Genomic DNA, 71,449 nt, shown 5'->3' with positions numbered 1-71,449 from the left:
ATTAGCACCGCTGTTGTAACTGCTTATGGCAGGGGGCTGGGGCTTTTGTCAGGCGCTTTGTGCCTTTAGTCCCCGTCTCCACTCGCTTTTACGAGATAAAGTTCAATCAATCAATGAGTTACTTAACTAGTACGAGTCACCGAGTATTATGCCAATATCGTATATCTGATACTAAAACAAACCACCCTGAAAGCCTAACCTCTAATATCCACTGTCAAGAAATACGCGATCAAATGCTAATCCATGCCAGTTTAACTCCAAAACCGCGCCTCACGTAAAGGAAACTCTGCTTTTTGACAAAAGGAACGAGGCAGAAATGAAGAACGAAATTCCTCCCTTCTATCTTCTGAAACTTCATTTCATAAGTGATCTTTTGAAGATAACTAGATCATTTTAGGAGTAAGATGGAGAAACTTACAAATAAATTGAGGCCAAAGATCCATTTTCGTGAAATTCGCGCCTAACGCTTGAATACAATGTCCACGAAACGAATGCAAATAAACGAAAAATGTTTTCGCGCGGTCAAAGAAAGGTAGAGAAGTTCTGCATGAATATGACATTATGCGATTGGGAGCACTTATCTAACTGCAATTTGAGACAGAATCGACATTTGAGCTAGTCTGTATTGCATCTTGTAAAATATATATAAAGCGCGCTCAGGACAACGGACAAGGAAGGCCGAACAACACAAGCGCTTTTACTCGCAACTGGGCGTTTATTCAATAAAGACGCAAAAAGATAGAAAAAAACGCAAACAAAACAAAAGCCTTCACGCAGGCGCATCAGGATAAGTGTTCATGCAGGCGCGTCAAGATAAGAAAACTCCTTTTCATGCAGAACCACCATGCGGTCGGCAACACACGTGTGCTGATTCTTACGGATGTGATAGGCCTCTGAAACCTCTCTGGTTAGCTGATTAGGGTGTCGAAACAAGATTGTGGTTTGATCAAGCAAAGGCTTGCAACCACTGCATTTCCAACAGTGTTTAGCGAGATTAGATGAAGGCGACTTTTTCAAGGACAAAAAATGCTCTTGCAGGCGCACATTAAGGCAGCGGCCCGTTTGACCGATATAGGTCCGGGTCTTCCTTATCCGTTGACCTGAGTGCGCTTTATATATTTTTACAAGATACAATTTGAGACGCAAGGTCGTTCTTTAACCTAGCAACTCAGAATGATTTTGCAAGCGTAATGCATCTCCAGAAGTCCCAGTATTTATTTTTTATTAATTTATTTATTCAAATACTTCAGGGGCTCCTACTGGAGTATTATGTGAGGAGGGTTGCATAACTGGGGTGCGAACAGAAGCAAATAGAAGATGGTTATTTTAACATCGTCATGCAATAGAAAGCAGTCAATCAGAAAATAGAACTAATTGAAAAAACACTTCAGAACAGAATGTTCCTTATTTTTTCTTTTAAAATAACATAATCTGTGATGTGAACAATGTTGTCAGGAAGACCATCCCAATAAATGATTGCACGGGGCAGGGCTGATGAGTTGAATGCGGTGGTCCTCACCGAAAGGCGTTTAAAACTGAGGTGATTATGCAATAGGGGAGACGTGCGGGCCGGTTGTGTAAGAGGTAGGGTGAAGGAATGATGGCTGTAAACAATTTTATGGAAGAAGCGGATAGGTGCTATTGTTCTTCGAGATTCTAAGGATAGAAGGGACAGTGACGTCTTAATGTTAGTTATGCTGGAATGTCGGCAATAGTGGCGAGGAATAAAGCGAGCGCCACGATTTTTTACGCGCTCTATAGGGAATGAATTACGTAGTGTTGCAAATGGGTCGCCCCAAGGGTAGCGTTGGCCTGGCGGCCTGGGGCACAGCTGGAAACATCCGAAGGTCCTGGCAAAGGATGAGTCGACTGCCAACAGAACAACTTGTTTATTCTAGCATCGCAAAAGAGCAGCCGGTCAGGGCGACCACGTTACTCGACGCAAGAAATCGAAGTCTCTTCTTGGCGTCCGGGGCAGCTGCCTTTATACCCTCGGAGTCGAGGGCAAGAAGGAACGGCCCGGGATGAGGCGCACGAGACGGCGACGCACGGACATGTTGAGACGTGACGCGTCCGCCGGGCCGGCGCCGGTCAGACCTCCTCGCCTCCCAGTTGGGGAGCTCCTCTCCCCGGCTGCCGCGCTTTGACAAGCGTGGGCACCAACATGCACACACACACACGCACACACGAAGACACGTGGCATTGAAACCTGCCTGGACGCGCTTGGCGGGAGGCGTTGCGGCAGCACTGAACGGGCCCAAAATGACCGCCACTTTGAACGAAGCCCCGGCGTCCGTTGCATCCGCGCCGGCTATACCGCGCGTCGTAGGCGAAACGTAACAGTAGTCTTGTTGAGGTGACCAAATGGAAAGGGCGGACAAATGTTTGATACGCGAGCTGCCGTGTGGAAGAAGGCGCCCTGCTGAGGTTACGTTTTAAATAGCCTAATGTACGGTTGGCTTTGTCTGTAAATTTTTCTATGAGTTTTCCATGAGAGGTAAGGTAAAAAGTGGTCGCCAAGGTACTTGTATGATGGCGCAAGAGTGACTGGTCTGTGGTTAAGTGGTCTGTGGTTAATTAGACCGTTTACGGATAAATGTCATAATTGGCATTTATCACTGTTCAGGGACATTTACCATGAACAGCACCAGTTACTATTGCGGTGTAGATCTTCCTGAAGACCGATGTGGTCCTTAAAAGAACGAATTTTGCGATAAATAACGCAATCGTCAGCAAACGGTAGATCATTGATTTAGATTAAAAACAATAACGTGCCTATTACACTACCTTGCGGTACGCCTGATGTTACATCAATTAAAGGGATAAATAGATATTAATAGAAGTGATGTGTTTCCGAAAGGATAAAAAGTTCCTTTGCACTCATAAGTTGCACTCATAAAAATTTCGTGAAATAATGGCAGGTGTTGGCAGTACTAAAACGTTTTACCACGCCTTTTCGTCCTTCTTTATTAGAGAAACCTAGCACGCTGGGCTACTTTTACAGTAAAAAGAGCTACAACTGGGACTAGTTGGAAATGCACCCTTGAAGGTATTGGTGAGCGCTATCAAAATACGGAAAGGGATGAACACTTCGTCCCTGTGTGCTCGTCCCTTTCCGTATTTTGATAGCGCTCACCAATACCTTCAAGAATACGTTTACAGCGCTGGCTGCTAAGGCGAAGGTTCCCTGGCTACATGTAGGGGTTGTCGTGGCCATCAAGTGTCCGTGCAGCCGAGTACGACTGGAGGGCAGGTTGGCACCCTGCACCCGATACCACCCTGCCACCCCGCGGGAGCGCGATCACGTGATCAAGTTGTGCACATAGCCCGTGCCTGGCGTTAACCCTCGCAAAAGAGGAACGCAATCGTCACACGCTCATGCGTGGCGAATGCAACAACTGCAAAATGACAATGACGAACAGCTACCGCGGATCACCGGAATTACCACGCGAGGAATTGCCACTAAATTTTTTTTTATAATCACATAAGACGGCCAGCGAAAACTTTTTCCGCTGAGGACATTGTTTCTATATTTTAAAATATTAGGCTCTCCTCATCAGCCGGCCCCTACGAAACTCTAAACTGCTGAAGGACATAAAGGACATTTCCGCAATCGTTTTCATCCTCACTGGCGACTTCAGTGCCAAAGGAACCTTATGAGGAAGCACCAGGATGAATTCATTGTGTACACGTGATTTCCTTCACGAATGGAAGATGGGAAAGGCCATTCCAATCTACAGATCAGCTAATAAATATTCTCAATTGAGGTAGGTAGGTAGGAAAGACTTTTAATGCTCTAGAAAGGTGCTAGTAGCAGACGAGAAAGAAGAGGTCCATCTTCCTTCTTCTCACAGGGTCGGTGCCCCTATTCCAGGGCTCCGCTGAGCTTCGATGCTCGTTGGGCGTGCTGGATCAGACCTTGTTGGCAACCCAGATCGCCGCTGGAGAGCCGGCTCTCCCATTGTTCCGCACTCGGGTATTTGCGAAAGCTGTCGTTTTTACTGCATTCCCACGTGATGTGGTACAACGATGGTTTGCTGCCACACCACGGGCAAGTGTCCCGATATTGCGTCGGGTAAATCTTGCTAAGGATATGCAGGTTTGGGAATGTTCCTGTCTGCAATCTTCGCCAATACACTGCCTCTAGTTGATTTAGATCAGGATGAGGCGGCGGATAGTTGAGAATGTCTGAGTACGTAGGACTGACTCGGTCGGGTAGATCGTCCGATTGGGAGGAAGCTCGGCTCGTATACCCTCGAGCTACCTCGTCGGCGCGTTCGTTCCCCGCTATGTCGGTGTGTCCTGGCACCCAGTAAATGCTATGTATGACTTTTGGTGGGGTCGCGCTCTGGAGGAGCCGGAGCGCGGCGCGACCTATGCGGCCGTTCATGTAGTTACGGCACGCTTCTCTCGAATCTGTAAGGATGGTAAGGGACATGTTGCTTCGATAACCGGCTACCGCCGCTAGAGCTACGGCCAGCTCCTCCCCTTCGGTTACCGTGCAATCCCTCACTGAGGCGCTAGCTAATTCCTTTAAGTTCGAATCAATAACTACCGCCACTGTGCTGTTATGTGAGCTTCTTGTATACGGAGCCGCGTCCGTGTATACCGTTGTGGATTTTGTTGTACATACCTCGCCCGGGCTGCCCTACGGGCCGCATGCAAGTTGGGGTCCATGTTCCGGGGAAGGGAGCGAACCTTTAGCGTCTGGCGGATTGCGTCCGGTATGCTCGCAGTACGATTCTCGAATTCCGCAGTTCCGCCTAGCCCCAGTCGGCTAAGGAGCGAGCGCCCCGTAAGAGTCTGCTGGAGCCTAGCTAACTGCGTGACCAGTTGGGCTTCTTTGATCTCTTCGAAGGTGCTGTGAATTCCAAGAGCCAATAGTTTTTCGTTGGAGGTGTTCATTGGTAGATGCAGGGCTGTTTTGTAAGCTTTGCGGAGTATGGTGTCTGCACTATCCACTTCTCCTTTGTTGAGGTTGAAGTACGGGAGGGCGTGACCTACGCGACTAACCACCAGGCTCTGAACCAGGCGCAGGGTATCCCCCTCTCGCATGCCGCTCCGCTTCTGCGACACGCGCGTGATCATTCTGGCGACCTGAGTGGTCGATTGCTTGAGAAGGCCGAGCGTATGGCCGCATCGCTGGTTGCTCTGCAGCCACATTCCCACGACGCGTATCTTGTCTCGTTCGGGAATTAGCTGTCCTTCGAGGGAGACATTGAGGGACCCTTCCTTGTGTTTCCCTTTGTGGACTCGCAGGAGTTCTGATTTTTCGGTGGAGCAGGCGAGGCCTCGTGCACTGGCATATTCCTCCACGCAGGTAGCCGCTGCTTGCAGTCGTTCTTCTTTCTGGCCGAGCGACCCAGTGGTAACCCAGACCGTGACGTCGTCAGCGTATATTGCGTGCTGTATGCCTTCGATCTTCTCGAGTTGTCTTGCGAGGCCGATCATGGCCACGTTGAAAAGTAGTGGCGAGATGACGGACCCTTGAGGTGTGCCTTTGTTTGGGGTCGAAAATTTAGTGCTACGAAGGTCTCCGAGCCCAACCGTTGCAGTGCAGTTGGAGAGAAAGGCCTTCACGTAGCTGTGAATTTTCTCGCCGCAGTGGAGGTTGTCGAGTCCTTCCATTACAGCCGTGTGGCTAACGTTGTCAAAGGCTCCTTTGATGTCGAGGGTCATAACCACGTTCTCGCCTACGCTCGGGACGTTGGTGAGGACTTCCTCTTTGAGTTGTAAGAGGATGTCCTGGGTGGAGAGGTGGGCTCGGAAGCCGAACATACTGTGGGGGTACAGGTCTTCGTCTTCCATGTAGCTTTGGAGCCTCCGAGTAACGACTCGCTCGTAGAGCTTGCCTAGGCAGGAGGTGAGTGAGATAGGTCGGAGATTTTCGATCTGGAGTTTCTTACCCGGTTTGGGGATCATTACGACCTCTGCATGCTTCCACTCTTCAGGAACCGTGCCTGCGGCCCAGTGCCCGTTGAGGAAGGTGGTCAGTTGGTCGACCGCCTCGTCGCAGAGGTTGCGTATGAGTGCGCTCTGGATCTTGTCTGCTCCCGCCGCAGTGTTGCGCGTGCATGCCTTTATGGTAGCGAACACTTCTTCCCTGGTGATCGGCCTGTCTAAGTGGGTGTTCGGTTTCCCCAGGTATGGTTTCGCGTATGCCGCAGGCAAGGTCGTGCCGTAGCATTTCTCTTTGGCCTTATCTAGCAGTTCCTCTTCCGTACCCTCGAAGGTGTGGACGAGTCTGCGGATAGCTTTCCCGCTTTCGGCCCTGGTTTGGGTAGGGTCGAGGAGGGTCTTGAGTATACGCCACGTTTTGGCCGTGCTGAGGGTACCGTCCAGCGAGCTACTGAACTGCTGCCAGCTCTGCCTGGCCAGTTGGGTCGCGTACTCCTCCGCTATCTTGGTGACTTCTGCGATCTTGAGCTTGAGTCCTGTTAAAGCGCTGCTTCTTCCAGCGCTTGGTGAGTCCTCGACGTGCCTCCCACAGCCTGATGAGCCGAGGGTCCACCTCAGGTGTTTGCTCGGTGCGATCCACTTCCTGAGTGTACCGCTTCTGGATGTCTTTAAGTTGTTGACACCAATCATCTATGGAAGTAATCCCCCCTTCCAGGTCCGCGCAAGCCTTGCGGAAAGCCGGCCAGTTGGTGATCTTGGCCGTGCCGAGCTTGCGCTTGATGTTGGTGGCTGCTATCGTAGCCTTCAGGATATAGTGGTCACTGCCTAGATTCTCCCACGTTGCGTGCTTCACTCCCCTGACAAACGTTAAGTCCGGACACGTATCCGGGCAGATCGAAGTGCCAAGGCGCGTGGGATGAAGTTGGTCTGTTAAGAGGGTACATTGGATCGCTTCCGCCGCGTCCTCGACCTGTATACCTTTGTGATTACTAGTGGGGTATCCCCATTGCTGTCCGCGAGCGTTGAAGTCGCCTACAATGAGCAACGAGTTGCTTTTCGCAAGTTTGCTGGCCCCTAGAAAGAGTATATCAAAATTCGCGTCCCGCTGGCGAGGCGGGCTATAGAGGTTTACTAGAAAGACACTCTTTTCCTTACGCTTCTTTTTGGGAATAATTTCCGTCACTAAGTGTTCAATTTTGGTGTTGGGAATTGGGTCATGGGCTATGGCTACCAACTTTTTGCTGACCAAGGTTGCCATGCGTCCGCTATCGTAGCACGTATATCCCCTGAGTGACGGTGTCGTGTTAGTTTCCTGTAAAGCTATTATATCGGGTGTTGAACCTTGCGTATGTAAAAACTGCATTAGGAGTCCCTGCTTTTGGCGGTACCCCCTGCAGTTCCATTGCCAGATTTCTAGTGGAGTTTGTTTAGCCATTGTTTTGGGCATTGTTCTGATTGGAGCCTTCAGTTCCGAAACGGCGCTCGTGTATGAGCCTGTCCCGGGCCTCGTTTGTTATTCGTTGCGTATTTTGACTTTTGACGTGGCTGCGGAAACTTTGGTCCTGCAACGCAACTTTTTGCTGTAGTAATGTGATGTTCTGTTCTGACAGGTTGAGTTGGACCTGCATGGCATCTAATCTTGCATGAGTTTGTCGGAACTGTCCTTCGGTGCGAATCATGAAATCCTCCATGCGCTGCATGAAAGTTCTGAATTCTTCGGGGCTCACTTCTAAGGGGGTTGGAGATCGTTGCACTTCGGCCGCCGGAGTCGGGGGCCGCGGTACGTGCCCTGTTCTCTGAGCCTGCATCTCTTTAATGAGGTCATCGATTTTTTTTTCGGAGATGTGCATTCTCCTCTCTTAGAGCTTTAATTTCCTTCGAGTTACGCGTAATATTATCTTGATCCGAGTGCGGAATCAGTGGGTTTGGAGAGCCCACTCCCCAGCTCACCTTGACGCCGCCCTTCTTCTGTTGTTTCTGCGGCGGCTGCTGCTGCTGCTGCTTCGGCTTGGCCGTTGACCGGTTTAGCGGCGGGAGTCATCCCTGGATCGGCTCTGGCTGTGATCTCGCACGGTGCTACGGCCTCGGCTCGAGGAGCGGCCATGGTCCCGCTCCGAGCTAAGCCACCTGGGTCGGCGCTCTCGACTCAGGTGTGGGTTCTGCTGCTGCTGCTGCGGTTGTTGCTGCTGCGGCAGTTGGTGCTGCTGCTGCTGCTGCTGCTGCTGCTGCCATTGTTGTTTCCGGGACTGCCGGCCGCCGGTCGTGCTGCCCCGGAGCTCCTCAGTAGTCTTGAGGCGTCGACGGCACTCCGTGGTGACGTGGTCGCCTTCGCACACCATGCATTTGGCCTTGCACGGGTGGCCTTCTGGTGGGTCGTGTGTGCCGCACGTCCTGCAGAGCTTGGTGTTCGGCGTTGGACAGACATCCGAACGATGGCCTTGCTCTCCGCACACGTAGCAGATCTGTCTCGTAGGACGATATGGGTAGGTCTTGAATTCTCCGGATCGGTAGATGACCCACTGCGGGATATACGGGCCGTCGAACGTGATGAGCGCCGTTTCCGACTTGCCCAGCATTCTCGCTTCCAGGATCTTCACTCCTTGTGATCGAAGCTGCAGCCTCGATTTCAGTAGGGCCGGTGATTGCCCCGGCATGACGCCGTGAATTACCGCACGCTTCAGGTCGTCCGGTAGGGCTGGATAGGTGTTGGTTGCATAGGTCTGGTCATTGATCGTGAGCTTTTCGATCTTCCTGAGCACGTCGCCGATGTCCAGGTCGGGCGTGCTCGCAATCATGATGTTCGATCCGGGCCGGAGTCTCATGATGAAGTCTTCTTCCTTGATCATTCCTCCGCTGGCCGCGACGAGGGCTTGCGTTGCCTGGTCGACACGGATTTCGCTGATTTTTAGGCCTCCCTTGGGGCGATAAATGATTTTGATATCATCCTTCGGTAGCGGCGGCGGACGTGGCCTGATCTGCCACTGCGCTCCCGCCAGATGTGGTTTTAATGTAAAGCGCGGCACGCCACTCGCTCGCGTCTCTGCTCCGCCAGCTGCGGCTGTCGGCGCTATCTTGTTGCTTGCTTCTTCCCGGGGATCGCCTGGCCCCTTCGAGCCTTTCTTCGAGCCTTTCCTTTTTAGGCGCCGTTTGTAAGAAACAAGCTGCCAACGATCCATGTCTTCGTCTTGCAGTGGGTCGATGTCCGCCCCGTCGTCCCGCTGCGGTGGCGAGGTCTCCATGGCCTCGGTCACTGCGTCCCCAAGTCCGGGGCTCGCATTGACCGGCGGCGCGGCAGGAGATTCGTCCGTACTTTCAATATTCGGCGAACCTTGGGCCGAGATCCGGGTAGGTTCATTCATGATAGGGTCGTCAGCGTCCCGGGGTTCCATGCTGGCCGATGTCTAGACACGCAAGCACCGCACGGGGCCGCCCCGGGAGCGCGCTAGGCCTACGCTAGGCTCAGCGCTCCCGGCCGCAGGTGGCCACTCGAAAGTCCGATAAAAGTCCAAAAAAGTCCTACCGGCTCAGGAGTGGTGTCGCCGTGGTCCAGGTGACGTTATCCGTCGATGTAGCCGAAAAATTTCGGTGGCCCACGTGAAAATTGGGTCGGAATCTTCGAAAAGACACGGAGCCGATGTGGAGTGCGTCCGTCCACATGCGAACGCTCAACGCGTCCTATTCTCAATTGAACTACTGCCCAATTTCATTCACCAGCGCGCCTTGCGAAATTATGGAATCTATCACATGATGGTATAGATGGTGTAATTCTTGGATTCAAACATCTTTCTTCAATATGGGTTTCGTTAAGAACATCCTTGCAAAACTGAGATGGCAATTTTCCTTCACGTCATGCGAACCGTGACTGAAACCCGAACCCACTTGGGATCTTCACCCAGAAAACCCCATGAGCACATCGACAACCTCTACGCCCGAGTAACGGTGAAGAGCCGCACCCTCACGTTCTCTCTTGTGGGCGCGCGCACACATCTCCATCAACTTGCCAGCGGGAACACCCAGCCTTTCATCCTCACTGGCGACTTCAGTGCCAAAGGAACCTTATGAGGAAGCACCAGGATGAATTCAATGACCGTGCCATTCGGTATAGGTTAATAAAATTACAGCCGTTGTCTAGGGTTTTTCACCGTTTCCCAGTGCCCGACTTGCAGTGTTCATGGTTTTCAGGTATATAGAAACGCATGGCAACTACTAATTTCCCACATGTCTTAAACTTGCCATTTCGGACAGATTGATCGGTAAATGTTCAAAACGCATAGAAAATACGCATGCAAGGAAGGTCTCTCTATCCGCGTTTATGTGCATGCGACAGCATCTTTTGAGTAGGAAAGGAAAGAATCGTCCTCTACTCTCTTTCTCGACGTTTATGCGCTTTCCCTAAAAAAGTAGACTGGAGTCGACTACTGTCGCAGTAATGTAACCGCGACTTCTGGAGACCTGGAGCATAAAGAGACGACGAAAGACGCCACGGGTTCATTCAAGCCAGTGCCAAAGTATACAGAGTTCGACGTGAAATTACATAGCGTCTTCGTTCGCTTCGATTGTGGACACAACTGTCACATAGGCGCGGCGCAGCGTAGGCCCCGGGTACCTGACGCCAACCGACACCGTGCATCGCCTTGCGAGAGGGGGAGACGAGACCGAACGTCTGCTCGCGGCGGCGAAGAAAAAAGACTCTTCTTTATTTGGCGTCGCCAGGGATATATGACATGCACAGACAAGATATGATCACGCGGCCCGTGCGGCCGTCGATCGGCTTCTGCCTATCGCACATCCAGCCGTTTCCATGGCACCCATGGCGACAACACTTCCAACTTCTAGCGGCAATTGCTTTTGCGAGAAAACAGCACAAACATTTCGCGACACTGTCGACCAAGAAAGCAGGGAAAGTTTTGTTTTCAACAGGCCACCTGCTTTTAGATATTTTTCGAGGCGCCTTACAAACTCCGTCACGTGCTTAACACTCCCTCACTCTTGCAAGCAGGTCGTCCGCAGTCTTCAAGCTCATTAGACGAGCTTTAGAATAAGACGTGACTTCGGACACAGTCAAGCAGCTGCCGTCATGTTTCGAGAACACGGGAGCTCGTGAAGGTGTGTCGGCAGGGATTGGCGCTTTTTCTGGCACCACTGTATACTGGTAGCGCATCAAACGAAGTAGAAAACGCTACACTCTCGGCGGCATGATACCGATGGCTGCCTCACCGAGTAACGAAACCAAAGACTCGCGATCGGTTTCAAAAGTCACAACAGTTCCGCGTGCGCACTTATTCGTTCCAATACCACCTCTTACACCACGTCGTAGTCGCGGCGCCGCTCAGGCGCCGTTCACCTGACACCGGCAGACACCGTGCGTCACCGTGCGCGGCGTAGAGAGGAGACCAAACGCCTGCTCTCGGCAACGAGGAAAGAAGACTCCCTTTTATATGGCACCGCCAGGGAAACATGGCACGCGCCGACAATACGTTACCACGTGATTCGTGCGGCCGCCGATCGGATTCTGCCTACCGCGGCACGTCACGTGTATGAAGGGCTCCTGGCGCTACAACGGAGATATAGGCGCACAAAGTGGGCTCTTCTCGACCTCAGAGATACGAGGCGCTTCTTTTTCGCTGTTCAGGTTGGTGCACTCATTCTTTCTTCGTGTTTAGATTTGTACTTTTTTACCTTGACACTGCCTCTGCTGCGGCTGCCATATATGATGTCATTGGCTTCGCTTGCAATTGTCCTTCTGTTCCAGTAGCTGCCTATGTGTCAGATACACCTATTTGTTTGTCATGCAAGTAGGAGTCCTCTGACGGACGTTAGTTTGCCACCTGCACTGAATGTAGATTTAACTTTCACTTGGTGCCTACTCAGGAGGCTACGAGAAGCTTGAAAAGGGTAGTAAAGCTCCTACATTTCCGTGGACCTGCTCGTTTGGGGTACTATAGCATACTGGCGAGCAGAAATGTGATCATGTAGCTGAGTTGACTGAGGTCCCAAAGCAAAGTTAACTCTACTCTTAGAAATGAGAGGAAGAAGGGAGAGCTTGGCTAGCTTAAAGGAGCCCTAATAACCTTGAAGAATGAGTCCAAACGAGGTCTTCTAAATACGTCCCATCGTTGCCAACCACAGCACACAAGACACAGAATTTCAGAACATGAAGCGCCAGCCATGACCGCTTGGAATCTTGCTATCAGAACTCGGAGATCGCTGCACTGATAAAACAGCTGAATGACCTTGAACTATAATGCAGGCGGCAAAATCTGGATATAGTGGATATACAGAAAGATGCTGAAAATCTGATGACTTTGGTGAACGCGCTGCTGCACCTTTTGGTTCAAGCCCATTTTGTGCTTCTGACTTTGGAGTCATTCATCGGCTTTCTGCTAAATGTGAAAAGCACCGCCCACTCTTATTTGTTTAGGAAACCGAAAAACCAAAAAGGAATGACAAGCAAAAGCAAAAGGGACGGATAAGAGAACTTATATTCGCTGCTACGACAACTGCCTGCTGCCAATAAGCCACTCTTTTGGCTCACACTCACAAAGGCAACGAAACTTGGCTGCGAATTTACCTGGCAGACAAATGAAAAGATCACCTCACGAAAGATACGCGGTGACTGTGCTATCGTCGTCACGTCTGAAAGGGACCAGGAGGAAATTCAGTAATCTATTTGTAGAGTAGTGCTTTTTAAATTAGCTTTTAACTGATGTCTGTTAACACGCACGCGAAGTATTCTCTGCAGCCCAGTGCTAGCGTTTCGTCACTTTTTCGCTTAAATAACCGAAGTCTTCGCAACAAATGGGAGGAAGTATCTCTTTATCGACTGAATTTTCTGCGCAATAGTTTAGTTAGAGTCTGGGTTAGTTCTAAAAGATCGGAGGGTTGCAGTTGTTAATCCGGTCTTGAAATCGGGGGAAAAGAAACTCGCAGAAAATTACAGTCCAGTACCCTTAATGCAAATCTCTTGTTAGCTTTTGGAGCATATATAGCGTGGTCAAATGTTTATGCACGTTTTTACCGCCTCACAGCATGGCTTTCGCAACGGTTACGCACGCAACGCACAATTAGTAGAATTACAACACTTCATTGCTAACTCGATATGTTGGCACGAACAAACATTGCAACGCTCGACTTCAAGAAAACGTTTCACGTAGCACCTCACCTGTATACGTAGTAAAATTTATAAATGGATACGATATTCCCTAAATGGTCGCCAGCACATGTCCTTTTTCGTGTCCACTCGGGAGGGACCAACGTCTTCGCGTTACACCTCTCGCGGTGTCCTATACGTTGGTGCAGTGCTGAGCTCAAAGCTCTTCAACCTTGGTCTGGTCGATTTGTCGACTTGCTCTCCAATCTCGTCGGCGTATACTGAGGCCCAGCTCTCCATATACGTCATCTACATCTGTTCGAGACCACGAAAGGCGATCGTTTCAAGCTTTCTTGTACGGCAAGGCTTGGAGATTTGCAGTGAGAAATGTTCTCTTGTTGCGTGTACATTTGAGGCAATGATACCTTACGCAATGCGTGTAAACGATAAATCAATTTGTTATGTGAGAAGTAATCGCTTTCTCTGCGTTATGATAAATCGAAATTTTTCCTAGAGCTTTCACATCTCATACACGGGGGGAGGGGGCGTCTGGCCACGATTGTCCACGTTTTCTCGATCCCCCCCCCCACCCTTTCTTTAGGGGAGATCATCGGGTGCATAATTCGGGCACGCATAACTATTTGGCTTCCTGCAGTTAATCTTCCTTGTAATTGCGATCATTAGAAGGACAAACGTCCTACCCCTCCAGTAGGCAGCTATAAAACAAGCCAAGTTAGAATTTTTCTCTGCTACCTACAGAGGCCGAATGCACGTTTGCACAGACGACTCAGCTATTTTCACAAGTCCTTCGAGGTCTGTCCTCCCGGCAAGATCAATCTTGATCGAATGAGTGAATGAATAAAACTTTATTGATGAGAAAAAATAGTGAGTGGAGTTCTTAGTCCAGGACCCCACTGGAGATGGTAAAAAAAAAAAATCTTACCAGACTTCGCTCGGCGTGGAACTCACTGCTCTTCGTGCTGTAATTGGGCTTATTATCCGACTCGATGATCTATTCATTTCTGACTCTAAAACGACCCTCCAAGGCCTGCCAATTTCCCTTCGCCGCAGATCGCATGAGCAACTCGTCTAGGAAACACGAGAGCTTTGCCCCAATTCTATCATCAGAGGACACAGTACAATTTTTCAAAGGCTGCCAGAACACAGCGGCATAACAGAAACCACCACGCGGACAAAGCCACCCGATCTGCCCACTGTGACGGTCTTTGTAACCATCCCTCGAAAGTCGGTCGAAAGTTGACGCGGCGAGGAGGCTTCGCACGCTAGTACGGGAGCTCACGCTTTCTGCTTGGAACAGGGACCTTGAAGTGCAGCTCAGTCTTCCGCCGTGTCAACCGCGATGTGAAGCAGTTTTTTCAATGTCGCCTGTGCCTCTGTGTCACTTTCACAAAGCACTACTTCATTCCGTATTGGTACAGACTACAGGCCTGCCCGTGGCACTTGAGGCTATGATGACACAACACAGCATATACTCTGTAAAGCCCATTGTTTAGTGACGAAAGACAAACACACTGTGCATCCGGTCGCCTGCCCCGCTCCTCGTCCGCTGATGAAGAGCGAGCCATTCGGACAATGGTCACGTCGATCGTAAGCCCTGAAGGCTTGCCGGTCACTGCTGCACTTTCTAAAAGCGTCATGCTTGCGCGACAGGCTGTGATTTGGCCGTACACACATCCTTAATTGACGTCCTCCGTGATTTGTTGATCACTCTTCCCTAACCCTAGTGCGGCTAGTCAGTCGGGATCCACCTGCTGGTTAACAACCCCGCCTTCCTTCTTCTGTCCCTCTGTTTTGTTGCAACATCCTAACTAATGGTGGCCTTTTAGAACGTGCCAAAGCATTCGATAAGTTATCACATCGGCCCGTACCAAAATTTTTCGCTTTCAAATTTCTATCCTTATATCTCGGACGGTTAGTGTAGTTTATTACTAATTGTTACCAATCTGTGCTTATTAGCAAACGCTCTTTTAGTCCTCCACGGGTAACATGCGTCCCATAATGGTCTGTCGTAGGTTCTGTTCTTTTATTTAATACATATTAACGACTTGTCTTTTCGTCTGTCGTCTTCGATCCGTGCGCTTGATGACGACTGAGCCATGTGTCGCGCCGTCATTAACATGTCCGACTTAGCGTCCATTCACGCTGCACTTGATAATGTGCAAGGACGGTGCAGTCGGTGTTTGATCCCCCTTAACCCCAACAAAGGCACACTCGCTTCCTCCAACCGCAGTCAAAAGCAGCCTAGTTTTATGTTTACAATGTCCGTGTGGAGTCTGTGCAGTGTCCGAAGTACCTAGGCGTCACCTTGTAAAACGGTTTTTCGTGGAGCTCAGACATCTACATCATTTCATCTCCTGACAACACACTGCGATTCCTGAAATGCCACCTCCGAGCCACGCGGGGAAATCGCTCGTCAGACCCGAACTCGAATATGGATCCTCATTAGGAAACACCTGCCGTGGTGTGTCAGTGGCTATGGTATTCGGCTGCTGATCCCAATATGGCGCCATCAGATCTAGCAGCGATGGCTGCGTTTTAGTGGGGGTGAAGTGCAAAATCCAAGGTAGCCGAAATTAACCCCAAGGCCTCCACTGCGGCGTCTCTCATAGCTCGCGTGCAGATTCAGGGTGTCAAACCCCATTTAACGCGCCATTCCTCATTCAGATCATCTGAAGAGTAATCTAGAACAACATCAGAATCACACTGCTAGGTTCTTTCATTCCTCGCATTCACACAGGGTCAGTGTATCATCCTTGAAAGCATAAAGTTACTCTTCACTCCTCTCTTATCGCTAGCCACTTTGTTTTTCACAATTCTTCCCATAAATCTCAGAAAACGAGCCCTTACATTGTACGCCGCACACATATATCTCAACGTACCGGCCATCCATCTCACACCCCCCGTTTCCTACACAGCTGCGTTTCTCAGCCTCGTTTGTTATCCGAACAGTACCTGACGGCAACAGCATTCTCCACCAAGTTGCAGCCACCACCTGCCTTTTGATATTGTCTCAAGCAATAACAGAGTGGATTTCAGAATAAACCCACGCAGTATCATATCAGGCGTTCGAGGGGAACCCGCCCCTAATTTGAAAAATAGGCTTTTTAAGGTAAAGAAAAGCTGCCTGCGGCATAGTAATAACAGTGTTGGCAGACGTCAAAAGAGAGGCGAATAATGTCAACTATTAAAGTGATTAACTTAATTATAATAGTTAACTTTTTAACTATTTCGGATAGGCGCCATTCGAAGTGCGCGCGTCAGCAGGGAGCGCAAAACGACGCCGATCAAACCTCGACACTCCGTGACGCCCGTGCCACGTGACATTCTCTGCCCCGCCCTCACTGCAGCAGTGGAATGGCGAGGAGCCCCGCTGAGAGGACGAAGCACAGAATGTCACGATGATTCGCTTTTTTTTGACATCCACCAAAACCGGTATTACTATGACACAAAAAACGTGTCATTAGCTCAAAGACCCTGTTTTTAAGAATTTGTGGCTGGCTTCCTTGAAACACATTGTGTATATATAGGGGGCTTCGTTCCAGGGTTTCATATTTTTCCGGAATCCGCTAGGGGGTAAAAAATTGGGCGATATGAATTCTGGCACAAATCGGTTTCATGAGAAATAAGTTACACATTTCGGGTTTCTTCGGGTAATTTTTTTTTTTGCGGCAAGAGACAATTTACTATAAACTTTCGTATTCCTGCTGAACATGTGATTCCCTATTCTTTGATCAATATTTCATAAATAACATGGAAATAGCAAGTTGCACTAAAAAGCTGTATGCCAAATAAAATTACTTTCCTCGTTTTTAATTATATCATCACGTTCCTTACAAACCTACGCAGCTCTACCGCGTCTGGGCAAGACCTGCCTGCTTTATATGTACAGAGTGAAAATATTGAATATCACAGCCGCCATTGTAAACGCGCAAGTGTCTTAGAGAAGGATGTCGATAACGTGGATAGACTTGATACAGTGATGCCAGTAAGACGTCTGGTCGGTACCCGTGCTTTGGCCTCTCACTTCAAAGCCGCACTTTTGCAATTGGTCCTCAAATTAAGCGTCCTCATCAATATCGAGCGTTAAAAGCGGCTTAAGATCTCCAGTTGACCGAAGACAGCCCTCTAGAATAAGAATAAGAGGTTCCTATATTTTCGTGTGGTGTCTGCAGCTTTCCGCACTGTGAAACCTACGTTGTCTAGAAGGCGAACTTTGGGCACTCTGTATAGGTAGTCCCACGCCTTATCTTTCGTCTGCACAAGGCGGGGTCAGAGACCTATTTCCCAAAAAATTCATTTTAGATAAGCCGAGCAGCAGGCCAGGGGAAACCTTGCACCCTTTGTAACGCTGGTGGGTATCCAGCAGCACTGGGGATCGAAGAACTGCGATTGTGCACCTAGCACCGAAAAGACTGACATCTCAGCACGGGTGAAAAAAAAAAAGTTGAGTCTAATCTCGTCGTCGAGAATAGACGTAACTATGAAATGCATCGCAAAAAAAAGGCGTTGCACATTCTAGGACGGGTCATAGATGATTGTAGCCGCATCCGAGTCTTGGGGAACCTCGGTTATCTGCCCTTAGCTGGACAGACGCTCTCTCTATCTCTCTCTTTCTTCGTTCTTCCCTTCTTTCATCCCTTCCCTCATTGCATGGTTGAGATATCCACTGTAGCAAGACAGCCCAGCGCTTTTCTCTTCGTCGAAACCAAGTTTTCTCTTCAGCGGTGTTCGCAAACATTCTCGGCGTCGAATGAACGGACTGATGATGATAAAAACTATATACAAAGTGCAGCGCGAGAGGGTGTCTCCCTTGCATTTAATTCTTATCGGCAACAAAGAATATCTTAGCCTTTCTACTCCAGTCATAGTGCGAAGCAGTTTCATTGTACATGTTACATCATAGGGATGGCAATAAAGACAAAAAAAAGCGGCTATGGTCGAGTTGCTAAGTCATGAGGAAACGAAGCAGCTCCGTTTGCGCCACCGCTGGTTCCAATCCTGCGCGAGGCTGAAGGTTTTTTCTGCAGGATATCATTCGGACGAAAAGTTTCGGAATATTTCGGATAGGTTCTGCGTCATGTTCGGCGTGAGGTTCACTCATATGTTCGGCTCCAGGTTCGCCGCGGTTTCCCGGACAATTTTCGCGTCTTGCCGAGAATGGGATGTAAAAGCATTTCATGCATAAAATGGAATCGATTTATCACTGAAGCTTTTCGTATTCGGAACAGCGATGCTTGCATAAACACACCATGCAGTATTTCCTTGTCTCCCTAAGATATCGCCTTTTATAGAGGGATGCTTTTATAGAGGGTTGCGTTACAGGCGCTTGTTTCCCCTTGCCTGTTTACTGCTGTAGTTTTTTAGAGTAGTTCCTTTTTTGCTGATGCGCGACTTTGTGCGTTCTCTCACTTGACTAAAAACAAGCGCGCCAGTAACGTGTGAGGTCCATCAGTTTAGTTGTTCTTATTCGTGTGTTCAACCCCTTCTTTTTGGCTGTGCTTGCTTATTTGTTGATGTGGTTGCCAAAGCGGGGGGGGGGGGGGGGGGGTAATGCGCAGTGTGACACGACATTTCCTTCAGTGATATGATGTGCTGGGTGATAACCTAACGTTAGCTATAGTTATGTTTCTTGAACCTTCCAATTACGCCTCTTTGTCTTGTCTCTAATGCTGCTTCCAACGCTGGTGCTCAGTTTCAAGATTTTTTGCTTGTTTTGGGGGCTTGGGTTTTTTCTTCAGTGCCAGAGGGTCCGACGATCAGTCTGCTCCTTTGTGCGGTATGCGTCGACTGTTACGCAGTGGCACTGTCAGATTTTATGAAGTAAAGCTCTGCCTGTGTTGCACATTGCTTCTTCCTTCGTCCGCGTCTCGGTTTTGAGCAGTTGCCGCTCAGTGCTCGCGCGCACACGCTTCGCGAGCAGCCGCAAACGCGCTCGCGCTTTGCGGAGCCAGCGGACAAGGCTGCACCGCTGTAGCCCCATCACAGCGGCGTCGGCAGCCACAGAGTCGCCCGCTTTCAAGATCGAATCAGCGGCGTAAACCAACGGCTCGGGACATTTATTTCGAGGCGCGCGGTATAACTTATCGCGTCCACTTCCGGTCCTCCGGCGCTGAATTTAGGGCTCCCCAGTTGCTCGTTGCAGGGCGCCCGGATGTTCTTTCGAGAGTGAGGGGAAATAAAAAAAAGAAGCGAAGAGATCGCAGAGAAATAAATTGTAGCCCTGCTGGAGCAGATTCTCCGAAGAAAAAAGAAAGAGGAAGAAATCTTTGTAATCCTCCTGTCCATCAGTATTGCGCCGCCAGCTGACACGAAAACATTTATTTCAAAATGCGAGATTTGGGCCGGCGGACAAGGAGTGCGAGAAAAAGCAAGAGGAGATGGGGCGATGGAACACAGTCGAAATAGCCGCGCCCCATCAGTATATGCAGTCTGCCGTCTTCAGAGTGGGCCGTATATCTGTTTACGGGACGAGCGACAACCTCTATAAATAAGGCGAGAGACGGTCCTAATTTATGCTGCAGAATACAAATGTTCAACGATACCGTGAAAAAAGAGTATCACCTATGTTGCACCCGGGAGTCGTGTTGTGTGTAGAGACGCGGCTTCACCTTGGCGCACGTCGCCTCCGACTGCTCCAACCCCCCGCCCCCTGCGTACATACGCACCCTCACAGCGGTTGACTGACGCGGGAGAAAATGTACACTTTAAGCGAAAAGAGAGAAACGAGCGCTTAGAGGCGGTGTAGAATATGTGGGATACGCTGCCTTCGGTTTTTATCAGAAAGTAGCAGGAAGAGGAAAAAGAAGCTTAGGTATAACTTTTCTTGCATTTGTTTATTATCTCCCTAATGCCTGCTTGCCTTCGCAGATGATGTCGAGTCCTGAAATATAAATAAGCGAGCAAGATGGAAGGAAGCAAAAGGAATAAACGCTGTCTTTTCTTTCCGCACGTGACAAAGACCCTACGTTTAGACTTTCAAACAAAAAAAAAGCGCCGGGAAAACACCTGCGTACAGGTGAAGTGGAGCTCTAATGCCGTTAGCAGTATAAAAAAAAAGTACTGAGAAAAAGAGGTGTTTTGAAAGGTTCTGAGCCCTGCTTATTTATGGAGATCATTGGGATTATTTGCGTGATGTTTGTTTAACGTAGCACGAAGCTAGAGTGACAGGGGCACAAGCTCATGCCCCCCCCCCCCCCCCCCAATAGGCGCCTACTCTTACAACTTGCATCTCACCGACAACAAAAGATAACGAGTACGTAACAAAAGGATAAGTTTGCGCCTTTGGACTTCTAAATCGAGTTGCACTTAGCAAAATATGCTTACTTTTTTTTCTCATATCGTATTTATTCGCTGGCCAGCGCCCTGGTTGTGCAGAAATCAGAGAGCGCATGCGCCTATGGGATCACACCCGGGGACGAGGAGAAAAACTACCTGGGGAAAGCAGAGACCCAGAGCAAGAAAAGAAGAAGTCAGCAGAAAAGTAATTTCGCCCCAGAAATGAAGCCACACAAGTGAGGTACAGCGGAGGCCCATGAATGATACAAACGGCGCGGCATCGCCGAGACGGAGAGATTGAGTCGAGTGGGAGCAAAGCTGCAGATTCCCGCTTGATGTTCCCTTTCAATAAAATACGCAGCCATAACGCAAGCGACTCTGTCTAAGCGGTCTCTTCGCTCAGGCGACCGTGGAGAGTCTCCGGTTCGTTCCGGGCAGTTAACCTTTGACTCGGGACTTCGAAGAGAGCCGGTGGCTCGCGACATGGAAGAGACGTTTAGCTTAGTTTCCACCATAAACCGTTTGTTGTGAGCTGTAAGAAAGCTTTATTTCGCATGACGCTCCTCCGCTTTGAGGTCCAGATGGCTTCGCTGGTGCGGTTGTGTTGGCGGCCCTCTGCCGCGCGTATGAAACAAAAGACGCAACGCACATGTGCGGTAGTGGTAGATATTGTGCTCGTGGATAGAATTCGCGTGCCTTCTTGGTACGTTGAAGTCCCGCAATTGCAGGTAATGCTTCTTTTCAACGCTGTGTCGGTAACGAAAGGATTGCTTGGAATAGAGTACAATCAGCTCTCAAGCTCGAAGACACCGCGGAGATTTACGCTTGGAATTGGGTGCTGATGGCGGCACATGCTTGCGATTTGCTCACCTGTGACTGTTTTTCCATCGGACACGAGATGGAAACACACGTTCCTGCCTCAAATAACGGCGCATTATCCACTATGAACGCGCAATTTAACGGACTCTTTATGAAGTTCACAAGCATGCTATGACGTTATCTTTGCATTGCGTCTCTAGCTCCTGGATAACGAGCTTTGGCGAGACAATATTTTTTTTTTGTTTTACTATCGCCGCATTGTGCACCTTCTTTAAATTCCAAATTATTTCGCTGCAACAATTTCTTTCTCCTTATTGGAAAGTTTTGGATATTGGGGCATAGTATTTTATATAGCATGTTTAGAGCAGTTTAATGTTTCAGCTGTGATAATTTTCTAACTGCACCGATATGATAGTTTGATATCGTTTCTTTTCACTGAAGCCAATAGTTGAATTCAGGCTTTATTTTTAAGTGTACAATATTTATATATTACCCTCGCCTTAGGCGGTCGCATCGCTGTAGAGGGAAAGACTGAGCTCCATGGTGCAATGTAGGCACCAGTATTGACCGTTTTCTTGGTTCCTTTATTTCGTGTCTAACGGAAACTGAATTTGTTATTGCACACTTTCACAACCAAGCTTTTTGCGAAATGAACAGCTCATTTTTCTTTGTATCATTGTCCTCCCTTGAATAGGTTCTTGAGGTTTCGAGCTATTGCAATGAAGGAATTCAGATTGGCGGCAGCAAACCCGAAAACCTAAAGACGCCACATACGTCATTTGCGCAGTAGGAGGCACAGCTGACCAGCGATACCCTGGAGGGCCAGCCGGACCTAATCCAGCAGGTTCGCGGGGCGCCCAAGGCCAGTGGAGTCCTGAAATGAGAAAGCCACCCACCAAGCTCAAGAGAAGCCCTGCCATACGTTTGTCGGAGCTAAGGCGAGGAAGAACCAGCTCCGACAGCGTTGAGGTTCGAGCTGTTTATTTGCGCTGCTCGCGCTGCGGCGGCCTAGCCCAATTTCCTCTTTCTTGCCGCGTGCCATGGCCTGTGAGCCGAGCGCGGCGCGAGGGGCGTTACATGTTCCTAATTAAGTTTTTCTCTCTCTCAACATTCTGGATTCTTGCTCTTGTGTGAGTATACAGGTCACCATACAATCAAGGGGATAAGGCAAAACTTCGCTTCCAGATGTATAGGTAGGTATGTGGAGTCATGCCCAACACTCTTGTAGAAAATTTTTGAACATCGGTTTTTGGTTTATGTGGGTTTAACGTCACAAAGCGACTCGGGTTATGAGGGACGTCGTAGTGAAGGGCTCCGGAAATATCGGCCACCTGGGGATCTTTAACGTGCACTGACATCGCACAGTACACGGGCTAGAATTTCGCCTCCGTCTAAAGTCGACCGCCGCGGCCGGGATCGAACCCGCGCCTTTCGGGTCAACAGCCGTGCGCCATAACCACTAAGCCACCGCGGTGGCCAAATTTTGAATATTGGAAAACAGTAAGGTACTGGTATAGAAATATTAGGGCGGAAGCCTTACTTGCCTCATGAGTCCGCCGAAAGTGTGCGTTCGCAGGAAGTGTCCGCCTCACCTGTCAAACAAATGGCGTCATCAAAACTGAAGCAAATAATAAAAAAACAGAATAAAAGAAAAACACTAAAAGTGAAAGAAAAATAAATAAATAACAATAAATAAATAAAAATAATAAGGTATAAAATACAAACTAAAAGTAAAAATAAATCAAAATTAGAAATTGAAAATAAAAACAACAGCAAAAACAACGCGTACTGCCACCATGAAAAAAAAACCCGCGGTCTAGAAAGTTTTATTCTTTCGCATTCCTGCACGTAAGCAGACTTAAGGGCCCTCAGAAATTTTTTGAAGGTAATGGTCCATTCTTGGTAATGGACCATGGTACTGGTTCTTTTACAGTGTTTCCATCGCTCGCACCGAGCAGTTAAGACTGGCATCGAAAACCAATAGCGAACGCTTCTGACGACAGCAAAAACGTTAAAAGCTAAAATATTCAAGCCTGCCGGCGGGATATTTGCGGATATATTGATTGTTATAGTGAAATCTTACAATATATAAAAAAAATGCGTTCACAAACTTTCTCCCGTTAAAAAATGCTTTTGGCCAGAATTTTTGGGTATGCAACGTCCCGTAGCTGCGCGTGGGCTTTGAGGAACGCCGTAATGGAGATTTGCGGATTAATTTCGACCACCTGGGGTGTTTTCACGTGCGTTAAAAACAGTCAGCACTCTGGGATTTTACATTGCGCCTCATTAAAAAATAGCCGTCGCGGTCTGGACCCGATAACACCACTTTGGGCTCAGCAGCCAAACGTCAGAGCCACTAGAGCCGCCGCGGCGGGTCACTTTCACGTGTGTATCGTGTTCAAATATGTAAAGTAGCAACAAGCAGCGAAGCTAACTGGTCATCCCTCGAAGCTGAAGAGAGCGAAGCAGAAAATCTCTCCTGACGATGCAAGCCTGCCGAACCCTTCTAGCAAGGCTAAGACCCTTTCCCACGTTATGTAATTTTTAATGGTGTAAAGGCCCCAAATTTCGAGACCGTAAAAATATTTCCGAAAGAGTTTCGTGTATGCAATGGAGGCTTATAGGCAAGCATAAAAGACGCTAGAAGCACAAAATGTTTTTTTTTTCTTTTAAGTACTCACTACCGACCTTTATGAACTTCCAGAACCAGTCGCGAGCGGCATCAGCATGACGCATGAAAGGGATATAGAGACATACCTCTTCCTGCGTAGGTCACCAACTGACGTGTGTACGGCTTGACAGGCGAAACATTCCGCTGTTGAGAGCGCGACCCTGAGGAGAAGGCTGATAGAGGAAAATTAAAAGGTCAGACAGAAAGAGACTTTTCATCCTTTCAGGACACTCTCTTCCTCGACAACAGCCCCGAAGGGAAAGGGGCTCTTTGAATTATACAGGACGGAAGTGAATGCAGCTTTTCATCTGGTGGTGATAGCTGGGGGAGATTGGACGATAAGAATAGAAGCAGCACAAAATGAATTAAAAGCATTTGTGCCCTATATTTCACCTCATTATATTTTAACAGCAAAGTGGTTGTTTGGGTGTGTTGGTTGATGTACCCAGTGCTGTACCCAGTTCCGGCAAGAGTGCTGAACCCTGTGCGTAATCGAGCTGCGTGCCTTTCTACAAAGAATGCGCCATTATCACCAGAAGAACCTGCAAACTAATGCGTGAAATTATCGAGGCAGAGGTCATAGATGGTTTAGGAGAAAACTGCGTGTCCAAGCCGCGCATTGCTTTATCTCCCAAGGAATTACACTACTTGCGTCATCACTGATTTGTTTGCGGACTGCGCATGTGTGATGACCGGCCACGATTAGCCTTTATGTGCTGCTTCGCGGTTCACAATAAACTGTTGCAAGTTAGCGCTCGTGTGTCTCTCGTCTTCTTTCACCGTCCTCGTCTGGATTTGCGCTTCAAGTTTATGTCGAATCTTTACGTTGCAGCTAATCTTAATACATTTCATCTTTTTCTGTACTACGTCTTGGAAGTTTTCATTGCTAAAAGTATCCTTCTAAGGTGTTCCTGGCATTGTAGGCTGTTATTATACTCTAATTTATTGCATGCAGTTATTCGCATGCTGCGAGAAATATTACTTAGGCGCAGGTGCTAGATATACGGGGTGATGTTTTTTAACCGTTTTCAAATTTTTATTTCTATAGAATTCGGCAGGGACACTTAAGGCTGCTTACGTGCGGGAATACGAAAGCAGCGATGTCACACACACACGCACACACACACACACACACACACACACACACACGCACGCACGCACGCACGCACACACGCACGCACACACACACGCACACACACACACGCACTACACACGCACGCACGCGCGTGCACACACACAGACACACACACACACACACACGCACGCACGCGCGTGCACACACACACACACACACACACACACACACAGGCACGCATGCACGCGCGTGCACACACACACACACACACGCACGCACACACGCGCGCGCGCGCAGGCAGGCAGGCAGACAGGCAGGTTGCCACCTGCTAGAGGCACTCTGTAGACACACAACGGCTAACAGCTAAATGCGGAGAATGGCCTCCATTAGTGGTAGCGCTCTAAAAACTTTTCTAATGGGAATTCCACTGGTGGATCCGAACAATGCCTCCTGAAGAACATGCCTGAAGCGTCAGGGTTTTTTCTGCCCGCCGTAGAGCGCGCGTCCGCCGTACGGCGGCGCTGTCAGCTGACCCTCTAGCAGACGACACGCAGGCAGCACAGAATTTGCTTGTGACTGCCGTTGCAGCAAAAAGTATGCCTTCTGGTGCGCTGTTTCTTATATTATTTGTGTGGTGTGTTTGACAAGTGACGCGTCGATGTCTGCAGTTGCTGTTGCGTTCCGTTTTGCACGTCCAGTAAGCGAAACAAGAAGCCCGGCGTTTCGTTCCATGAAATTCCTGCGGACTTAGATCTCCGGGAAAGATGGCTCAAGGTAATTAGAAAGGAAAACTGGCAGCCAAACACAACATCAAATTATTCTGTAGTTTGTAGCTTGCATTTCCATTTAAGTGACTTTCGGGAAGGCACCAAGTTGACGATGTTGAAAAACGGTGTCGTGCCAAGCATCTTCAATCAGTACCCGTCGTACATAAGGCCGGCACCAGCGAAATCCCGCGACGACAGCAGTATAAAAAAGCGAAAACCCGAAGACTCGCCTGTGGGCACCGTCCATAGTCCTGAACCTGGACCATCTAGCGTGACCGCCGTAGAGGCCGCAGAGCTTTACCTGGAGGCTAGCGAATCAAGTGATGCAGCTGGCACAGTAAGTCCTGTTCCCGTCCGTCAGACCGCGTCCGTCTTACTCTCGTCCGGCACCAAAACAGACAAACAAAAATCATCAGCGGCTTTCCTTGGCCGAGTAAAGTGGCGCGATAACGAAAGTGCTTGGAAGTCACGAAATGAAGGGCTCAAATACACTGTTGATGCGTACAAAAAGTAACTGGAACACCTCAAGGAAAAATGCCTCGTAAAAACTTTCCTTCAGATTGTGGCAGACTCCGAACACGACAAAAACCCAGGCTATTACTAGATCAGGTTGTTAACTATACGGCAAAAAAAAAAAAACATTGTGGAGTGAGACCACCGTCGGACACTGCATCATTCTGCGCAACATTTCTCCCAGGTGCTATGAGCGTCTCAGAGCAGAACAACTCCTTGTCCTGCCTAGTAGAACCGCACTTAACAAATGCGTGGGGACCTGCTCAGGAGAAGTTGGGTTCAGTAGCCTGGTAAAAAGAAGGTTGAGCACTGAGCTAGATTGCTTAGTCACCTCACAATCAAGGGTGTGTAGCGTAGTCATAGACGAGATGCACATCAAACAGAAGCTGGAATATCACAGGAAGAGGGACGCTTTTCTGGGCGACATTGATACCAGCCCAGATCTTGACCATCTCCTGCCAGTGCAGGAAAGGGGTGAACTCGCCAATTCTTTGTTGTTTCCTGCTCTGCGGGCTGCACGCCAGGTTCAAAATTCCAGTGGGGTATTTCTTCACCAAGGGATGCACAGGCGAAGTGCTGGCAGAAGCTATCAGGCATGTGGTAAAGAAGACGGAAGAAATTAGATATAAAACTGTCAGACTCGTCACAGACAACCACAAGGTCAACGTGACTGCAACGGAGTTCCTATCACAAGGGCAGCCACAAATACGAGTGCCACATCCTGCCAACCCGTCTAGGCACCTCATGTTGGCTTTCGACCAGTCACATAATCAAAAACGTACGTTCGCAGTTCCTGTCGAAGGAAATGAGAGCAAAGAAAGAAATCTCTTCACTCTATGCCAGAGAATTGTACAACATGCAAAAGTGGTCCACCATGAAGCCAGTGCGATTTCTATCTAGAAAACACGACTACCGATCCACCATAGCGAAAATGGCAGTAAAACCAACCAGCGATTGAGCTCTTTTCACCTCCTGTGAGCGCTGCCTTGAGCTTTATGAAAGAACAGGCTGGGCACACATGCGATACTAAGCTCTTTAACGTAGGCCCGACCGACGAGTTCATGTGCAAGATGAACAAGTGGTTTGTAACCATGGACGTCAGTAACCGTAGCCAACACATTCATCAGAACTACCTGAACACAAAAGAATTTTCGGACATTGATGATCGAAGGCTGCACTGGCTGGAGCACGAATTCGTTGAGTACCTGGAAGGCCTGGAAAATGCAAGCACCCAAGATAACCTTTTAACTAAAGAGACCTACCACGCACTCATGTTCACGACACTGTCAAATGTGCACTGCATCCGATTCTTGCTAAATTAGTGCAACTTCAAGTTCGTCTTGACGCGCAAATTTTCAAGTGACCCCATTGAGTCTCTCTTTGGCTCTCTGCGGCGTTCAGCAGGATGTAATGACATGTTAGATGTGAGATGTGTTTTGAGTGGGTTGGAGAAAATGCTGCGTACAGGTATTGATGCAGCCTCAGAGAACAGCAACGTCAGAAGCTCCACTTCCTTTGTCTCATCCCGTGCCATTGACAATTTAACTGAAGCTGGGGCTGCCACTGCTGCTGAAAACGAAACTATAGAACTGGCTACAAACGCACTCCAAGACATGTATATGTCGTCGGAGCCTTTCCTTCCGACTCAGGAAATGGCAGCTATCAGCCTTATTGCGGGCTACATAGCTCGTTTGGTTTCCGAGAAGGTCGAATGTGATAGCTGTGTGGCTTTGAGGCAAAAACCCAAAGGAAATGCTGCTGTATACAGTTTGACTGCCCACCAAGACAGGGGTGTACTCTTTTACCCGACGTCAGCGCTCCTAGGAGTGTTACAGGGCCTCAAGAAGTTCGTCGATATCATGCTCAAAGACCGAACGCATCTTCAAAGGCCACTGGACACATGCTTGCTCTATAGTATGAATAAAATCACGGGTTTGCCTGTCCTGACCTGCGAGAAAAGGAAAGTGGCCACAGGGAAGCACTACTGCATATTATATGCAAGAAGTTCATCAAACCATTGCTAACGAACCATGCACTTCACATAACAGACAAAAACGCAGTTGCAAAGATGTACAACAAGAAACCTCTTTCCCAAAAATTCTTGAAACTGCAGTAAGAAACGATTTCCGCCGCCTTCATCGCACTCACGCATGCCATTTTTCTTTGTAAGTGCGCACGTGTGTGTGCCTTCAAGCGCAGTTTTTTTAAATATTCACAAGTCGCTCGCCATGTCTGATACTCCCCTAGTTCCAGTTGTCATTTCATCAACGCACGCGTGCTCGTCATTTGGAGAAATCTGGTCAGTCAGGCCGGCTGTGTTACTCCCAAAGTCACTGTGCGTGTGTGCAGGAACCTAGTGATCTGTATTTCTTGCGAAATAATATACAAGAGGGGCATATGGGTTTATTTTAAATTTGAAAACGTACGTTTTTCAAGGAGGTACCGTTCGGCGAAATCTCGTCGGAAAAATGACCAGAAACAGCGCAGGCTGTGCCTTCCGAGATCTGCTTCACCCGATTGAAACATCTCTCGCAATGCTCCGCAGCAAGATTGTAACAGATGTGCGCTTCGAAAAGTTCTAAGAACATTAGATAGGAGGGATGTGCCCCCTACGGGCCAGCGACTCCCCAGGCAAGTTACCGCGACGTCTCCGGCTTCCATTCATTGAGCGCCATATGCAGTTCTCCTTAGCCATGGGTCACTTGGCTACACTTGAGAGCTCAGGTAATTCCGGACTTCCTCCTGTCTTTATTCTATCTCATGGATTATTTTCCCTTTTTGCTTGTCGGAAGTAGTTATTGATTTTTTGCCATTGGCAGCAGTACAATACACAACCATGCATCATACAGTGTAAATACTTATTTTGCGGCATTTCGCGCCATTTCAAGCACTTGTTGCAATATGGATTTTTCGAACATGCTCCTTTTGCTGCAAACCGTCCAAAAGTTACTGGTTATGCAGCAGAGAAAAGGTCAAAACGGCATGATAGAATGGGGTGCACAGTTCGCTTTTAGAATTCGAAATCGAAACTGATGACCCTCTTTCAGGAAGTCAGCTTAGACTTTTTAAGCATTTGCTGCACTCTCAGACATCCAAAAACATGTTTTTTTGTCGTTAAAAACTAAATGTTCTTGCTCGAAGCCCGAAAAAGGAATGAAACAGCATGATCGGGAGCCACGCATCACAGTCTCCCATCCATTGAAACCGAAATCGAGGGTCATCTTTAGCGCCGCCTCGCGGCCAGTCTGCGCACTGTCGTGGCGATATCGGCGCCCATTGAAATTGAGCTGACGCTTCAGGCATGTTCTTCAGGAGGAATTGATCCGAAGCGAGGCGCTCGAATCGCAAAAGAGCGCCCCAAACCGTCTCGGAGCACAGTGACCGTTGTCGACCAGCGGAACATGTAGAGGGCGCAGCGGAAGTCCTGGTTCCGGAAGTTGAGGTCTGTCAATTCCGCCGCCAAAATACGCGTAAGCAGACGACGAGATGCGGCGAGTATACATATGACGAATTCCACTGGTGGATCCGAAGCGAGGCGCTCGAATCGCAAAAGAGCGCCCCAAACCGTCTCGGAGCACAGTGACCGTTGTCGACCAGCGGAACATGTAGAGGGCGCAGCGGAAGTCCTGGTTCCGGAAGTTGAGGTCTGTCAATTCCGCCGCCAAAATACGCGTAAGCAGACGACGAGATGCGGCGAGTATACATATGGAGAATTCCACTGGTGGATCGGAAGCAAGGCGCTCGAATCGCAACAGAGCGCCCCAAACCGTCTCGGAGCACAGTGACCGTTGTCGACCAGCGGAACATGTAGAGGGCGCAGCGGAAGTCCTAGTTCCGGAAGTTGAGGTCTGTCAATTCCGCCGCCAAAATACGCGTAAGCAGACGACGAGATGCGGCGAGTATACATATGACGAACTCCACTGGTGGATCCGAAGCAAGGCGCTCGAATCGCAACAGAGCGCCCCAAACCGTCTCGGAGCACAGTGACCGTTGTCGACCAGCGGAACATGTAGAGGGCGCAGCCGAAGTCCTGGTTCCGGAAGTTGAGGTCTGTCAATTCCGCCGCCAAAATACGCGTAAGCAGACGACGAGATGCGGCGAGTATACATATGACGAATTCCACTGGTGGATCCGAAGCAAGGCGCTCGAATCGCAACAGAGCGCCCCAAACCGTCTCGGAGCACAGTGACCGTTGTCGACCAGCGGAACATGTAGAGGGCGCAGCGGAAGTCCTGGTTCCGGAAGTTGAGGTCTGTCAATTCCGCCGCCAAAATACGCGTAAGCAGACGACGAGATGCGGCGAGTATACATATGACGAATTCCACTGGTGGATCCGAAGCAAGGCGCTCGAATCGCAACAGAGCGCCCCAAACCGTCTCGGAGCACAGTGACCGTTGTCGACCAGCGGAACATGTAGAGGGCGCAGCGGAAGTCCTGGTTCCGGAAGTTGAGGTCTGTCAATTCCGCCGCCAAAATACGCGTAAGCAGACGACGAGATGCGGCGAGTATACATATGATGAATTCCACTGGTGGATCCGAAGCAAGGCGCTCGAATCGCAACAGAGCGCCCCAAACCGTCTCGGAGCACAGTGACCGTTGTCGACCAGCGGAACATGTAGAGGGCGCAGCGGAAGTCCTGGTTCCGGAAGTTGAGGTCTGTCAATTCCGCCGCCAAGATACGCGTAAGCAGACGACGAGATGCGGCGAGTATACATATGACGAATTCCACTGGTGGATCCGAAGCAAGGCGCTCGAATCGCAACACAGCGCCCCAAACCGTCTCAAAGCACAGTGACCGTTGTCGACCAGCGGAACATGTAGAGGGCGCAGCGGAAGTCCTGGTTCCGGAAGTTGAGGTCTGTCAATTCCGCCGCCAAAATATGCGTAAGCAGACGACGAGATGCGGCGAGTATACATATGACGAATTCCACTGGTGGATCCGAAGCAAGGCGCTCGAATCGCAACACAGCGCCCCAAACCGTCTCGGAGCACAGTGACCGTTGTCGACCAGCGGAACATGTAGAGGGCGCAGCGGAAGTCCTGGTTCCGGAAGTTGAGGTCCGTCAATTCCGCCGCCAAAATACGCGTAAGCAGACGACGAGATGCGGCGAGTATACATATGACGAATTCCATTGGTGGATCCGAAGCAAGGCGCTCGAATCGCAAAAGAGTGCCCCAAACCGCCTCGGAGCACAGCGACCGTTGTCGACCATCGGAACATGTAGAGCGCTCAGCGGAAGTACTGGTTTCGGAAGTTGAGGTCTGGCAATTCTGGCTTCAAAATATACGTAAGCAGACGTCGAGAGGCAGGCACTTCTTTCGCGATGGAACCTATCAGTCGCTTTGTGCATGTTACGCCTGAGGTGCACCGCATTTTGGTGAACCCCGTAGGCAATGAGGAGCAGAGTTATGCTCTAGGTAAGTTAATAAATGAATATATATCGCATGTCTGCAGAGTGCTTACGGGGCAATTTCCAACGAGGAAATTGCACTTCGCGGGGGCTTCTGCGAAATGTTCTTCGAAAAATGCTTCGAAGAGGTACTTTTCATTGTCGCTGGTGCTGTCCGAGTGCGCGGACGGACACAAATTCCGACGAGCTCTCGTCAGACAACGCGAGGGCTATTGCCATTCCATACGATGCCATAATTGAGAGTTGTACCCGCTATGATGCAGGTGACGAAGACGACATAAGGGCGGTTCACATGCAAGCGAACAGAGCGAACAGCGGCGCGGCGCTGCGAAGCGGTTCGCGAGCTTTCGTTTCACATGCATCGCCGCTGCGCGTTTCCCGCTGCTGCGAAAACCAACGTTGCTGGCAAAAGATATGCGCTTGCAACCGGTATTGGTGGCCTGCAAACCCAAAAAAGCGTAATATATAAGAAACATTTTGTCATTTCATTTCACAGTTTATATAAATAAATATAATTCTTGCGTTTTAAGCATTAAACAGCACTTAATACAATCTCTTTTTTAAACAAAAGTTCGTACGTGCGGCGTACAAACTCGCGTGGCAACGCCGGGCCGTCATTGGTTGAGATGCGGTGCTGCGACGCGGCGAAAATTTCCAACTTGCCCGAACCTCGCCGCCTGGAGCTTCCACCGCCGCTTGAGAGAGGGTGTATTCGCCGCGGCGGCGGAATTCGTGAGCGGTTCTCTTGCATGTGAAACAGGCTGTACGCGCCCGAAACAGCGCTCAGTGTCCCCCGCTGACATTCCTGCACGCGCTAAAAATAACAAAAAATCACGTGTGTTTCGGAAGTGACGACATCGCCGACTACAAGTTCCGGCGAGATCCGCCGCTGGTCGGCGGATCAACCTAGTGCGCTCTAGGGTGTCTCAATGTCAGCGCCACCGTTCCCGGGTGGAGACAACTTAAGCGACTACGCCATATTGAATCACAACTGGCTTCTCCCATGTACCACGAAATGCTCGACTGGTATCCCAGTGTAGCTCTCGCTGCAAAAGGCCATTCAAGTTAAAGCATGTCCGCCATTGCCAGGTACTGAAGATAGCTGAGCTAGACTGGCTGGGCTCGCGGCGCCTGCGCGTTCGTTCGCTGCTCAGTTCCACGCAAGACGATGGCAAGCGCCGACCGGCATGAGTTTTGCCGCTCCTATTTCGACGAGCTTGTGGGGCCTACGCGGGCACGGTACGAATCCAAGGTCGAAATGTGCGGCGGCGTGGACCCCTACACACTACGCGTTGGGACGGACTCCGCTCCCGATGCCGACTTGCTGCCAAGCACGACGCACGTTTATATCATCAATTACCTAGTGTTATCAACTAGCTACGTGTCTCATGAGCAGATGAGGGCATACAAGTCTCTTGAGGCCCATAATCACTTCACCAGTGGACGCTTAAAAAGTGTGACTGCCATCGAGTGCCATCGAAGCGTATCGCCGTTCTGAGCAAGGTGAGCTTCCTTAACGTCGAAGCATACATGTATGCGCGGAAGCGCGCGTTTGTGTTTCCGTGTATTTAAAATATCGATTTGTACTCTAATATTTGTGGCTAACGTGCCGCCCGCAGCACGCATTAAACTGTGCGGTCGCTTTGTTTCGAATGGCAGATACAAGTTCGTGTATGTAGGGTACGTGCGAGTGCAAAATGATTGCAATGGAAAGAAATGGAGCTATCGGCATGCGCTTACAGCCTCAGATTAAATGCTTGAATGCACTGTAGCCTTAAATTATCGACGAAATTCGCAGTTGGGTGTTTGACGTGCTCATGCTGCAGCTGGGCAACTAGTAATGCCGTAGAGTCACGTATGCCACTGACCTGAAATGTCCGAGAGAGTGTATGAATGCGCATGCTTCATCAGCTGGTAACATTACCAGGAAACTGGGTCGCGAGGCAGTGGTGTACAGTATTTTTTCCCTGAGGACACGAATCCCGTTAACTTCTTCAGGCGATAGAATGTTTCTGCATTTTGTTCCAATCGAAATGCGGCTGCCGGGGCCGGAATCGTACTAGCAATCCTCAGATCAGTGACATCTAATGAAGGATGTAGGTTGCTGTCAGCACCTAATTAGTGGTCATTTTTTCTCAGGTCATCCATTCACAAAGGCTAAGGGAGGCACCACTGAAGGTGTGGGTTCTGGTTGAGCCTGACGGAGCCATCGTGAAAGCGCACTGCACTTGCATGGCAGGTGCAGGCGAAGCCTGCTCTCACATTGGTGCTACATTGTTCACTGTTGAGACGGCAGTACGTCTCAGAGACTCACGAGTGTGCACGGACAAAAAGAACATGTGGCTTCCTGCGCACAGCTCTGGGGCTGGCAATGAGAGGATCAGAGACATTGACTTTTCGTCATCAAAGAAAAAAAGCAGCGTATGGATAGTATTCACCTGAAACCAGGCGTTGAACACGTACCTGAAGGCCTACCACAAGCATTACCCCCTGTGCCACCCCCAACAGAAGAAGAGCTGAAGGCATTTCACAGTAAACTTGTGGATGCTGGTGCTACACCAGCATTCTTCATGCTGCACCCACAGTACAGCGCCATGTTTGAGCCACCGTGCAGAAGAGAACCTCTTCTCCTTCGTGATTTGTTATGCTGAGAAGCACAGCCGGAAGACCTGCCTACATTGATCTTCCGTTCTGAGAAAACTGTTGCCGAACTTTCGATCAGCAAAGAGATGGTGAAGAGCGTTGAGGAATGCACACGGGAGCAATCGAAGTGTGCAAAATGGTACGCTTGTCGTGCAGGCAGGAGCACTGCTTCAGTCATGAGGAACGTATGCTTCACAAGTGTGCATGAACCGTCAATGAGTTTACTAAAAATAATAATATCCAGAGCAACACACATTTTCCACTCCAGCCACAGCCCGGGGATTACAACACGAGGCTGCTGCAATCGCAAGCTACGCCGAGGAAATGATGAGGAACCACACAGACTTCACCGATCCAAAGACTGGAGTTTATTTAAGTAGGAAGTACCCGTGTATGGGCTAGTCCAGGCAATTCTGTCTCTTGTACATGCTGCAGAATGGGCATTGTGGAAATGAAATGTCCCTTTTCACTCTGCAACTGTATGATACTAGAAGCTGTGAAGGACCGCAACTTCTGCTTGGAGGAAACTGATGGCTGTCTGCGTTTAAAGCGACAGCACTCATATTTTTTTCATGTGCAAACGCAGGTGGCAGTGTGTGGCGTTCCATAGTGTGATTTTGTTGTATGTACTCCATTGTCAGTATTTATAGAAAGGGTGGAGAGAGATGACGCGTTTTTTTTTTCAGAATATTGTGCCAACAGCATTAGATTTTTTTACTCGTGCAATCCTGCCAGAACTTTTTGCTCAACACTTCTCAAAAAGGATAGCAAGAAAGCCAACAGCTGACGCCAACATATTCTGCTACTGCCAAGGTCCAGAAGCAGGGAAGATGCTTGCTTGCGATGGCCCACAGTGCAGCTATGGGTGGTTTCATCACAGTTGCTTGGGATTAAGCAAGCCCCAAAGGGGAAAAAATGGTTCTGCCAAGATTGTTCCATGGGCAAGAATAATGTCTTGCAGTGAGCTGTTTGCCTTGTTTCTGTAATGTTTCCAGCTGCAGAGCTTTACGCCTGCAATAATGTATTGTTAATAAACATAGCATATACTTCAAGTATAGCCTCATGTAACATACCATGCATTGCAGCCAAAAACACCTAAACAAGCCAAACAAGCATGGTATACTACTTGGCCTTTTTTGTACATCTCCTCCTGGTCATAAACCACCTAAATTCAGTTGTTAATTCACAGTAGTTCATAACAAACATCAATGAAAACACTGCACTGCAGATATTGATTGATATGTATGCAGCAAACATTTATCAGACTAGATTCATAATTACTAGGTCAGCTTGTTCCATACTTTCACTTCGACTAGAAAACAAAGGGAACAAAATTTTACCCCTTTCCAATGGATTCACATGTACACAGAGAAGCACTGATGATACTTAAGACGCAAGGCATGCAGTAGTCACAAAACAGTAGACATGTGTCTCATTTAGAGCACTATGGAGATGGCCATTTCCAGCCCACTTTTAGTAAATAAATAAAATTGGTACACATCTACACAAACAGAATCACTAATGAGAATTCAAGGAATGCATGCAATAGTAACAAAAGGCATTTGTCTGATTTAGAGCACTATGTAGGTGAGAATTTTCAGTCTACAATGAACAAAAATGCAACATGAACATACAGCTGTGCTTACGAGTTGCAACGGCAACGCACCAGAAGTGAAAACAGCTCAGTTCACAAGCAGTGCAAACCAAGTGGTGCTGGAAACGTGCATTCTGCAATTGTTGAAGAGAGAATACCTGAAACGTTTAAGCCGGTTTTTGTGCTTTATATGATGGCAAACTTAATTTAAGTAAGGAAAAAATTTTTGCAGGTTCACTGTGAACGCGTCTGCATTTGATATTGAGCACATAGAAAAACATTTGTCTCCAGCTTAAGCACTCATGTAGCCACACTTCATGAAAATGTTTTTCACATAAGCTTACAAGCACACTGCGTGGCTTCATGAGCAAGGCATTGTTAATGGCTACACGATTAAACATAGGCACTCAAACAGCAGTAACCACAACATTACTGCAGACACAGGCAATAAAAGCAAGTAAGCAGACTATCCGCAGTTTCAAAATTCATGCGGATGCTTGCTGGTTAGCAGGTACTATGAATGGGCAGATGTTTGTGAGGGCACAACACACCAACACAATTTTGTCTAGTGGGAAGTACCTGTGTCCCGGCTTGCATGCCACAAAGTCAATTGGCTGTACAGCCTTTATGATAGTGTACTTATTCTGTACCAGACCAATCACCCGTTCTGCATGAATTCGTACATTGGCAAGCCATCTGGTCGTTTCCACTTCTAAATCAGTAAGCTGCCTTTTGCCTTTAGCGCAGTAGAGCCCTAAAGTATCGGCTATATCAAAACCCGTCTGCAAGGACAACGTCACCTTGTGTTAAATTATCTAAAATGCCACAGTTTTCAGTGATGTGTTTGTCACCTGTTCGGCCACCCCAGCCTTCTGAAATGAAGGATATGACTCCTTATGGGCAAATTCCAATAAGATACTTTGAGGTATTGCTGCTCTTGTAGTTGGTCCACGTCTCACTCCTTGCCTCAAGTGATGATAGCCTTTCAATCGTGATTTCAAAACAGTCTATTATGACTGCCACCTTTGACCCAAAAGAATCGAGAAATACCTGTGGCATAGTCTTTTGAATCTCCTGTCTCGAAGACTATCTAATTTGCGATTTCAAACGCCAAAAAGCTGCGTGCAGCCATTTGTCGAAAATTCCGCTCACTGTCGTGTCTAAAACAGAGAAACGGTATGCAAGATCTTGCACAGAGAAATTCCACTTAAGCTTCATGAGGAACACAATAAATTCCTCAAACTTTCCAAAGCCATTTTGTGCAGTGTGCTTTACATGACATTCAACAAGCTCGAAAACAGCAAACAGCATGGAAAAGCTATTGAGTCCCGTATAAAACGCAAACTTAGCGTCGTCACCATGAAATGATGACTCTGACTTCTCTAGCTCGTTTTTTTTTCTGCCCTTGTAGCACGCAGCTCTGCCGCAAGTCGGTTGTTGTCGTCCTCAACAGCTTGGATGTCTTGTACAGTCATGTCAGTCGGTACTGCTATCTCTGCAACATGGGAAGTAAAATTATTATTAGCTCTACAGGTTACAGATATTGTAATATCTCACTTATGAGAAAGTTGTGTTTTGTGTGTCAGAACCAGCCTGCTCTCGACTCCAGGCGCAAGCTGCAGCTTTCGTGCGGCGGGTCACCTGCAGGCGTCACCTCTGCAGTGCATTCGTCCTCCGATGACTGGCGCGCCGCAGCATCGGCGATAGCTTTAGCGGCTGCTTTCTTCTGCCGCGCCTTCGTCCGTGCAAAACGGGCGGACATGCCAACAGCTGGTCTTTCGCCGGGCCCGTAACCCAGGTGCTGCGTCGGTGCCCAGTCCGGGTTCGCGTCGTCCGTAAGGCCTGAAGGTCTTCCTGGAAAATTTAAAGTTGATTCCGTGCGCACAATGTTACACACGTTGACTCATTTCGCTACGAACACCGTCTCAGCAAACACATAGGCGACGGCGAGGCTCGTGTACCACAGTTCATTACCAGCTGCAGCTGCCGCGGTAAACATCTCCGACAGCGACCGTATGTAGGCTTACGTCAATCAAAAAGTTTACTTTTTCTTACCTGTGATAATGCGCCGACCGCGTACGCGAACGTTGTCCAGGTTTTTCAAGTATTTCCGGTTGATCCGTGCTTCGGCGCTTCTCCGAAAGGAGCTTCGTGCGCTCGCACTGCCAGCTAATCAGTTTCGGTAAACCGTGAAGTCCAACGCCCGGCTCGGTGTTTGTTTTCTGCGTAGAAGACTTGCTTTTTCTTTGCGCAGCCGAACATGGCGCACATCGGCATGATGACACCGCGCAGAACCATAAATACAAACGCACGGACGGACTGCGTCCCCTGTACGTTTGCGTGGCTTCGCGCTCTGCGCCTGCGGTTCCGCTCAGTACCTAAAGATGGCGGCACGTATCCCACAAGCCCTCGTATGTGACGTCCGTGAAAACTGTGTTTAGGAGCGGAGATGACTGCAGGAAGACGCCGGCGGTCTCCCGTCAAGAGCCCGAAGAACTTGGCAGCAGCAGAAGAGTAGCCAGGGCCCGTCGACGGCGTCCCGAAACGCCGGAGGCTTAATGCAGGCTATCCGAAGGTGCCTTTCGGCAGCACGGACCGCCAGTCCATCGGCTGCCACCTCCACGCTTGCAAGGAACGCAGGAGGCTTGCGTTGGTGATCCAAGGGAGGTCCACGGCAGCACGTACCCAACGTCCGACGGCTGTACCCTCCACGCTTGAATGACACGATCTCCGCTGCTCTGTCTCCCTTCACAACTCCGTTTTCTGACCCGTCAGCTCTCCGCTCCTCGTGCTCGTCCCGCTCTTCGTCGCTGTCGCCTTGCACACGCGCAACGCTGGGCTGGCACGCGCGGCACTCCGCTGTCCGACGCACCACTGTCGACGAACCGCGTTCGAAAATCCCCCGACGATTTCGTCTGCACAGCCCGTTCTGCTGCTTCGAAACCTGAAGGAATTAACCCATTAGCTATCGCGTCATACCCGTAAGGTGGCGTACAGGCCGCGGTGCGGCAGCGACTGCTTTCACGACGTTAGTACGCTGATCAGAAGGGTGCGGCGGCGGCCACATCAGCCATGCAGAAAGCCATGCAGAAGTAGAATTTCCACCTGCGTGGCGCCGGGTTACATAACGCCGCAGCGCGCGGCTACTGCATTCACATAGTGAGCGGGCAGGCTACGCCTTCTCACACGTAATCAGTGTCAAGTGTCTCTGCCGACTTTTTCTGATGTTCAATAATTCGAGCCACAGTGCCGATTAAGAAAATATAAAAGCAGGGCTCACCTTCAATCTTAACGGCCTTCAAATTCGCAATATAACCTTGTCCCATTAAATTTCAAAAAATATTTTACTAGTTAAGTTGGGTTGTCTAATTTTGAGCTCTATCAAGTACTATCGCGATGGAAAGAAACGCGAACAAAGCGGCGCCTATCTAATGTTCGAATTTCTTTTGACCACGCTTTTTCCTGGGTGGTAAGAAAAAGATGTCAGAATCGCTCTAGGATGCATCACGGACGACTCTAGCGTCTTTTTGCTACCACCGAAGTAAAAGCGTGATCAAAAGAAATGTGAACAGTGGAGCGCCTATAAGCTCCGCTCTGTTCGCGATTCTTTCCATCGCCCTTTAAATAATGTACGACTTCCTGCACAATCTACTTGCCCAGACCGCTCCGACGTATCACAAGCGCGCTCTTATCACGCGCCAGCGAGGGAGAGAGGCGTTTAAGCTGGCTGCGCGCGCTCGTAGCTTCCACTGCATAGCCACAGAAAGTTGTCCCCGAGAATAGTGTGTGTGTGTGTGTGTGTGTGTGTGTGTGTGTGTGTGTGTGTGTGTGTGTGTGTGTGTGTGTGTGTGTGTGTGTGTGTGTGTGTGTGTGTGTGTGTGTGTGTGTGTGTGTGTGTGTGTGTGTGTGTGTGTGTGTGTGTGTGTGTGTGTGTGTGTGTGTGTGTGTGTGTGTGTGTGTGTGTGTGTGTGTGTGTGTGTGTGTGTGTGTGTGTGTGTGTGTGTGTGTGTGTGTGTGTGTGTGTGTGTGTGTGTGTGTGTGTGTGTGTGTGTGTGTGTGTGTGTGTGTGTGTGTGTGTGTGTGTGTGTGTGTGTGTGTGTGTGTGTGTGTGTGTGTGTGTGTGTGTGTGTGTGTGTGTGTGTGTGTGTGTGTGTGTGTGTGTGTGTGTGTGTGTGTGTGTGTGTGTGTGTGTGTGTGTGTGTGTGTGTGTGTGTGTGTGTGTGTGTGTGTGTGTGTGTGTGTGTGTGTGTGTGTGTGTGTGTGTGTGTGTGTGTGTGTGTGTGTGTGTGTGTGTGTGTGTGTGTGTGTGTGTGTGTGTGTGTGTGTGTGTGTGTGTGTGTGTGTGTGTGTGTGTGTGTGTGTGTGTGTGTGTGTGTGTGTGTGTGTGTGTGTGTGTGTGTGTGTGTGTGTGTGTGTGTGTGTGTGTGTGTGTGTGTGTGTGTGTGTGTGTGTGTGTGTGTGTGTGTGTGTGTGTGTGTGTGTGTGTGTGTGTGTGTGTGTGTGTGTGTGTGTGTGTGTGTGTGTGTGTGTGTGTGTGTGTGTGTGTGTGTGTGTGTGTGTGTGTGTGTGTGTGTGTGTGTGTGTGTGTGTGTGTGTGTGTGTGTGTGTGTGTGTGTGTGTGTGTGTGTGTGTGTGTGTGTGTGTGTGTGTGTGTGTGTGTGTGTGTGTGTGTGTGTGTGTGTGTGTGTGTGTGTGTGTGTGTGTGTGTGTGTGTGTGTGTGTGTGTGTGTGTGTGTGTGTGTGTGTGTGTGTGTGTGTGTGGTGTGTGTGTGTGTGTGTGTGTGTGTGTGTGTGTGTGTGTGTGTGTGTGTGTGTGTGTGTGTGTGTGTGTGTGTGTGTGTGTGTGTGTGTGTGTGTGTGTGTGTGTGTGTGTGTGTGGTGTGTGTGTGTGTGTGTGTGTGTGTGTGTGTGTGTGTGTGTGTGTGTGTGTGTGTGTGTGTGTGTGTGTGTGTGTGTGTGTGTGTGTGTGTGTGTGTGTGTGTGTGTGGTGTGTGTGTGTGTGTGTGTGTGTGTGGTGTGTGTGTGTGTGTGTGTGTGTGTGTGTGTGTGTGTGTGTGTGTGTGTGTGTGTGGTGTGTGTGTGTGTGTGGGTGTGTGTGTGTGTGTGTGTGTGTGTGTGTGTGTGTGTGTGTGTGTGTGTGTGTGTGTGTGTGTGTGTGTGTGTGTGTGTGTGTGTGTGTGTCAACGAGCAGTGGCCACAGTAGCCGGCGGAGTGCAACAGGAGGAGCGGCCTCTCCCAAGGACAGGGCAATTGGATGGGTATAGTCTGCGTTGGTGGTTGTGTGGTGTCTGTGTGGCGCATAATCCCAAATCCCTCAGGTTGAGCCAAGACTCAAAATTCGACATCAAAGTGGAACCGTTCCTAAAGTAGAGCAAATAGAATCCTGGGAATCTTTGTACAGGAAACGGGTACAACGACGGCGTCATAAAAAAAGCTAGACGCCTACGCGTCGTAAGTCCTAGGCCTTTTTAGGAGAATCTCGCCCAGGGGCAGAGGACTTAAAAAGAAAAGTCTAAAATTAATACACGCTTACGTCTTTAGTCGAGCATGCTATGCTACACCCTTCCTAAATCTAAGAGCGGACGAAAAGAGGGGAATGGACTCCCTCATCTGAAGATGCATCAAGACAGTCCTAGGACTCCCGATGTGCACCTCTACGGAGAAACTCCTCTCCATGGGGGTGCACAATAGCTACACTCCGTCTCACGAGATGTTTGCAGCACTACGAAAGGTACAGCTCTCTCGTCCAATCAGGATGGCGCGCACTACATTAGTGTGTTCCTACGCGCCTGTGGCTCGATCCACCTGATGTCCAGGTGGCTTCTTTCTACCTCTATTTATAGTAGCACCGAGCCACAGGTGTTCCACCGCGCAGCGCCGCGCCTTTCCTCAAAATCCAACTTTCAATTTTCAGTTTTCTTTCGCTTCTTTCCCTCCTTTATCTCTTCCTTTACGATGCGGTTCGGGTGTCCACCGAGATATTGTCTTTCTTCTTTCCCTCCCTCCTTTATCCCTTCCTTTACTGCGCGGTTCGGGTGTCCACCGATATATGTGAGACAACCAGGGTACTGTTCTCATCAGTTCCTTTGTTGTCGCGTCGCAGTAAATTTCAGTAATCGTGTCATGTGCATATAAATTTATTTACTCCAGCGTGCCGAGGCAGCCGAGTGTCGATGGTGGCGAAATGCAAAACAAGCCCATGTGCTGCGCGAGAGGCAACGCACGTTAAACGGGTTCGATCATCTCATCGTCCTCATAACAACTGAATTCAGCACTGCTGGTTGTGTCGTCCTCCAGGTTGACAACAATGGCCGGTCCCTGGTCAACAACATCGTCGATGATGTGGTCCAGTTTTCTCATCACATCTTCCTCACTGATAATATGCTGCACGTAATTCTTCCATTTCTCAACAGTCACTTGCGTGATGCCTTGCCAAACCAGAGGCTCGACGTCTTTGAGCTTAAACGTCTTGTTTTGGCTGGCCACGAAACCCTTGACGTCGCTCCAGACAAGCTCTATCGGGTTCAGTTGGCAGTGGTACGGTGGCAGGCGCACAACGAGATGGCCAGCAGCTTTAGCAATGCAGTCGACACGGTATTGCTCCCCACCTGTGTTCACATTGCTGACAAGCTGCTTGAGCTCGGCCTTCACCATGCCGCTGCTCCACGCGACACCTTTTCCGAACAGCCAAGCCTGTATGTCCTTTTTGAGGCTACTCATCCGCGGCACTTTATCCTGCTTCACAGAATGATATGGCGCGTTGTCCATCACTATAACGCTGCCGGGTGGTAGTAGTGGGAGAAGTCTCCTGGAGAACCAGTTTTCGTAGTGTTCCCCGTTCATTTCCTCGTGGTAATCGCCCGAGTTTTTCTTCGCTCGGAAAACTTCCGCAGCGCCTTCGACAAAACCTTGCTCACTACCGCAATGCGTCACAATAAGCCTGCCACCTTTGCCACTGGGGTTTTGTAGACCAGTCGACAGTCCGGATCGATGCGCTTGGTGTGCAGATTGGATGGTGCAGTCAGTCCAAACTCGACTTCGCGTGTGGCCGGCGTTAACCCACGTTTCGTCGGTGAAGAAAATAGGCCTACCCTGGCGTCGCAGCTCCGCTATCTGGCGCAGGTACCGGCGGCGACACTGCACAATGTGCGTCGCTTCGATTAACATCGCATTCCGAGAGCGCTTCTTATATCGGAAGCCAAGTTTCTTCAACATCCTCTGCATTGTCGCTGCGGACACGGTCGGTAGCGTTTCGTCCTCTTCGAAATGCGCAACCACCTTCGCGATAGTTGGAATTTCCCCTCTCTGGAAAAATGTGTGTACCACCCTTCGCAACACGCTCAGCTCAAAATCGTCCAGCTTCTTCGTCCGCTCGCGGCCTCTTCCGCCAGCACGCTTCTTCGGTGACAACACTCGGCCCGCGTTCAACGTCTCCGTTGTCCACTTGTAAAGCGTTCGCTCGCTCACCTGCGTGAGTTTTGCCGTCCTCTTGATGAGCGCATTTGTACTCCAACTGCCCCCGCACTCGACGCGAAGCGCTTCAAGAACATTTAAAGCCACCTGCTTCGCCTGCTTGGGGAAACAGCGCACTGTCGGTGTAGAGCACACAGGAGACACAACAGACTCGTCCGACGCCATGTTGGAAAGTGGCGACGCATCACTACCTCGCAGCAGGCCTCCGCAGAGCTGTGTCCGTACGGGCTTTGTCTGGTAATTTCACCAGTGATTGAAACACTCCCTACCATTTAAATATACCTGTCCAAATCATGTTTTTAGTTGCAATGCTTATTGTTTTGATTAATAGTCATACACTCCTCAAATATTCGAGGGACTATTTTCTGCGTTTCTGCAGCCCTGATTGGACGAGAGAGCTCTACCTTCCGTAGTGCTGCAAACATCTTGTGAGACGAAGTATAGGAAGATTACGCAGAGGCGGTTTGCATGGCACAGCTAGACCTTCGCAGCACCACCACGAACAGAGCTATCCTGCAGATGGTGGGTTTGCAGACCGACCGCGGGCTGCACCGTAGAACTGGCATCCCCCCTAAATGTAGGGAGAAAATAGCAACCCCCCCCCCCCCCCCCCAACCCGAGGAACATGCATTCGGAGCATGATACCGAGAGGAGGAATAGAAGAGCCGAGGCGCTTACAAAACGGTTCGGAAAAATGAAGCCCGAACAGGTCGCGGCTAGTGGGAAGTCAGGCGCGGCGGTAGCCTCAACGGGCTAGGCGTTGTTGTGATCGGAGGCCCGACAGCGGGAACAGACGAGCCCGGCAGGCGCCATCGAACTATGCTTGACCCAAAGGTGCTGTCGTCCTGAGAAGAGGATTAGGAACGGCTCCTGGCGACGGTGAGCTGTGACGAAAGGCCTCTCATCCCTTCGTCCGGAGTATGGAATGCGGCATTGTTCCCGAACTGCGTCCTCACGTGGACCGGCAGAAAGACGCGAAATAAGGCGCCGAACCCGCCTCACTCGCTTGCACGTGCGGCCAGACAAAGCGGGGGCGGACACGGCTGATTCATCTTACCCTCTGGAATGCCCGGGGTCGTCAGGACGCCTCTTTCCCACGGAGGGCATCACCACCTGCTAAGCCAGCGACCTTGTGCACATGATCAACCAGTCGGAAAACACATTCCAGGACGCCTCTTTCCCACGGAGGGGGTCACCGCCTGCTAAGCCAACGACCTTATGAACCTGCTCAACCGGTCGGAAACAATTCCAGGACCTCAAGGCGCCAGGATTCCTTATCGCCTGTGCACGTGTTTGTGGGGGCGGAGCGGTCACGGGGTTAGGGAAGAGACTATGAAGAGTGTGTCTTCCCATTGGACGCTTGATCAGCCACCGGTTTCCCTAGCTAGGTGCCAAGGGAATATCCACTGTATTTAAGCCGCGATTTGGCTGGTTTCAAAGCACTCCATCTCTGACTTTTGTGTCTCCCTGGTTCTGTTGTAAATATGTAGCACTTCATCTCTGACTTTTGGTCTCCCTGCTTCTCTTGTAAATATGTAAATAAACCTTCAAGTTTACCAACCCTCCTGAAGGCTTCCCTCCATCGTCTGCAGAGTTCATCGTCATGCGGTGAAGACCTCGGTCCCGATACCCAAGCACATCAGCGTCCCCGCGTCGGCAGCCACTATTAATTCACAGCCGCAACATAGAGACGAAGAGGTTGCCATAGCGCTCGCTTGCGTCGGAACTAAATTCGTAGTCAGCGATAGTAAAACTGCCATCTGGAATTTCGTGCAAGGCAGGATCTCGCCGGAAGCGGTGAGGATCCAGGCCGGCAGAGAGCTGACCCGCAAAGTCAGCTTAATATGGACCCCAGCGCACGCGTCCGTTCCCGGCAACGAAGCGGTATACGAGTTAGCCGAGCTCTCTACTTCCGGGTAACCGTGTAACCGCCGGACTATCGGAACCTGGACGAGCGCGAGCGAACCTATTCCGAAATCGTTGAGAACTATAGTCTCCACCGCTGCGCTGATTCGTGACGTCACGTGCCTCGTTATGCAGCCTCATTGCGCATGCGCAAAACGTTCGCCAGTGCGCCGAGTCTCCTCCGCGTCTGATTGCACAGCAGAACATATGAGCATGTAAGCCTGAGCATGTGCGCTTGCTGGTCAGATGCGCCACAGACGAAGAAGCGGACGGTGGGCGCGCGTACAGTACGCGGAATCTTCGGAGGCTGCGAGAGGCCGCGTCGGACGACCCGGAATTCATTGCTTGGCGTGAGGATGCCCGACAGGGTATGCAAATGAAACACGAAACGCTAAGCGCGGGTCAAAGACGTCGAAAGTGCGGGAAGAGCGTCTCGCTATGTGGCGGCGTCAAGACGCGGAGCGACAGAAACACCGAGCCGTTGCCAAACTACGATAAGAAGAACGTCCGACGGAGCAGGAAGAACCATACGCGAAGAAGACGCGCCGGATGAGTGACTACACCCTTCTGCTGACGGCCAGTGCTTCGGCAACGATGACGTTCGAGTCATTTCGCCACGTATATCCTGGCCTAGCTGAGCTAAGGCACTGCCGATTATGTTATTCATTGCGTGCGTGGATTTTTACGCAGCTCCCGAATATTTCCGACGCGCGGCGCGCATAACTAATACGACGCCGACGGCTTCTCGACAGAACGAGCTGTATACGCTGTCGCGTAAAATTAGCTGCGGTTTAACTACTGCTGAACCTGGTTACAAAGTGTGGTGTATCGGGTAAGTAGACACGGCTTGGTGTCTGTAAGGTTGAGTACGTTCCGCACACTGGATAGGCAGCGAGCCCATCGTAGCACGGCAGGTGGCAGTTAACTTAATGGTTCATCGCGACAGGTTGCTCACCCAATGAACGCTGCGGCCTATTGGGCACTACAGCTGCAGTGCCGCGTGTCTGCCACGACGTTGTCAGCGCTAATGCGTGCAGCCCACATGTCTTTCTCACCACCGCCACGTGCGTATCTACCTCAAAGCGCGATTGAGGTGTCAACTGACCAAGGAAGCCAGTTACACGCCCTTCATTTCCTCAAAATCGGAGTCTAGAACGTCGTCAACACCAACGAACACAACGATTGCCGACAGCTTTCGCTTTGTATAAACTGAATTAGCTGAGCGAATCCACAGCCTAATAATTGTTTTTTTTGGGAAAGGAAATGGCACAGTATCTGTCTCACATATCGGCGACACCTGAACCGCGCCTTAATGGAAGGGATAAAGGAGGGAGTGAAAGCAGAAAGGAAGTGGTGCCGTAGTGGAAGCCTCCGGAATAATTTCGACCACCTGGGGATCTTTAACGTGCACTGACATCGCACAGCACAAGGGCGCCTCAAGCAGAACGGCTCAAACAAGAACGGCTCAAGAAATCGCTCAAGCATAACGGCCTCTCCTTCAGGCCCGCATCATGGACACTAAGGCCACTATCAAGCGCCTTGAAAATGAAGTATTCTTCTCTCAACGCCGACTTCAGGATCTTCTTTCCACTGATTTCATCGACGTGATGCTGCATGCGAACTACGTCTCATCCAGAACCCAAGCGGAGAGGGTCGCCAGCCAAGAAGCAAAGTTTCTGCGCCTACTCGGCAACACCGAATGCAGCCATGCTATACCAGGAATTTACTTGTCGTCGCACAACTTGGATCCTGCAGAACATGCACTCCTAAGCCGTGGTCTGAGTTTCAACACAGGCGCTGCCCCCAGGGTAGGTCAACTGACTTGTGCTGTTGAGCAGGCAGTTCGTCTTGTAGATCCAAAATGTCAAGCCGAAGCACGCTCACGTGCTATTGGAGCGCTTTTAAAGCAGTCTGCTAATACCGACACTTTACCCATGTCCGAGAAGCATGCCCTAAAGAGACTCAAGAGCAACGAAAAGATAGTAGTCCTTCCGGCTGACAAAGGAAACGCAACCGTGGTATTAGACCGCACTCAGTACCTTTCAAAGATGTCCGAACTCCTCGAAGATGCGGTCACCTACGCCAAGCTTAGACGGGATCCCGCGAAGAAAATACAAACAGAGCTTCAAAAACTACGAACGGATGTTTTCAGATTTGTTCCTCCTGCGAAAAAGTACCTTTACTACCAGCTATTGTGTCATAACGGCTCAGCACCCGCAATTTACGGCTTACCTAAAATTCATAAACCGGACATACCACTCAGGCCGATAGTTGACTTCACGCGTTCCCCATTGTATAACCTATCCAAGTATCTGCACCAGGTTATTGGATCTCTTGTTGGACGTACGCCGACGTACGTGAAAGATTCCGCTGATTTCGTTGCCAAACTCAAGGCCGTGGCGGTTGACAACGAAGACATCATGGTCTCGTTCGATGGGAAATCGATGTTCACATGCGTTCCAGTAAACTTCGCTGTTGAATGCTGTGAAAGGGCACTGGAAGAAGACCCATCACTACCATCCCGTACGCCTTTTGAAGCAGTTGATCTGTGCCGCCTCTTAAGCTTCTGTCTTCAGAACACATATTTCGTGTTCAACAACGTATATTACAAGCAGGTGTTTGGTACGGCCATGGGTGCATCTGTGTCCGTAACCTGTGCCAACCTCGCGCTGGAGTGTATTGAAAGTTCGGCCCTACAATCGTTTCATACTCGTCCGAAACTGTTTTTACGATATGTGGACGATTGCTTCTGCGTAATTCAGCGCAAGGATGCCAAACCTTTTTTGGGCCACCTCAACTCTTTTCAACCAACAGTTCAGTTCACAATGGAAGAAGAAGCCGCCGGAAGTATTGCTTTTCTCGATGTTCTCGTTCTCCGCGCTCCCGATGGGCTCGCCACTACTGTATACCGAAAGCCCACACATACCGGCAAGTACCTCGATTTTAAATCTGCCCATCCCATAGGCCACAAACGCTCCGTCGTGTCCGCTCTGTTCAAGCGAGCTGGTCGTCTATGTTCTAGTCCTGGCCTTCTCTCTTTCGAGCAGCAGAAAGTTCGCGTCGACCTTAAAAATAATGGCTACCCCCGTCAGATGCTAAACAATCAAGAACGCCGCTGTAAGGAACCTGCTCAGCCCCACTTTGTTGGGCAACAGAAACGCGCGACTGTCCCGTATTCCCGGGGTACAAGTGAGGCTCTGGCGCGAATATTTGCCAAATACGGCGTTCGAATTGCGCACGTACCGTCCAGCAAGCTGAAACAGCAGCTGTGTCACGTGAAGGACCGCCTAGAGCGCACATGTTACCCCGGCGTTGTATACAAGATCCCCTGCAAGGATTGCAATGCATCATACATTGGCGAGTCAGGCGATTTTAAAAGAAGAATAAGACAACACAAGAATGACGTCAAGAAAGGTCGCACTTCCTCCAACGCACTTGCAGAGCATGCCCAAATGATGCAGCACTCCATTGACTGGGGGAACGCCACAATCTTGGACACGAAGAAACCTTTATCTTCATGATTACTTCTCGAATCATTTTACATACAGACGACCAAGAATGCTATCAACAGGACGAGAGGGAATCTCCCCGATATCTACGCCCACTCACTGTGTAGTCAAGTCCGCTTATAAGTAGCGGCCCATTCCGCCCATCCTCATTGTGAACAAGGGACCCGTACGGGTCTCGAAACGTCATGTGTTAAATATTTTTCTTTGGCGAGTGTATGTTTCTTGTGTTTCCAATATGCTTCCCCCTCGCCAGACAGGATTCTGTCGAACCCTTGATTAAATTTTCCTCACTCCATGGACGCCATGAATCTTTGAGGCTGACAAAGGAAGGTTGCCCGGTTCAATATTGAAGTAAGTTTTGTTTTAAAACCGATAGTGCACTTTTATCACACAAGGAAGACAGACCAAAGATAACCTGAATGTTGGTAGCAAAGAAAACCAATGTTTGGCGGCGCCACAGGCGGCCAGGATTGTTTCGTTTTGTTATGGCGCTTCGAGTCTTTGAGCTTTGTGTGCCCCGTGGTTTTGTTTTTGACGCGCCTCGATTTACAAGCGCCGAACAGCGGAGGAACTCCAAGGGCCGCTTCAAGTGCTAGTTAGCCTTTCAAGGAGCCTGTTAAGGCTGGTCAGATGATCGCCACGGTCGATGAAAAACTATGATGGCACGATGGTCAGTGATCGTACAAGGCAGTTCGCAGTATAAAGAGCACTTGTGTCTTCGCACGCTCGCCCGGCGAAACATTCCCGGCTGTGTCAGTCAACTTCTAACTACTTAACGGAAATCGTTTATTAGGGACGGGAGACAAGGTACAAGGCAGTTAAGAAAAAGTGCTGATGGCTTAGCTCTGTTAGGTCAGGATATACGTAGCGAAAGCGCGGAGACTTCTGCATCGGAAGAGTGAATTCACTAGATGCACCTTTATTGATGGCTGTAGCTTGATTCGTCGTGGCGGAGTGGTAGCGTCTCCGCCTGGAACGCGAAAAGCCCTGGTTCGATTCCGAGCCTCGGCACAGGATTTTTTTGTTATTCAGTAAGTGGGCGGAAGGTTTAAGTGGCTCCCATAGGTGCCGCCACTGAATACGTTGTTTAACGGTTAATAATAATATTAATTGGTTTTTGGGGAAAGCAAATGGCGCAGTATTTGTCTCATATATCGTTGGACACCTGAACCGCGCCGTAAGGGAAAGGAGGGAGTGAAAGAAGAAAGGAAGAAGAGGTGCCGTAGTGGAGGGCTCCGGAATAATTTCGACCACCTGGGGATCTTTAACGTGCACTGACATCGCACAGCACACGGGCGCCTTAGCGTTTTTCCTCCATAAAAACGCAGCCGCCGCGGTCGGGTTCGAACCCGGGAACTCCGGATCAGTAGTCGAGCGCCCTAACCACTGAGCCACCGCGGCGGGTAGCGGTTAAGCGCAGACTAAGGCGCGTTTATACTCCGGCGTAACGCGCGCGCGCGCGCTGCACGGCGACGTCACGTCGGCCAAAGAGAGACTTTCTATACTCCAACTGCGCTTGACCGTCGACGCGTTCGGCGGCTTCGGCGCACTCTGACCGCACTGGCGGAGACTTAGAGCATGTCTCTATTTCGCGCCGAGTGCGCCAGCCGCCGCCGGCCCGGCCAAACCGATTCGGCTCCGCGGCGAGGTGCGCGTGGTGACGTAATTCAATAGCTTTGGCAGTTGGGCGGAGCTGTTCTTTTCGAACCCTCGGCTAATTTAATCCATTCACAGTATACATCTGAAGGTACATGCAAGTGGGCGAGAGAGCTCGATCCAGTGGACCCGTTGGATCCAGCGGAAGGCGTTGAAGCGTCGTGCATCGGCTTTGGTTTTAAGCCGCCAACTTTAAACGCGAGCGCCCTTGAGCACCCATCCGTTTTTTTTTTTAGGCAAAAAAAAACATAACCTGACCCTTGCAACCGTGGGAGACCTTGACGCCGCCTGCTGTAGCCTGCCTACTGTTGTGACTTTGAGGTAGTCCCGTAGCGCTCGCCACCCGTTTCGTGACAGAGCGCTGCCAGCTCTCTTGGCGGTAGCGAAGACTCGGAGTCAGGCGTCGGTGAGAATAAAAAAAGGAATTTGATACACTATGAGCAAGTCATTATACAGGACAAAATCGGCACGGGGCCGAGAGCTAACAGCCAACGCGACTGTTCTCGCACGGCGACATTCGGCGAGACTCCAACGCGTCACTACTCACTACACTCGTGAGCGGCACTCGGCTCAAGGTGGGTCGGTCTCTATGGATCGGGGGGTCGTTGTCTCCAGGCGGCAGCGTTATAAAGCCCCGAGAAACGGGTGTTGAAACGGGCTTATAAAGCCCCGAGAAACGGGTGTTGAAACGGGCTTATAAAGCCCCGAGAAACGGTTGTCACTCAAACGGCCCAATACAAAGCCAGCACTTGACGGTCGTCCGAGAGGTCCAACCAGCGTCCGCGCTGGCCACCAGCTTCAAGTTTTCCGCGCGCGGTGACTTCCAGAGGGAAAAGGAAACCGGCGCCTCGCTGTCTAGCAACTTGCTGCACGTGTGGGCATTCGCTCGCCAATGTTTCTCCATAAGGCGCCAGTGACCTGCGGCGCAGCATCTTGGTTTGTCAAGAGAGCGTTTGGGCGCTGTTGCCTTGCGGCGAAGCCCCGGGCTTGTCCAAAGGGCGTTCGCAGGAGAAATTTTGCATCCTAAAGAATTGGGATCCGGGCTGGTTGTCCGGACGCAACACTACGCCCACTGCAGGACAAGTGCCTATCCCATGCCTCCCCAATTAACACTGTCCTTGGTATTTCTCGAACGCATCAAATACGCACGAAATTTGTGTATTTGTTGATGCACAAGAACTGCGCGTGGTATGTATGCCTAAATCAAAGTACCTTCTTTTGCATCAACACACACACACACGTATGTATATATATTATTCGGTCCGTTAGAAAAGTCAAAATAGAAATAGCACAGTGTGGTGACATTTAAAGGGGCCAAGCCATCTATCACTGCACTGAAATGTATGCCTTTGCTTTTTGCATAGTGACAGCGGGCGGCCAGTTTTATTTTAGCAGTCATTCCTTAGCTCATATTGCACTGAGAATCGCACAAGCTGGCATGCAGCAGTGCAAACAAGCCTGGAGAGTTGTGCTCACAGCCAGTCAATGGTGACACATGCAGTAACAAGCTGGCATGTTGTCTGTACAACTCCAAAAAATTCTGAAAATGCCCATGTGAATGAAAACAAAGTGGTTGCTTAGTACTGAGTAAAATGCGATACATGCCTTTTACCTTCAGTGTAAACATAACATCATGTGGGAGTTCGTATACTGGCTTACATCTGGATGGCTCCTGGTTGCAGTTGGGAAAGAATACTTCATATATTTAGGAAAACAGGATGCACTGACCATGCATAGTGGATATCTCAAGCAGAATTTGTATAATTATATTTACAGGGTGAAGTTGTGTTGTTGCAAAATACAATGAAATAAAAAATAAGCTTTTAAGTGTGTAGGGCATATATGCATTATGCATATATCCTCTCATATACCTTTAGAGTAATATTTAAGAATTTTTCTGACCAGAAAAGAAAAGAGGGATCGTAACAGTGATTCTGGTTCCCAAAACAGCAGATAAAAGTGAGCATTGTCTGCACCACTTGTCATGTATAAAATTTTGGAACATGCTAGCTGTTGTTAGCAACATTTTCTGCAAAGTAAAGATTATTTTATTGCCAGTTTGGTTTTCAAAGTGCCAAAGTTCCCTTTAGGCATACCATATGTTAAAACGACTTAGTTGTTAACGTAACTGCTTGAAGATCTTTGCCTAGGCTATGCCTACTTTTCGGCTTCATACAAGGAGTGTATGTGAATTTAAACAGTCCAAGAAGGGCTGCATGTATTAGGCAAACAAATGTCTTGTTTTATGGCCTCCTTTTCCAAAATAATGCCCCAAAATGATAATCCTCCTCAGGGCCTTATATGAAAATGCGTGTAGCTAATTTAAGGAAAACAGCAACTCTATGAATAAATTAATATTGAGCACAGGTTTGTGCCTTTCCATGCATTCCACTGCTGTCAATGTAAAAAAAACCCATTCACACAAAATTCACAGTAGCTGTAATATGACTCCATTGATGACGACAGAATTGTATGTGAAATTTAGCTTTATTATAGAGGAGAAGAAGGCACCCTTTTCTAAGTACTGTAAATGCTGGCCCCATGACATCCCTGGCTGGCCATTACAGATGAGGACAAGCATCAAATGATACACATAAAAGTCACATGCGTAAACATACACACCTAGCATTTTAACCACATTACATAATGGAAGTCTCTGCGTTGCTTTGCTTGAAACAGGGTAGGATACAAGCACAAAGGAAATACTGAAACTTATCAGCTCGTAATGAAGATGGGTATGACTGACAGTAAAAACTACTAATGCAGTCCTATTAACATTGGCAAATAGGCCATTCTCAAGCACGCAGACGGTTGTTCTGGAGGGTAAGAATGTTGATATTGATAGTGGGATGGCAGACCATATAGCAATCAATGAAGACTAGTTAAATAAAACCGTGAAAAGAAGGTCAATAATGAATGTAAGAAAAAGGGAAGGGCCAATTACAATAACTTTGGGGTTGCCCGAGATTCCAAAAAAAGAAAGGCTGGATGAGCAAGAGTTAGCAAGTGCCAAGTGATGTTAGCTGGCTAGGATCACTTATATTCAGCTTAGAACAGTACAATGCAAAGCATTCTATAAAGAATTTTATCGCATGCTTTCTCAAAGAGACTAAGCTGCAAGTGTATGTCACGAAGAACGAAAAGGTGGCTATCACAGGTGTGCTTTTCAAAAAGCGTACCAATTTGGAAGGAACAATTTAATGGGCCACAGCAATTTAGCAGTGTTAGAGTACATAGTGTTTTTAACGATTAGGAACCCATGCTAGTCATAGAAATGGTGCAATGACTTGGTGCTTGTGACATTATCAGAACTAAAAAATTTACCACATTCTGCTGTATGCAGCCATGCCTCGTTAATATCCACCCTGTAATATGATGGCTTGAATTATGGACAGTTTTGCTGGGGATGAAACTTTATCAAAGCATGCATGCCTTAACATGGAAACTTGCTGTTTGGACAGCTGACAAGGTTTAAATCCACAAAGCCCACTGGCACCCGCAAATGTTTGTCATGTATATGGACTGCAATGCGAACATCTGGGCTATTGTAACCAGATAGTATAACACAGCGCAAGGACTGTTAGAAGTGTTTGGCGACAAATACAGACAATCATATGGCTGTTGCACCCTGGAATTGCCCTAGTACCACTTGCAGCATAGCGTGCAGTTTTTGTTAAACCTTGAACTGCCAGGCACGCAGACTCTCTCCGCTTGCACATTCTGACTGACAAAGCACTTCTCTTTCTGGTGTCAAAATCATTGGCACTGAAAGGCTCAGCGACTCATTTCCTGGCGCACTTCGTTCACTGCACTAATTAATTAAGCCACTTGCTGACAAAAAGATTACTTTTTGTTATAATCTCACAGATGTTTATTTGAAACACTAATTTAATGTTTTCTTTAAACAGAGCACACGGCAAGAAGAAAAACACTATTCGAGTTAAAGCATGTCGGGCAGGAGGAGAACTCAGCACAGGTGCAAAGCAGGGAATCTGCCAATACAATCCAAACAGTAAGGAAATGGGTTGAAATTAAATGTAATCTCAACCTCGACAGGTCGATGGCTGCACCGGCACTGTAGGACTTTCAGAAATGGCTCAACATCAGCATTGCAGGGCCAACCACAGTGCAATAGCGCATAGCACATTTTGGAAAATCAAAGTAAACCTTGTTAACGTGGTTTTGGCAATATACACAAATAGGGCCCTGTCACGGCCATACGACAAATGTGAACAGATGTGTGTCCACAGAAACTTACAGCTGAGCATTGTGGAAGGTGCAAACAAGCATCTACATTCAAGCAAACAAATTTAGAAATGCAGCAAATGCAAAGAAGGAGAAGGAAATCTAGGAAGCATTCTACATTTCTGACAAATACATTCTCATAGGCCCACCATCGCCTTCATCCAGCAGGCAAACAATGTTCATTGCAGGCAGTCACAGGTAAACGAACGCAGCGTATGCATGTGCATTGATGGCATATGCTTCGAGGATGTCTTAAACAAACTGGTACAGCTTACTTAGGAAGTGCTAGTTAACAACTGTTCGACACCAATAAAGCTAAGTTGTTAAGCACCTCGATGACAGCAGTGTAGTGAAAGCAACAATAAAATGAGATCAGGTGCTGATTCAAAGAGTACAGTTTCTATCCCGATTGTCATGGCTCACGGAGCACTTCAAGATCACTGCATTTTACCAATAGCCATAGCCACCAAGATAATGCACTTAATATTGCAAGCATTTGTCTAAAATCCAACTTCACTCCACGCTGCTAAGAAAAAAATAAATTGTAATCAGAGCAGTTTACTGAAAATGCGGTGAATGAGTTGCGACAATGGTTTTTGTTTGTACATGAGTCTTCGTGATCTGGTCACAACATGTCAGAACCCAAACTTAACACTACTGCTTTGGCTCAGACCATGATCACATGCAGGGGAAATTGAATTTATTCAATTTGTCGTGCAAATTTTATTGCAGATATAGGCCCCCCTAGCCCGGCAGGAAATAAAAAAAGACGCTCCAGACGTGAGAGCTGCTATGCGCACCGATGTTTTCACACAGATTTTACAGTGCCGCCGGCATACCATTGTAATCCAGCCACTCATAGTCGCAAATTGCACTTTATGGAGCACAATGCCGCAGAATGCTGGCGACGCTTCAGTAGAGACTTTTAGTATAGCGTATGAGCGCTTGCGTACGCTATACGCAAGCATTTAGCGGGAGGTAACAGAGGAGGTCGCACGACCCCTTTTAGTTTATCGTATGCCAACCTGAACGCAACGATAGCGTAGGTTGCAGTGGCGCCATCTGGTGTTAAATTGTAAAAATATGTTGCGACAAAGTTTTTTCTATTTAGCCAAGGCATGGCCAAGGTTATCCAAGTCGCATCACGCAGATAGCCGGTTGCGTGGCCAAATGGTTTCCAAACATTTCCTTAAGAATCCAAATCAAGGCAATCCACAGTCGGTTCTGTCTTGTTAGGGTTAAGAGCTGCGGAATCGTTACACAGAATCGAAAATTGGGCAAGTTTATCCCTCTTTCTTTATGCTGTTGGCGAGGCGAGGCAAAGCGCATATCACGTGGGCCATTTAAAGCAATGAATATGCCTAAAAACCCAATAACATTGACACATTCTCTCCGAAGCGGGGGACGTGGACGCCGCCATCTTGACAACGCTATTTTTCCTAGCGTACGCAAGAGCACGCACGCTAAATTCGAGAAATAGCGTACGTAACGCGCACGTACGCTAAACCTCGGTTTGGAATAACGTTTGGCGCATGCGCAGTACGAAGCACGCTATTTGATAGCGTACGCTATGCCTTTGCGTATGTCTGCGTACGCTATACTAGACAGTTTTAGCTGTGCGTACGCAAGTGCTTGCGTACCCAAAGAGCTACGGCGCTGCGTGCGTTACGCTGTCCGCTCCGAAGTATAGTTTTAGCTGACCGTGCCGTAGCGTCCCTCAGGCGCACGTGGCGCCATCTAGTGACAAGAAGTCAAACCACATCAACGCTCGGTTGAAGAAAATTTCATCCGTGATTACTGATAACTACTGTGAGTGCATTGGGGGCCTTTCTTGTTCCAAGAAGAAAAACTATGAAAACCGAAGAAAATGCAAGATCTGGCTAAAAGTTAGAAAACTGCTTCGCCAGGTGTCGTTGCTACGAGGAAAACACACTGAATATAGTTAGGCCTAGGAGCTTGAAGATCGCCAAATTATCTGAAAAACAGGGGCTAGTTATCGCTTATACCACTACGTGTGGGCAAGATTAGGCGAAATAAAAGCGAACCGCTACCATTTGAGCGAGCTATTGCGTCGAAGAATCCAGCGGCGACATGTATTTATTCCGAAGCGGGCGAGCACGGCGCCGCCATCTTGTCAAAGTTAGCGTACGCAAGCCACGCAAGCGCCGCAACGCAAACTCCGCTGGCTACCGTACGCAAGGCTACCGTACGCAAGACGCAAGGCTTGCGCTTGCGTTCTGCGCATGCGCACTACCGTCCCCGCAAACTCCTCGCGTACGCTAACTCTTTGCGTACGCTCAGCTAAAACTGTCTACTAAAAGTCTAGTAGTCCCGGCAGAAAACAGCTCAACGGCCGTGCAGCCGAGGTCGTTTCGCATACGCGATACACAAATTTCAGAATGGTCTCGCCGCACTCACGGCGGTTGGCTAACACAGTACACACGAACTACGATCGATATCGGTGACGGCTACGCCGAAGCACAACGACTTGTGCTCGCGATCACTGCAACCGCTGCAACGAATGCGACTCGCTGCAGAGCTCGAAGATTACTTCGTCTCGTCGCACTCACGGCAGTTATCAAACTCAGTACACACGCGTGCACCTGAACCAGGACCTGCAGTCCAGCTCTAAGTTCATTTCAGCATTCGGAAAACGAGGCGTGCGTAGTAAGCTTTTCAAACGTGATTATACTTACAGGCGATATTACTGACTGGCGCAAAAGCACTCGTTCCGACTGCAATCACTAGACAGTTTTAGCTGTGCGTACGCAAAGAGTTAGCGTACGCGAGGAGTTTGCGGGGACGGTAGTGCGCATGCGCAGAACGCAAGCGCAAGCCTTGCGTCTTGCGTACGGTAGCCTTGCGTACGGTAGCCAGCGGAGTTTGCGTTGCGGCGCTTGCGTGGCTTGCGTACGCTAACTTTGACAAGATGGCGGCGCCCTGCTCGCCCGCTTCGGAATAAATACATGTCGCCGCTGGATTCTTCGACGCAATAGCTCGCTCAAATGGTAGCGGTTCGCTTCTATTTCGCCTAATCTTGCCCACACGTAGTGGTATAAGCGATAACTAGCCCCTGTTTTTCAGATAATTTGGCGATCTTCAAGCTCCTAGGCCTAACTATATTCAGTGTGTTTTCCTCGTAGCAACGACACACTTGCCACTGCGCTGCGAAACTTGCTGTATGCACAGGAAATTCCCCCTGGGGAGCTGCTTCTCGCTGCTGTTCGTGAAGATCCTCGCGCGAATAAAGAACACTTGTAACTATCACAAGCAGTTCCAAATAAACACTCCGCGACACCGGCACTGTTACGTCTTGCGTAGACAGCGTAGGTTTCAAGGCCACTCGGTCAGCTCGGTGTAGACGGCGACAAAACAACTTGGGGGAAACTACCGCTTGCCGCTGTTGCACACGGTGAAGCTCGAAGTCGCTGTCAACACTCGTAATAGTCACATGCGGCCAATATTACGTGTTTCTCGGCACATACAGCTACCGCCTACTACGCCTGGTTTTTCTTCCTGAGGAGGCGCGGCCTGGCACCGCTGCGCTGCTACGTCACGGGACAGCAGCCAATAGCGTGATGCGACCATCCGCTCGCGCGGGAAAAAGTTGAAGTTCGCCAACTTCGTGCGCCCCATTGTTCGGGCCTAGCGCAGCATTTGCGCACTATGCGGAAAAAAAGCGATCGTACAGCGCCATCGTGCCGTAGGCTTGCATAGACACGCTTCCTCCGTTGACTGGGCCTTGGCGACGACGACCGAGCGGAAGGCACAACCAAGGCTTCACGTGAGTGACGATGTCGTGTAAATTGCAATAATCCTCCACGGGTGCACGGAAAGCATGGCGCTTTTCCCAAGTCTGGCAAACTCTTCGGCGTCATAAAAATCGGGCTTGTTGCCGCGGGATTTTTCGACGCCTCCGCCCGCGAAGCTTCGCACGCGAAAAGTGAAGTCACTGGAACGGGAAAAGTACCACATTCGTTTTCTCTCGCCGCCGCGCCGGCGGGCCAGCGCGCGCGCGCGCTCCCGATTCGTTTTTCGTGGTGGCGTGGGCGCGCGCGCTCCCGATTCGTTTTCTGTGGTGGCGTGGTCATTCCCCGTCATAAATGGTCCGCTCGCTTCTTTCTCGCGGCCGCCGGCACACAGATCGTCCGGAGCATTACGTAGCACTTGCTCTTATGGGCCGAGATAAGCGTGCACAGCATTTCCAGTCGCGTAGTGACGCTTGTGCAGTTCATGCCTGCGTAGAGACTGCGCGCGGCCGTCGCTTCAGCGGCGCTGGACCAAATATGACGGCTCCGGTGACGGTTGCGGCACTTTTTCCGTTCCGGTGACTTTAGCGAAAACGGGCCGCGTTCGTTCAACACGAGGCCCGTTTCGCGTGCGAAAAGCGCTCCATGCAAGTCAGGCTGTAGGGTTGCTTCACATGCAAGCGAAAACGCTCGTGGTGCCAGAGCGACGAGGTTCCAACAAGTTCACAATTTATCACCGCGTAGCGCCCCTTGTCGGTCGCTTGCATGTGAAACAGCCCCAAGTCGACGGCTCACTTACATGCTACCAAGAACAGTGACTGTCGTTCGGGAGACGTGACCCGCCGCGCGAGAACGTGCTCGGGAGAAGTTCCATTTTCACTACGTGCGAGACCATGGTCGGCGCGCTGATGGCGACGCGGGCCTCCGTGCTTTTCTGAGTATCGGCCTTTTCGCCTTATCTGATAATCTTTGGCGCGGCTCTTTGGAAAAAAGGATTCCCTGAAAATTCTGCGCGGTAATGATGGTATCAGCTGACGTACTTTATAAAGGCTGGAAGGTGGCCGGAAGGCAAGCCTTTCCGTTGTAGCATCGTCGGCGTTGCTCACTCCGCTCCTTTGCTACATTTGCAGGCAGGCTAATGTCATGCCCTGGCCGTGACTCGCGTATTGGCCGGCACCGAAATTTGGAGATTGCGATTAAAAAATAAAAAAAAACATTAGCCTCTGATTTACTTCTTTAAACTAAATGCTCGTCTCTTTTGCGCTACATCTTTTTTCAAGTATACATTACGGCTTTTTCGCCAGTGACACGCCTATAGTGCTAGCGTACGAAAAGGAACTGGAGATTTCCCTCTCTCGACTTCGTCACACCGTACCCGTCCAGTACTCCTCCCGCGACGTCACGAAAAGAGGCCCACAGTCGCCGCCACTTACGGTTGAGTTTGTGGAATCGCGGCTGGGATCACCTAGCAGAAATAAGCTTCCATTGATCAATCCACACTTTTCTTCTGCTAAACGCTAGAATAAAGAGCAGGCACTTTACGAGGCATTTGTTTAGAGGCAATAGCCATTGACCAGCTTTGTGGGGTCCGAACCCATAACGCGATATACGGAGGTTGTGGGTTCGGATCCCACCGGCGGCATGGTTGTTTTTTCTGATGCCTTATAAGTAATTTTCTTTAAGCGATAGATTAATCTAAGTATTATTATCCCATTGATCATCACTACACACAAAAAAGCAATTAAAAAAACATTCCCCTATGCACCTTGGTTTCGGTCACTTAGCTCCCTTCATAAGTTTGTCAAACGAGCCCCTCATTTCCTTTACCTTGTTTGCTATATATATATATATATATATATATATAGCCGCCGTGGTGGCTGAGTGGTTACGGCGCTCGGCTGCCGGCCCGAAAGACGTGGGTTCGATCCCGGCCGCGGCGGTCGAATTTCGATGGAGGCGAAATTCTAGAGGCCCGTGTACTGTGCGATGTCAGTGCACGTTAAAGAACCCCAGGTGGTCGAAATTTCCGGAGCCCTTCACTACGGCGTCTCTCATAGCCTGAGTCGCTTTGGGACGTTAAACTCCCATAAACCAAACCAGACCATATATATATATATATATATATATATATATATATATATATATATATATATATGGGCATGTTCAGATAAGAACGGTAATCGAGGTCCCATGACCATTTTTTGTTTTCAGTTATATTTTTATATGTGATGGGTAAATGTGTCCACACAAAGGAATGAACCTTAGTTTTGCAAGGAACTTCGTAGTTTTCTCGGAAAAAAATCATATGTCACAAGAGGTGGAGAATGTCGTTTTTGCCACTTCTCAAAGTTGCAAGTTTGGAGCATCACTGCATGCACAATAAATTGTTTCCGCGCATAATTATTTTTTCAGTACTTCATTACAACTTGTACTATACGATGAAATAAAAAAACGTTTTCTTGCTGTGTCAATCTTCTGAGTAAAAAATCGCAAACTTCGCTTCCGGAGCTGTGCGGTGCCAAAAAGGCACTTTTGAGGGCAACCTTACGGCAAGATCCGTAAAGATCTCCTGACTGAATCTTTTTCTCTGTATTTTGAGGTACTTTTAATCACTTCAGGCAAGTTTTGTAGCTCTACACTTGACCCATATTTTTCAATATGGCCTCAAAATTGGCAGAAGTTCAAACATGTGAAAAAAGTGACAACTTTGACTTGAATTAAAAAAACATCATCATCGATATTTATTAAAATTTGCCCTAATAATACTCAATATTTCATAATTTTAAGGCATTAAAAAAGTATTGCATTATATTGTTTTAAAGTATGAAAATAAATACAAAACGGACTTCATGATTTCAGTCCCTACGACTGCTCAGTATTCCCTCTTAGGATGCGCAATCGTCAGAAGCTGGTTTTATTATTGGTATTTTGTAAGTGAATTTTAAACGCTACAGTTGCTGAGTTCATAAGTGTAATTTGTAAGCATTTTTTTCTGTTACAATCAAAGGTCTAAAGCTCCTATTCGAATTCGTACTGTTCTAACGGTGGGACCTAAATTACTGTAAGCATATTTCAGCACGTTATTTTGGAGTGACGTGTGTGTAGGGGTAGTTTATGCAAACAATTAATGCACTCGTCGCACTCTCAAGGTGACTTTAACTCCTACCGCCGCTCCAGGGATGAACGGCGCTTGGCAGCCGCTCCCATAGCTATATAACGCCCGGCGCGACCCTGAAATTCACAGCATCATGTGTGCCGCCGCCGCACCGAGGCTTTAGCCGCCGCTATCATCTTTTCATCGCAACGCACCGAACGCCTAGCAGTTATGCCTCAGCCTTCGACCTTCGACCGAGATAACCCTTGTGAGCGGATGTTGTTCGGATCTCGAGTTTTGTGTGTCGTTTTCCAGGCCTGGTAGACCCGGTGGGGTCGTTTTCTGTACTCACGTGTTTTCTCTGCGCTGGAGCGCTCCCTCGACAAGCATACTTGGTATCTCAGTCTCAGCTCGTACGCCAGACCGAAAGAACATCAGTGTAGTGTCGACGGTGGGCAGCCTGTGTTAAAAATCCATTCATCTGTCCATCTCCTTTTTTTGGAAAAGCAGCTCTGGGCCCTACATCCGTCTCCTGCTCTTCTGTCTCGCGATAATCTTCGGAAGCGCTGAGCTTTTGCATTCATGAAGAGATTTCCGCGGCGAACGTTTTGTGCCGACTACTCAAAAAGGCACAAACAGAGAATTGAAAACGGACGTAATTTTCGCAGTGTAAAGACACTCAATGTCGCTGCTCTAAAAAAGTCCTACTTCCCGAAGAAGCTCTCCGAGTACGAGAAAGTGACTTCATCTGTCAGAATTGTTACCGTCTGTTCAAGGAAGACATAGATAATATGCAGGCAGAGTCAACCGAAACATTAGAAGAATTCCGCCCTTGGGAAGAAATCGTAGAAAAGTGTCAGCCTTACCTCCGAAATCTCGCCCCTAAAGCCACCGAGCGCTCTAAAAAAACGCCTCAGACTTTCCTATGCATGGCGAAAGCAGGAAGAGGTGGCAAGAGCTATGGTGACGAAAATACGATCGGGGATACAGGCAGCATATAATGTCCCAGAGACTTCGCGTGCATCAGAAGAAAAGTGTGCGCAATGCAGCAGTTGGGAGGACAACCTACATGCTGCCTACAATAGGTGTCCGTCCTTTCAAGAGCGTTGCCAGCTGCTGACACTGCTACCACGCAACCTAACCGTGAAATATGTGCAGGAAGTTATTCCAGAGGCAACGAGGTACGTTATCCGAAAATCGAAGAAGTTGGTGGATGAGGAAGGCGTATGGTCAACACAGGAGAGATATACAAGATGTAAACTACAACAGGAATACATTACCACCGTTTTAGAATATTACACCATGGATGAACTCGATTGCTCTAGACAGACTCCGAACAAAAAGGATGTGGTGAGAATCGAAAAGGAGGGAGGGAAAGAATGGATACCTAAACGCTTCATGACGCGGTCCTTGCGAGAAGCATTCCGCCTCTACAAGCAAGCTCACCCTGCCTCCCAGGTTAGCCTCACAAAATTCATATCCTTGAGTCCTAAGTGGGTGAAATGATCGCCACAGTGGCAAGTGTGTGTTTGTGTGTGCTGTGCAAACTTTCAGTTGTGCCTCGTGGGACTGCAGAACGCGTCCGGAAGGTCGCTTTCTCCCGAAGATATGCAGAGCCTCTGCGTATGCCAGGAACCTGCTGCGTCGTGTTTCCTTAGGAATTGTGAGCATTGTCCACAAGATGGCATTTTCACTTCGGAAAATTTTGAAATGAGCAGCGAGGACGAGGTGTTGATTGCTTCATGGGAATACGGTGAGCTCGTTAAAAAGACTCTCACCGATGTGGAAGACTGGGCGAGTTGGTAGGTAGTCATTCTAGAAAACACAGCGCACACAGGACAGGGACCAAGGGCGCTCGTGTCGTCGGTTCTTCCCTTGGTCCCTGTCCTGTGTGCGCTGTGTTTTCTAGAACTCTGACCGCTTCATCATTTATGAGAGAATTTCTAAGAATGACCATGAAATGGATTCCCCACAACTATATTAGATCTGTGCAAGCAAGAGCAATACACGAAGAAAAACACAGCTGCAAGAGAGGTGCAATTGTTTTGAATTTTGATTTCGCCGAAAACTGGACAGTTGTGCTTCCAGACGCAGTACAAGCGTACCATTGGCAGAAAAAGCAGGTGACCGCGTTTGCCTGCGTTGTCACGTCAAGAAAATCGACTCGAAACTACGCCGTTATTTCCGGCGATATTCTCATGATTCAGCTCATGCATGCTTGGCTCTGTCAAAAATCAAAGCACACCTCGAAGACAACGCGCCAGTCTACACCAAGATAACATATGTGAGCGACGGGGCTCCCGCTCACTTCAAGAATAAATATCAGTTTCATGAGCTACAACGCAGTGAATGTCAAGAGACGAAATGGATGTTTTCGGCCACTGGACACGGCAAAAATGCTTGCGACGGTGTTGGTGGGCTTGTCAAACATCGAGCATCACACCACAACTTGCGGAAGCCTGCGAGGCCATACAAACAGCCAGCGGCTTCGTAGACTCAATTCAAGGAACGCTAAAGAACATCACCATTCTGGAGCTCCCACAGAGGGAGCTTGCAGACTTTCGCGAAACGAAGAAGGAAGAATGGAAAATGGCAAAGAAAGTGCCTGGAGTTCAGACGCTCCATATGTGGAAGTACGTTCAAACAAATGAAGGCAGTGCATCCTACGTGGCCTCCACCGCTGCTTCGCAATGGAAGAGACTGTGATCTGGTTTGTGCTTCGTGCTGGACAATATACTGTGCGCATAGCGACTTCAACTTCTGCCGTTAATTTCTTGTTACGATTTTCTGAATTGCAATCTGCATATAAAGCGGCATCCCATTTGTAAATTGCGTTCCTATTAAAACTCCTCCTGATTAAAAATCTTGCAGATAAATTGTTCCTCTCAGAAGACGACGTTCTGCCTCCTAACATTGCCCTGTAGAACCTTTGAACACAGAGGTAAACAGATGCAGATACAGAGGTAAACAAAGCTTCAGAAACACATTATTATAAATTTTTATATAAAATTTTTCTAAGCACCGACAAATGATCTAATATTTTAAAAAAAATCGATTACATACCAATGTACCTTATCATGATAAATTAGAGAATACAAAAAAAAACGTTTGACCGCCAGCAGCCAGTTCATCAGGTGAAATAGCGAATTTATTCCCATTTTTACGCATTAAGAACGCCGCTAACAAGCGAGTAGAAGCTGTACAAACATTCAGGATGGTTCGCATATTGTGGTAAATGAAATGTAACCACGTTCAGTGAGTGCTAAATCAAATTTCTGACAGTTACTATTTCTAAGAGGCAGTAATAAGCAATTCTAGGTAACAAAAACATGAACTCAGTTTTGTATATATTTTTATACTTTAAAACAAAATAATGCAACACTTTTTAGTGCCTTAAAATTATTGAGTATTGAGTATTATTAGGGCAAATTTTAATAAAATTCGATGATGTTTCTTTTTTAAATTCAAATCAAAGTTGTCACTTTTTTTACGTTTTTGAACTTCTGCCAATTTTGAGGCCATATTGAAAAATATAGGTCAAGTGTAGAGCTACAAAACTTGCCTGAAGTGATTAAAAGTAGCTGGAAAATACAGAGAAAAAGATTCAGTCTGGAGATCTTCACGCATCTTGCCCTAAGGCTGCCCTGAAAAGTGCTTTTTTGGCACCGCACAGCTCCGGAAGCAAAGTTTGCGATTTTTTACTCAGAAGACTGACACAGCAAGAAAACGTGTTTTATTTTCTTCGTATAGTACAAGTTGCAATAAAGTACTGAAAAAATAGTTATGCGCGGAAACAATTTATTGTGCATACAGTGATGCTCCAAACTTGCAACTTTGCGAAGTGGCAAAAACGACATTCTCCACCTCTTGTGACGATTTTTTTCCGAGAAAACCATGAAGTTCGTTGCAAAACTAAGGTTCATTCCTTTGTGTGGACACATTTACCCATCACATATAAAAATTTAATTGAAAACAAAAAATGGTCATGGGACCTCGATTACCGTTCTTATCTGAACATGCCCATATATATATATATATATATATATATATATATATATATATATATATATATATATATATATATATATATATATATATATGTGTGTGTGAAGGGAGCCAACAGTCACCACCGAAACCAAGGTGCATAGGGGAACGTTAATTTTTTTTTATTTTGTGTTATGCTTATCAGTAGGATAATAATTCTTAGATTAATAAATTGCTTAAAGAAAATACTTATAAAGCAGCAGAAAAAACAACCATGCCCCTCATTTCCTTTAACTTGTCTGCTGATATATATATATATATATATATATATATATATATATATATATATATATATATATATATATATGGGAGTTTAACGTCCCGAAGCGACTCGGGCTTTGAGAGACGCCGTAGAGAAGGGCTCCAGAAATATCGACCACCTGGGGTTCTGACATCGCACAGCACACGGGCCTCTAGAATTTCGGCTCCATCGAAATTCGACCGCCGCGGCCGGGATCGAACCCGCGTCTTTCGGGCCAGCAGCCGAGCGCCATAACCACTCAGCCACCGCGGCGGCTTCCTATATCTATATGTATTTCTATATCTGCAAGTATCTATATATGTCTATATCTATATGTACTCTATATCTATTTCTATATCGATATATGTCTAATTTTTTCTTTTAAGATGCTCCCGTCGCGGTAAGTCGCTGTTATCTAGTGATATACATTGCAAGCTTTTTTTTTTCAGCACCACTGTGGGATCGTGCACGTTACCATTCCACGGCCAATGCATCGCTGCTGAAAAGTGCTAGCGTGGTAGAGGAGAACGGAGCTGAAACAAAACTCAAGTGTTTTGCTAATGGCTCTGTCGGATTACGACGCCTCGTCTTTGTGACCACATCAACATCGACTGAGAAACGGCTCTAGTGGCAGGCTCACCAGGAAGCCAGGAAGCGCGTTCCTTTTTTACACCTCCCTGGTGCTCTTTTGAGAGGCTGCGCATCTTCGTAGAAGCCAAAGGCCTGCTGAAGAAACGCACTTTTTTTTTTGGATTGGAGTCCCTGAATAGCCTTCCTTCAGACAAGTTTACCAGTTACCAGTTTACCAGCCATGGCCTCGCAGACGCTCCCACGAAGCCAAAGCCCTGTTGAAGAAACATGCAGTCTTTCTAGTCTAGTCCCTGAACGGCGGTTCAGCAGTTCAGCCATGGCCTCGCGGATGCTTCCACACATACCTGGCGGCTTCCTCTGCGTACCTCCCGAGGCACCGATGATGATCTCCACTGTGAGCTCGCGCTGCAGTAATAAAACGCGCATTAGAAAGATCAAGCGCCTCAACACCGTCCGAAATCCCCAATTGTGTTTGCCGATATACACACCAGCGGCCGATGGCCCTGCGCCTGATGCGGGAGCCCCGCGGCTCACCAGGAAGGGGGCGTTGAATCTGGCCAACAAGAGAGAGTTCGAGCTGGCACGACGCTTCAAACACCTAGAGAAAAAGGAAACTGCAACGCGACGACTAAGGTGGAGGAGAATGCGAAGACCTCTTTCACCAATATATGAAGAGTGCGCTGAAGAGGCAGTCGGTCCTGGTGCAGCCGACGACACCGTGATGGAAGACCCTCAGCTGACGGGGAACGAGGGGTTTAATCCGGCCAAGAAGAACGAGGACGACCTGCTAGGAGCCCTCCAACACCTTCAGCTGAAGGAAACGGCAATGCAATGATCAGGAAGGAGTATAATACGAAGACCTCTTTCAGCGTCCGACTATGGCTGCCGTTTAAGGGGCAATAGATCCTGGTGGGAGTCAGGATCGTACTTGAAATTATGCTGCGCATCTAGGAGGGCACTGAAGGTACCGACAAGGCGAATCAAGTGGATGTCGTCCGTGTAAACTGTTGTGCTCCGTTCAAATGCCACAAGAACAGCCCTGCTTGGGCCAAGCAGTGGCCTGCAGTGTTCTGAAATAAATAGACCGATGCTGCAGGTGGTCCTCGTGGTGACGGTGCCGACGTATATTCATGGTTTGTTTGCTGTATGTGCAAAGCCCGCATGAACATTTCAAAAGTTGCATTCATTCCTAGAATTTGGGGACTGAAAAGCTATGAAACTGTTCAAGTTTCAATAAACCTTGTAGTTTTCTTGCCTGTAGCGGCGTTGGTATGGCGTGGGGAGTTGGAGATGCGAGTTTTCCGTTGCATTTCAGCTGCTTCTGTACGGGGCCTTCATAGCGAATACTACGAGCGCTGCGAGGGAATGGTACACGAGAGTGGAATCTAATCTTTGCGGAATATCTAATTAAATAAAGGCTGAACGACTCCGTTCTGGACGGCGCAAGAAGCGAAACAGACTTTAGAGCTTTAAAGACGCGACTCTAAGGCAACATGCTAGGTGAAGAAAGTCGCGGCAGAAAACGACGAGGACGAGAGAGTAACGTACACACAAGTGCCACTGTCAGCTTTATTGCATGGCTGTCAAACCGCTGAATATATACAGGACAACACACCTACTATAAAAAATGGCCAAGAACTGAAAACACAAGGAGGCTCGGTACGATACGAAAGTCCTGACACTGCGCATTAGCTTGACCCTAAAGCAATCACTCAACGCTGGACTGCAGCACATTGTAAACACCAAGCTGAAAGACATTTAAACACGATGCAAAGGAAAAAAAGTGTAGCAAGCGAAACGCAACATGGCGAGGATGACGTGAAGAAAGCAACACCGAGCAACCGCAACAGATGAAACAGAACTTAAAAAATCACGAGGAACTACCCTCGGATTAGAAGCGACCGAGTGTTACCCTCTCGTCTTCGTCTTTCTCTGGAGCGCCTTTCTTCGCTTCAAACGTGTCGCTGACACGCCTAAATCTTTGCGCTTCGAAGTCAACCGCGTCTGGACTCAGCACCGATGAGCCCAGTTACTGTCGTTAGGCATGGTAGCTGGGAGCGAATTTCGTTCGATGCAGCGATGTGGAGGCGTTTTTTGACGATCAGCTCGAGGGAGCATGCAAACAGGCCACTCTAGAATAACACGGCTAAAATCCCTGTTATCAGCACGCGGACGTTGTTGCCAAAAGGTTTGCACATGTCTGTACCGCGTTAAATGCAGTGCTGCAACGGTCTGTTAAGACGGACGTGGGAGCAGCTCGGTGATCAACATTCAAGGTTCAAATGAAACCTAGCCGTAAATGATTGTGGCTATAGAACGGACGAAAAAACGAAACAAGACTCACGGTCAAATATTTCGTATTGATCTACGCTGAATATTTTGGACGGACGAGGTAGGAACGATGACGTGAGTGAAGCATGCTGGTGATAATGGAAACAATACTTGTTAGAGCCATCATTGGCACGGTGCAGTCACCTGAAACTCATACTGGAGGTATTGGACGACTTGTTGGAGAAATGGCAGACGTTTCGGAAGCGGTGAGAAGTCATGGGGGCAATGATGAGGACAGACCCCGCCTGTGCTTGTTGGATACATGATTCACATAGTGCAGGTGGGTCGAACTCACATTGGTGACGACTGAAAGCTGGGATGCTGCGAGGCGATGTGAGCAATAATGCTGACCGCTAATTGCATGGTCACAATTGTGAGGTTGATGCCCGCACCAGGCGTCCCGCTAGCACAAATGATTCGATGTTGCCAAAGTTAAAGTTAGGGCAGTCTGCGAAATTCCAAGCGACACAGGTATGGCGGTGACGACCATATCCATCTGGCGTTTTGTCGGAGCCCGCGTCAGGAGCACGTAGCCGACGTGTCTCAGCGACGTGCTCAGAGACTAGAAACCGACGCGTGGCGCTAGGACAGAGCAATCGAGAGTATGTTCGGCGACGACGCCAAATGTGCTGTGCGAAGTTTGCTGAACAACGTATCGTATTCACGCACGCAGATACACGTGTACTGTAGTGCACAATGGAAAATGGACTCCCGATACGCTTCAACACGCGTTTCAACGAAAAATTTTGGAGGCACAGCTGGCAGTATGACGTCACTATGTTTCTGCATCGACCAACGCATTATAACCAAAACTATAGTGCCTAGAATATACTGGCTTGCGTGACGAGCGCCAGCGCAGCTGAATGGGAGAAGGTGGCGCCGTTTGCAATGAAATTCCAGCGATGGCGACAGAGGGCGCTGCTTGTCGGAAGGGTGGTGCCGCAGCAGACGACACGGTTTTCTCGGTTCGGAAGGCAGCAGCCTGTCTTGTGCGTGTGTGATTAACCTGCTTGTGCGCGTATTTTTTGTTGAGCGAGGTGTAGTGTTTGTTGTCCTGCGTGGCTGCTTGCACATGCAAGTCATCGCACCCGCTCCTCCCAGTAGTTATGTGGTGATTTCGTCGGTTTTGTGCGCGCGTTCTGTGCGCGCGTGTGTCCGTTCTGCGTGTTCTCACCGTGTACTCAAATCATGGACTGAGCTCTCTAACGTTCTTTTCCCGTGCCCATCACTAAGAGAGCTGCATCTGCCTGCACAAAAATGTCAAAACCAGAGCGACAGTGCAAAGAGAGGGCTTGTTTTGTGCCACAGTGTAAAAGCGGTTACCGCTCGAACAAGGAGCGCGTTGCCATGTTTACTGCACCATCAGATGCTACGCGGCTCGCAGAATGGGAACGAAGCTTCAAAAGAGAAGTCGGAAGGCTGACGCCAGCTGCTGTGGTTTGGGAGAAACATTTTGAGATCCGTTTTATCGTGCGCGTGTTCAGTATCACCGTAAACGGCGTAACCAGCGAGCCTCCCCGCGATAAACCGCGTCTGAAGCGGGACACCATGTCTACGATATTCACGCGCTATCTAAAACACATTCTGCTGTAAATATCAGCAAAGAGGAAAACTAGACATCTATGCGAGCAGCAGCCTCCAGCAAATAGTCACGGGCGACCTGCGTCGGAAGCGTCCGAGTTGTGCTCAGCCATTGAGAGTGCCGAATCGGTGAGCCTGGAGGGATCTGGTGCCGACAACGGAGCTTTAGTAATTGAAAAGTGCATCACACGCCGTGGTTCTAAAGAAGCAAGCGCTGGTGAATTGGTGAATCGCAAAATGATTGTGGACGTCTGCCGACCACTAGCGGGGGTGCACCTATTCTACAACGTCTCTATTTCCAATGACATGGATGGAAGTGGAATCTGTGCCAGTGGATTAATTAACTCACGCCTGTTGTGAAGCTGAAGAAAACAACTTTGCTTGATGGGCAATCAGCGGTAGCCACGTTGTACCTGAGGGGAAGAGAAAAGTCAAAACATATCATCACAATGAGTTTTCAAAGAGGCCGAATCCTTGATGAAGGAGGTTTCCTTGACAAATATTTGGGGTGGATGTGCCATAAAGCCGGCCTCAGGAAAGCCCACTTCCAGCAAAGGCATGTTTTTTACTGAGAAGTGTTTATTATCTACGTGGTCCGATGGAGAGCCATGTGGTTTCTGTAAGTACCAAAGAATTCTTGCTCGAAACCAAGCACGCAGAACACCCAAACAAAAGCCAGCAAAATTGACTGACGCGTTTCACCTGCTTTGTTAGCGAAAATGTTACCGACAAAATACTTTATATAAAAAGCCTATGTTGTATGGGCTCTAGAACACAAATTCCCTGTTCTCTCGTAAGCACATGATGTTCGAAGCTCGAAGATGGGCTGAACTTCATAGCAGCTTTCGTGCAAGCTACAAGCACTAAATATGCAGCTTCTACTCGGAGACTCAAAAGAAACACTGAAACCTGCAGTCAGCTGCCTCCACGACAGCAAAGGTCGCCCCCTGATGCCTATCAGGGCCGCGGTTGTTGACTCAGGCCAGATGAGACGCGTCTGGGAGGACGAGTAGTTCGATATTGCTGCTGCCACGAGCGCCGCCATCTTGTCGGTTAAAGGGACTATGCAACGAATAAAAAGTCACTTGCAAATGTTTTCAATGCTTAGAAATGATGCTAAGAAACATTCACACAAAGTATGAGTCTTCGGAAATGAGCCGGCAATTTATTATGAACTTTTAAAAACCGTGTTTTTCAAAATTCGCGGGCTGATTGGTGTACTCGTAGTGACCGATTTTGGAACTAAAATCGTG

General features: G+C 48.8%; 1 protein-coding gene and 1 long non-coding RNA gene across 2 annotated transcripts; both read left to right on the top strand.

Annotated features, from left to right (window-relative positions):
* Nucleotides 1-11,416: 11,416 nt before the first annotated feature.
* On the top strand, nucleotides 11,417-66,821 carry LOC144134684 (uncharacterized). The gene is made up of 3 exons (XR_013315215.1): nucleotides 11,417-11,530; nucleotides 21,894-22,072; nucleotides 66,143-66,821. It is a non-coding gene; the product is annotated as an uncharacterized LOC144134684 (long non-coding RNA).
* LOC144116122 (uncharacterized) lies at nucleotides 32,709-33,982 on the top strand. The gene is made up of 2 exons (XM_077650809.1): nucleotides 32,709-33,021; nucleotides 33,663-33,982. The coding sequence occupies exons 1-2, from the start codon at nucleotides 32,709-32,711 to the stop codon at nucleotides 33,980-33,982; spliced, it is 633 nt and encodes a 210-aa protein (XP_077506935.1).
* Nucleotides 66,822-71,449: the final 4,628 nt, after the last annotated feature.

Source organism: Amblyomma americanum, chromosome 1 (assembly GCF_052857255.1).
Source record: "Amblyomma americanum isolate KBUSLIRL-KWMA chromosome 1, ASM5285725v1, whole genome shotgun sequence".
NCBI lineage: Eukaryota > Metazoa > Arthropoda > Arachnida > Ixodida > Ixodidae > Amblyomma > Amblyomma americanum.
Note: the sequence above shows the minus strand (reverse complement) of the source record. Positions and strands in the feature narration are given on the sequence as shown.

Bases quoted from the DNA above. Each gene is read 5' to 3' on its own strand.
- LOC144116122 (XM_077650809.1), top strand. From the start codon at position 32,709: ATGGCAAGCGCCGACCGGCATGAGTTTTGCCGCTCCTATTTCGACGAG. The intron at 33,022-33,662 runs GCGTATCGCCGT...GCACCTAATTAG, and splicing joins TGCCATCGAGTGCCATCGAA to TGGTCATTTTTTCTCAGGTC.